A 72,089-nucleotide genomic window follows, 5' to 3' on the forward strand; every position below is an offset into this window, starting at 1 on the left:
TTAATGAGTATTATTATGTGCCGATTAGATTACATAATTATATGCTTTATGTGCTAATGATTAATCTATGTGTTGTAGTTAAATTATTCTACTTGAAATTTATTAATTCATGTGATTTCATTATTACATGATCTTATCATAAATATGATTACATGCATAATACATGCATATACACGTACATATATACAATGACGGAGCCAGGATTTTCTCTGAGAGTGGGCTAAATATTTACGGGGTTCGCAGGCAGTGCTCCCGATTTTTTTCTCCAAAACTACTTATGCATAAAAAAATGGCATGAATTTAACAAAAAAACATGTACATTTTAATTGAATTGTATAAATTCAATTGTATATTATCCCAAATATAACTAGTGGAGCACTTTAAACTATATCACAAATCAGTTGGGTGGGATAATTAAATTAAATTTGTATTAAAATAATGTATAAAACAATTAATGAAATTGAATTAGTATTAAAATAACATATAAAAATAAAGAGTTAGGGTGGACTAGGGGCCACCCATGACAACACGTAGCTCCGCCCATATATATATATATATATATATATATATATATATATATATATATATATATATATATATATATATATACACATACACATCTAGATCATCTACTTTACCTCTCGGGGGTGATTTGCTGCGGCAATTCGCAAAACCAGCAAGGGTTGTTGAAGTAGCTGAGGGTTAGGCATAGGGTCTATGCCTTCTCCATCTTGTCTGTGGTCAAAAAAGGATGGAGTTATAATTACTTCATATGGCCATAAATTTGCTCGATTACTTGAGTGAATAGTAACTTAAGACAACAAATTAACATCTGATTAAAACAATTTTTCAAGATGACACAAATAATAGAGGTTGGAACTTGGACATCATAAAAATAAATGAGCAGGTGTGTGCAAAAGGATAACAAAAACTGTTTCTTATGTAACCGAAATTATGAGACAAAAAGAGCATTTTGGGTGCACAAAAAGTATAAATTAAATTCTATTCTAGACTATAGGTGGTATATATATATATATATATATATATATATATATATATATATATATATATATATATATATATATATATATATATATATATATATATATATATATATATATATAAGCTTCACTCTTGAGTATGCTAAAAACAACATAAAAACACTTGCCCTCTTACGGGAGATCAAAATTCCTCCAACTAGATATCAAAGCCCTCACATTCTCCATTCAACTTTCTTGGTTTAATTTTGGAGCAACCTCTTAAAGGAGGTAACATTTTGTTTAGAAGAGTATTCATTTTTCCTTCTACTTCTTTCTTTAAAAATCCTCTTTTCTTTTGAATGTTTTTCTTTCGGCCAACACCCATTTATTTTCCATATTAGGTAAGAAATGTAGAATTTCTTGATGAAATTGAAGAGTATCGTAGTATGGAAAAGAGTTTTCAAAATCATCTAAAAGATTGCTCCACTTTTCGACAATTAGGGTTTTTGCGTAAAAACTGAAATCTTGTGCTAATCTTGCAATTTATGTTCTTTCATGTCTAATGCATGATATAGTCTATGAATCTAAGTATTTTGGGGTTAGAGAATTAAATATTTCATATTTTTTGGAACTTTGGCAAAATAAAGTCAATTTTTAAGATTTTTGGGGTTGCATGTGTAGATTTATGAATCTTAAGGGCTAATCTGCAATTTCATGAAATTTCAATTTGAATAATATTTGAATCTTCAAATTTCAGTAGGTAGCAAGTGAAATTTTGTTTATTAGACATTTGGTCATAGTTTGGAGTTAGTAATTGGTGGAAAATCACTCTTTGGCTAAAAACACCACTTGCTTAGTATTTTAATTTTTTAAAATTCGATTCTGATGGTTTAGTCAGATAAGAGTCCTATAATTAAATTTGAGAATTGTTGGAAGTCATTTAAAATTATTTCGAGATATTTGTTGTGCATGTGTCATAAATGAAACTTTTGTCCTTTAATCATCGTGTTTTGAGTTAACTAATTAATTATGGGAATATGAATGAATTTAATGCTTAAAACTCTGCAGCTGATGAATGTTAACGGGCTCTAAGAATTTTGTGGCAATAATTAATGAATAATAGTGGGAGAAATCTCATTAATCAAGGAACAAAGATGTTAGTACTTTAAGGGCATGGTTTGTGTGATTAAATGCTCTTCTTAATTGTGTTTTGGGGCTGCATGACTTGTGTGTGTATGTGCCATGTGTGTACTAAGAGGTATGATAGTGTGTGTTGAGTTATGATAAAACACATACTATTTAGGATATAGTACTATAATATAGTATTTATGTGATATGCCTAATTTCATATAAATGTATATATATGTGTATGTGTGTGTTATATGTGTGACTGTTGTATAGATGTGTATATTTATATATGTGAATAATTGCCGTGTGTTCGAATATTCGTGAATTTATCGTTGATTGATATTTTTGATGATGTAAAGTGGTCATTCTTCATTAGTCTCATGGTCATGCATAAAATGATTTTATTTTAAAGAAAGAAAAGATTAATGGAATGCTTAGGTTCGATGAGTCGGGATACGGGGGGCTGGTATTCCAACGATAGATACTATAGTAAACGGGGTTGTTTGATTCCAACAAAAGAACGGGCTCGGAATAATATGCTTATCATCCACGTAAAGAAGTTAATTTTTCACAGATCCGAACAACATAAAATGTTTTCATTCACAGATCCGAACAACATAAAATGTTTTCATTCGTGCATTTGCACGAAAGGGGAATTTGGTTGAAACACGTGGATTATTTCCACATTGTGTTTTTAACTTTCTTATTTTTTAAACTAAATTTTAGTTATGGAATAAGTAGTGCTTAGTGGGTTAAGTATAGTGCTTAGTGGGCTAAGTAGTGCTTAGTGGATTTAATTGTGGATTTTATTCTAACTTCCTAACTAACCCACTAACCCATTTTCTTGAGTGCTCTTGTGGTTGGTTTTCTTGCAGATCATGGGCTGAGGAGTGGAAGCTTGAAATGTCTATAAATACCGATTTCAATACTCAATGATTTTTATCGATTCTACGAAATAAAAAACCGAGAGCTGAAAAGAATACATGAGTGTTTTAGAGTGGTTTTAGAATCGGTCGTTTGTACTCTTCATGAGTATAATCTTTACGTACTCCTTATGAGTACATTCTTTACGTACTTCTCATAAGTACATTCTTTGTAGTCTAGATTGTTTAGTATATATGTTTCTAGACTTGGTTGTAAGAATGATCAAGATAGTGATTCATTCATAAGTTCTTTACGTACTCCTCACGAGTACATCTTTGAAATCTAGAATTTTTAATAATTTTCTTTTAGTATCTAGATTTGATTGTAAGAATGATCTTGAAAAAGATTCATTCATAAGGAAGAAGTTTTCGCACCTCTTCTGTTTGTATTCTTGGAATACAGATTTTAATATATTTTTCCGTCCTGTAAAGGGCAAGTTCACAAGTCTTTACTTGTGAACATTTTTACTTCTGAGTATTGTCTTTTAATCTGTATATTTCCGCTGCATGTTTTCTCAAGTGTCACAACACTTCAGATAACATCTCTGTATAATACGAATTCGGGACCATGAATTATTTCAATTGGTATCAGAGCCAACACTTGACGTATACTAAGTGTTTGTTCCTTTTTTTTCAGAAACGAATTCGTGATGGATACTCAGATGACTGCTTCTATGCGACCTCCTGTACTTGATGGCACTAACTACACCTACTGGAAAGTCAAGATGAGGGCGTACATCAAGGCCATTGATGAGAGAGCCTGGAGATCTATTCTTACTGGATGGAAGCCACCAACAATCACAGATGCGGATGGTGATGTATTTCCAACACCTGAATTATGGTGGACAGTAGACGATCTATCAAATGCACTCCAGGCAGAACTAGAAAAAGAAGAAGTTGCTACGGAGTATGATAATGATGCAGAGGAATGTCTCAACAATGTGGCATTTCAGATTCAGAAATTCAATAGGACATACAGACGAAGTGGAATCAAGCCCAGACAGTTATTTTTAGAAGGCTCTCCACAAAATCGACAAACTCAACCCCGGAACAGATCTATTCCACAGAGAACATTTCCTCAAACATCTTCTCAAAACACTTTAAAAAATTCTTCATTTATTCGTTCAAATTCTGAACCACCTAACTTGGATCATATTAAATGTAGGGCATGTTCAGGATTTGGACATTATGCTAATGAATGTGCAAATACCTTGAGAAGAAGAGGAATGAGTTTGATTTGTGCTGTCAGTGATGAGGAGGAAGAGCAACCAGAACAGACAGAGGAACAGCAATCCACTAAACAAGCTCTCTCTGTCATATATATCACTGGAAGTGCTTCTGAAACAGAATCACAAGGAGTTTCTCTGGATGCTGCAACACTTTCTGAAACACTTTCAGTAACTGAAATTTCTGAGTTAAATACTGATCATTATACATGTTTAAACTCTATTTCTTTGAATGCAGCAGAATCCAGTAATGAAGCAGTTAGTGATGAGGAAGAAATCTGTAAGAAGCTGATCAGCAACTTGGAGAAGAAGACTCAAGCTCTAGATGCAGCCTACAAGGAGAATTCTTCTCTTAAAGAAACAATCACACATTTGGAGGTTGGTATCACCAAGAAGGATCTTGAACTGGCAAAGGTGAAAGATGAACTCAAGGAAGGAACTCTAGCAATTAAAAGGATGAATACCGGCACAACTAAACTCGAAGAGATTGTGTCACTGGAAAAGTACAACAAAAAGGAAGGTCTAGGGTTCACAAACCAAGTGAAGAAGCACAAGCCAGCAAAGAAGAAGGAAATTGTCTTTGTAAAAGAGAAGGTGTCAAATGGAAAAGAATGCAGAAATTCCACAGTCACCACTTCAGAGTCCAGAATAAGGGGATACATTTGTCATGACTGTTTCTCATCAGGTCATATCCCTCCATTTTGTGAGAAACTAAGTAGTGACAAAATGTTGTACAGGATAAGTCACAACACTCCAGGGAACACCTCCAAGAAAAAGGTAGAATTTACCAAAAAGGAGTGTAGAATATGGACTCCCAAAGGTAAACTTATGTGCAAAGCAGTATACACTTCTTTAAATGCTAACATTTCAGGTTCATGGTACTTTGATAGTGGATGCTCTAGGCACATGACTGGAACTAAAGAATTTCTATCAAACTACTATACACTCAATGGAGGACGTGTAACCTATGGAGGAGGAGCTAAAGGCAAAGTGGTTGGACGTGGAACACTCAGTATTGAGGGACTTCCAAAACTTTCAAATGTCTTACATGTTGAAGGATTGGGGTCAAATCTCATCAGTTCCAGATCAATGGAGAATTGTTATCAAACAGGTGACACCATCTCATGCATGAGCTCAAGAGTAAGTGAAGTAGAGCTGTGGCACCAGAAACTTGGGCACACAAACTTAAAAAATCTGAAGCTGCTCAACAAGTACAATGCCATAAGAGGAATTCCTGATCTCAAGATCAAGGACATTCCTATATGTGGAATGTGCCAGAAGGGAAAGCAAACTAGAGTACCACACAAAGTGTTACAACCCGTTGGTACCACCATTTGTTTTGAACTTGTACATATGGATCTTATGGGTCCTATAGAGGTAGAAAGACTAGGTGGTAAAAAATATGTATTTGTGTGTGTTGATGATTTTTCGAGATATACTTTGGTGTATTTTTTAAGAGAAAAATCTGATCTAGAATACATGCATGTGTTTGGATGTGTTTGCTATGTCCTAAATGATAGAGATCATCTAGCTATATTTGATTCAAAAAGTGATTTGAGTTTATTTATGGGATACTCTAATAACAGTCATGTTTATAGAGTATATACCTTAAGAACTCGAACCATTATTGAATCTGTAAATGTGGTATTTGATGATTTTGCTGATCTCCGCAGTAAAACAGCTGAAGATAAAGTTGATGACCTGATTGCTGAAGGAGAAACAACCAGAGGAGACACTACTGCCACAGATGCTCCAGATATAGACAGTCCAGTCTCAAGAGAAGAGGGTGTTGAACCAAGTGTTACCACACCTGACTCAATACAGCCTACAGAGAGCACAGAAGCTGAAGTGCAGCTAATTCATGATGTCTGCAGAAAGGAACCATCAAGTAGAATCCAGAAAAATCAACCCTCTACTCAAGTTGTGGGAGATATCTTTGATGGAATAAGGACCAGAAGAAAAGAGAGAGTGAATTACAGAGATATGGTAAGATTTGCAAATTTATCTTCTGAATGTGCACTAACTGGAACTACTTGTTTTGTATCTTCAGTAGAACCAAGGAATATTGCAGAAGCACTGAAGGATGAGTTTTGGATTAATGCAATGCATGAAGAGCTGAATCAGTTCATCAGAAATGATGTTTGGTACTTAGTTCCCAGACCAAGTCGTATAAATGTGATAGGAACTAAGTGGATCTTCAAAAACAAAACTGATGAAAAAGGTACAGTTGTTAGAAATAAGGCTAGGTTAGTAGCACAAGGTTATACTCATATTGACGGTATAGATTTTGATGAAACCTTTGCTCCAGTAGCTAGAATTGAATCTATTAGGTTACTTCTTGCTATAGCCTGTTTTCTTAAAATCAAATTGTATCAGATGGATATCAAAAGTGCATTTCTAAATGGTTTTTTAAATGAAGAAGCATATGTAGAGCAGCCCAAGGGTTTTGAAGATTCTGCCAAACCTGATCATGTGTTCAAGCTTAAGAAGGCTTTGTATGGTCTTAAACAAGCTCCTAGAACTTGGTATCAAAGACTTACTGACTTCTTACTTGAAATACAATTTTCTAGAGGAAAAGCAGACAAAACTCTATTTGTTAGAAGAACAAATAACCATATCATTATTGTACAGATATATGTTGATGATATTGTTTTTGGTTCTACTTGTGCTAACCTCTTACAGTCTTTTGTAGATTCTATGTCTCACACTTTTGAAATGAGCATGGTAGGAGAGTTGAATTACTTCCTAGGACTCCAGATCAAACAGACAGGTGAAGGAATCTTTGTAAATCAAATGAAGTATGCTCTAAATCTGGTCAAAAGGTTTGAGTTGGAGTCAGTCAAGCACATGAAAACTCCAATGGGTTCAAGTCAAAAACTGTCCAAGGATGATGTTGCAGAAGATGTTGACAGCACCATTTACAGAAGCATGATTGGAAGTCTTCTGTATCTAACAGCAAGCAGGCCTGACATTATGTTTAGTGTTTGTGTGTGTGCCAGGTATCAGGCTAATCCCAAAGTCACTCATCTTAAAGCTGTGAAGAGGATTATTAGGTATGTTGCAGGTACAGTAGACTTAGGCATTCAGTTTTTCAAAGACACTAATACAGACTTGATAGGTTTTAATGATTCTGATTGGGCTGAGGAGATTAGTGACAGAAAAAGCACATCAGGTGCATGTTTCTTTTTGGGGAATAATTTGGTTTCTTGGTTTAGTAGAAAACAAAATTGTGTATCACTTTCAACAGCTGAATCAGAATATGTAGCTGCTGGAGGATGTTGTGGTCAACTAATTTGGATGAAACAAATGTTGGGGGATTATGGGTTAACCAGTGACACCCTGACCATATATTGTGATAATTCAAGTGCTATTGATATTTCAAAAATTCCTGTTCAACACTCACGAACTAAACACATAGATATTAAACATCATTTTATTCGTGATATAGTTGAGAAAAATATAGTGTGCTTAAAGTACATTTCCAAAGAAAATCAGCTGGCTGACATCTTTACAAAGACATTAGATTATGAGAGGTTCTCTAAACTTAGAAAATCTCTCGGGATATGTACTCAATAAACATGTCCTAAAATATGTTGCAGCACCTCATCAAACATCTTAAGCTGCAACATAATTTCCTGAAGCTTAGCTTCTTTAAATAATGACTTCACTGTGATGGATTATTCTCTAAATCAGTAACTGGAAGTCTTTCACCTTGAAACGTGATCATGCTTCATGTAAACATTCAGAGAACAATCATAATCACATAAGTCAAACTCCTCTATTTTGATAGTCATATCTTAGTAACTGAGGAACCTTCAAACTGAACACTTGATCATGTTCCATGTGAATTGTTTGACTTGAAAATAAGAGTTTAAAAAAAAAAAAAAAAATTTCTATGCCTGTCAGCCAATTTATTTTTTCTCAAACTATTAATCATTAATAAATGTGTTTCTTATTTTTGTGAAAATTTCGTGAGTTCTACTATTTTTATTATTATTTTATTGAATTATCACTATTTATATGGGTCATGGGGTACATGGGTTAGTCTTTTATTTTCCACTAAGTCCACTCCTTATTGTGCCATGTGTCACGTTTTGCTTTAAACTGCCAAATAAACCTTTATTCTCCTTAATCACACTTTCTCCAAGAAAAACACACTCCACTTCTTCACTTTCTCCACTTCGATTTTTCTCAGCAAAAATTAGGGCTTATAAATTTCGTGCTTAATCTTTCGAAAATTCACACTTTCAACTCAAAAGCACAAAGAAAATTTTTTTATCTATTGTATCATGGCATCTCCACCTAGAAATCCTCTTCCAGCCGCAGCTGGTGATGTCCACAACGATGCTGCAGCACCTGAACCAGCAGACCCAAATCTGGCCATCATCGTTCATCCTGTCAACCTTGAAGCTATGCCGATCAGCTTTATTGAGCCCGGAGACGAGCCGAATCCGATTGACCAGACAACTTCAAGTACGTGGGTCCCTCTTCCACTGCAGGAAGGTTTCCAACTCGCCGGTCCAAGCGCATGAATCCTTTCCCAGATCTGAATGCTACTGGGTCACAACGCCGGAGGGAAGACAATTCTCCCAGCAGAGGCGGCAGAGGTGGAAGAAGAGGCGGCAGAGGTAGCCGTACTCCAGTTAGGCCAAACCCACCAAGAGGCTTTCATTTGGTTGATGAAGAAACCGATGATGAAGAAGGAGATCCAACCTTTGCAGAATCAGAAGCCCAAGCTCTCTCCTCAAGCTTGACTGAGTCATCCTCCAACGACTCAACTCCCCTAGCATCAACTCAGGGGGAGACACTTCAGCCTAACATGGCAGCAGCCTCTTCTCAAACATCCTGTTTCCGAAGATGTTGCTGCACATGTTCCTGAAAATGCTGTCGCACCTACTGTCTCAGACAATGCCCTTCAGAATGCTGCTGAGGATGCTGCTCCCTACCAGGATGAGGAAATGCCTGATTTTTCTAGGATGCCTTCTGCTGAGCATGTAGACATTCCCACTGTTGATGCCCAGGATTTCACCACCACTGAAGAAACACCCTCTGCTCCACATGAAGATCCACTAGAAACTCTGGCAGAGGCAGCTGTTCAAGTGGATGCATCACCTTCCCAGGCTGAAGAAGAAGAGAAAAGTGATGATAGCTGGGAAGTTCCCCTTGTCTCATTTCGCAAAAAATTGCCACCCTCAGAGTCAGACAGTGACTCGTCTGAGGAATTCTCTCAGATGCAGGAAAATGCTGCCCCACGTGTTGCATCACCTGAGCCAGCATACATCCCAGATGAACTTGAAGACTCAGAAGAAGAGGAATCTTCTGAGGAAGAAGAGCTGAAATTGGATGGGAATGATCTGTCAACTCCTTTTGAGGTAAACAATGCTTTCAGTACAACCTTTTATTTTGAATCTGATTCAAATTTGAGTCCTCAAATCATGAATTGCCAATTCATTGAGGAGAAGAAAATTTCCAAGGATGAGTTTCATAGACATAGGATTACTGATTTTCGTGATCAAAGAAAAATCCTTAGTCTAGTTGAGATTGCCTGTCCTTATGATCCTTCTGTTACAAATTTTTTTTAAAGAAAAATTCTCCAAACTTTGGCAAAGTTTTTGTGTGAAATTCCATTTTCTCCCTTTTCTCCCAAAATTATCAACTCTCATTTACAAACTCCTACTGTGATTGATGAGGATAGTTATGGTGATTTTTCTGAGGTTTGTAAGACTCTTTCTGGCAATCGTTTAAAGTGTTGGCCTGCTCACCCCACAAAATTCAAAGTTTCTCAACTCATTGCATTTTATTTTGTCTTGTTCAGACTCACAGTGATGAATTGGATTCCATCCAAAAATGTCTCTGTGGTTACTAAACCTCATGCAGTACTCATGTACAAATTGGGGATGGGATTACAAGTTGATGTTGGCAAACTTTTCTTTAATAATTTAGGTCATCTTGCCCAGAAAATTTCATCCTCCACTCATTTTCCTTATCCTTCTCTCATCTACTCCATTCTGTTTTCTCAAAATTTGGGCCAAGATGAATCATAATATCTTCACACTCCACTTGGCATGATAACTGTTTCTCAAAATTTTCTCAAGGCTACTCATGTCCAAGATCTTCCCTGGAATGGAGATAATTTTCTCTCAACTGAATCAGGTCAAAATAATCTTGGTACTGAAGGTGTTGCTCCTCATGTTGACAACACCCCTGACAATCTTGTTTCTGTTCCTAGAGATCTCTTGTTACAACAGCTTACTCACTCTCTAGCTCAGATTACCTATCACCAGTCCATGGTGGAAATGCTCCGAAAAAACTCTTTCTGATCAAAAAGGGGGAGAAAAAGCTAGTCATGAAGTTGAAGCAGGTACTTCTCATCATTTGGATGCCAGAGGCAGAGAACATGGAGTTAATGAAGAAGAAGAAAATAATGAGGGTGAAGCTGAAGGAGCAGAGGAAAGCAGCAGCAACTGATACTGAGGACACTTTGGATATTCTGCTCTAGAGTTATTTTTATGAACAATATTTGTTTTTGTTCAGTTTGTTATTTTCCCTCTGATCTTTTATGCTAGGATTGCACTATTATTGTTATTTGCTATATTGGTTATCATATTCAGGGGGAGTTCAAGCAATGACTCAGGGGGAGTTAAGCTAAAATTTAGTTTTGATCAGAAAGTTAAAAAGGGGGAGTTTGAAACACGTGGATTATTTCCACATTGTGTTTTTAACTTTCTTATTTTTTAAACTAAATTTTAGTTATGGAATAAGTAGTGCTTAGTGGGTTAAGTATAGTGCTTAGTGGGCTAAGTAGTGCTTAGTGGATTTAATTGTGGATTTTATTCTAACTTCCTAACTAACCCACTAACCCATTTTCTTGAGTGCTCTTGTGGTTGGTTTTCTTGCAGATCATGGGCTGAGGAGTGGAAGCTTGAAATGTCTATAAATACCGATTTCAATACTCAATGATTTTTATCGATTCTACGAAATAAAAAACCGAGAGCTGAAAAGAATACATGAGTGTTTTAGAGTGGTTTTAGAATCGGTCGTTTGTACTCTTCATGAGTATAATCTTTACGTACTCCTTATGAGTACATTCTTTACGTACTTCTCATAAGTACATTCTTTGTAGTCTAGATTGTTTAGTATATATGTTTCTAGACTTGGTTGTAAGAATGATCAAGATAGTGATTCATTCATAAGTTCTTTACGTACTCCTCACGAGTACATCTTTGAAATCTAGAATTTTTAATATTTTTCTTTTAGTATCTAGATTTGATTGTAAGAATGATCTTGAAAAAGATTCATTCATAAGGAAGAAGTTTTCGCACCTCTTCTGTTTGTATTCTTGGAATACTGATTTTAATATATTTTTCCGTCCTGTAAAGGGCAAGTTCACAAGTCTTTACTTGTGAACATTTTTACTTCTGAGTATTGTCATTTAATCTATATATTCCCGCTGCATGTTTTCTCAAGTGTCACAACACTTCAGATAACATCTCTGTATAATACGAATTCGGGACCATAAATTATTTCATTGGTCATTTCCGGCATTGAGTAACTTACGTGTTTAATTTAATTACGTGTTCGTTTGCCAACAAATGGTAAGGTGTGACATTTATGTGTATTTATGTATATGAATACGTAAAACCTATTTTAAATCCTTGTTATTGATTCGGATTTCTTACTTGTCTTAATAGCTCATATAGGTACTTTTTAATTGCGGTAGTAGTAGTGATCCCTCGCCGGAGTGGACCGAGTAGTGGATCGAAGTCTTTCCCGGAGTTTTTGATGATTGCACGAGGGGTCTATAAATTATGCTAGTGTTATTTTGGTGATGTAATCTAAAGACAATTTCCTAATTTCCATTTTCTTAAACTATCGTATTTCCTCGTTACGAGAAACGACTCTTATTTTGGCACGAGCCTCATTTTGGAACTTTAATATAATCGGTCTGTTTATTCTAGTAACTATTATATTCTTTCTCAAAATCTTTATTTAACTAAATAATCCTCCATAACTCTAATTTTCATTTGAACCTCTTTTAAATCTAAAAATGGCTTTCTTGACAAAGTGTAGCACTCGAAAATCACTTCCTTACGAAAAAAGAATTTCTGATTTTTATGAAAGAAGATTTCGGAAAAAGAATAATTAGTATCGATCATTCCTTCACCGTTTCAAAAGGGATTTGTAAATCTATAGAAGAAAAAGGTTTTGAAAATTTTCAAAGTCCATATGACTATAAAACAAAAGGATCTTTGGTTTCCCCTATATTAAATCCGATAAACCGGGTTTGATTTATAGCCCTATAAGAAGGGGGTGCTACAAAGGTTCCGCTATAGAGGGTGAGGGGGAATGGATTCTCGTGACACTTCGGCTGACACAAAGGACATGTGTTGACAAATTTCATGTGTTGCCATCACTAAAACGACATGTAGCTAAGTACATTCATTGCATCAAGTCAAACTGAGACTCAAAGATGAATAATGGCCCTTCAAAGAAATCTCTTAGGAATCCGGTTCCTAAACCACTGACTTTGCAAGAGTTCTTTCTAGAGGAATTCTTCCTACCAGAAAATGAGAAAGAGCACACCACTTCAGATAAGAACGGGACTCGGCTATATATCCCTTGTTGTGCGGCTATGACTTTCGCGGATGACGATTTGTTACTAGGGTCAAAACCTCATAATCGACCATTATTTGTCTCGGAAATTCATGTGTGAGCACAAGGTTAACCGTATACTCATCGATGGTGGCTCAGCCGTCAGTATATTGTCAAAATCCACTATGAAGCAATTGGAAATTGTTGTCAAGATTTGTCTCGCAGTCGTCTGAGTATTCAGGGCTTCAACCAAGAAGGGCAACGAGCTATTGGGATGGTCCGTTTGGACCTCACCATTGGAGAATTAACATCAAGTACACTATTCCATGTGATCGACGCACGAATGTCTTATCATGTGTTATTGGGAAGGCCATGGATTCACAAAAATGGAATAGTTCCATCCATCCTTTATCAATGCACCAAATACTCGAGAAATGCAGAAATAATGAAAGTCAATGCTAATGTGGAGCCATTCACTGAGGCGGAGTCACACTTTGCGGATGCTAAAATATATTTAGAGTCGAGCTTGACGCATGAAATGTTGGCTTTGAAAACCGCAACATGTCAGTCTGCTAATGGAAATTGTCTCGAACTTGTACTAATAGTGATTAATTTCAAAAAGTCCGAAGAACTAGCAACTTTAGTTGAAACTCCGACAAACAAAAATGATAAGTCTAGCGGGAAGTTGAGTTGACCTTGCTAGTGTTTCGATACATTCCTCGATCACACCAAGAAGGAAATTTTTGTTCAGTAAATGCATTACACTATTGGAACATGGACAAGAACGCCCAAAAAGTATTGAGGTAGGTAATTGCTAACTCGTGAAGAAGGAATTGATCATTCCCATTACTGGCTTAAGCCCATTAACTGAAGAGAAGATGTCTCGTGTTACACTTCAACATCAACAGGCTAGCGGGACATACGATCCGAAAGCATACAATCTCCTGGCGAAATCCGGTTACAACTTCTCTAATCCATCTCGTCTAGGTGAATTAAAATCGGAGTTAACTGGGGAAATGGTACATGGACTCAATGATGTGCAACAAGCCTCGAGAGGACAAGGGTTCAACGTTGATCAACCTAAGACTGGTTTGGGATTTATTCCTTAACAACCGGTTAGGAAACATATAGGAAATAAAATGAAATGCGTTGGTGTCCAATGCATTAGTGTCATGAACAAGAATAATCAAAAGAAAGGTGGGGATCGTGTCTCTATTTTTGACAGAATCAGTACACCTACTATTCGATATTCTGCCTTTGAAACACTTAGTCCTTCTAATAACACCTCGACTATTCACGATAGACTATCTTTGAATGATCGTTATGTATTATCACGACTTGGAGGGAAAAATCAGAACCAACAAGGAAGAGTCGCGAGGATGAGATAAATGTGTTCGAATCCATGGATGAATTTCAAGGTCGTCAAACGCTTTGAACACATGAAAATGATCAGCCGTCCTAGTCATTGCCATGAATGGAGGAGTCATCAGGCATCATGCTTCTGAAGAAAATGACAATCAAAGTGAACATGAAGTCGAAGTTACGTTCAACACTCATTATGCAAGTATTGTTGACGACCACGAGGAATTTTTCGAAGATGAAATACTAGAAGCGCCTCAACAACTTGAGGATGGGGGGAAAGCCACCGTTGATGAGTTGAAGGAATTAAACCTAGGCACTATGGAAGACCATCGTCTAATATTCGTAAGTGCGCTTCTGAGTCTTGAAGAGGAGAAACAATATCTTGAGGTTTTAAGTGAATACAAAGATGTCTTTGCATGGATGTACAAATAAATGTCGGGGCTGGATACCAAAATTGCAATCCATCACCTTGGTATGAGAAATGGAGCGCGTCTAGTGATGCAATCACAACGAATACTTCGTTCTGAATTAATACCTGGAATTGAGACCGAGGTCAACAAGTTAATAGAGGTTGGACTTATCAGAGAAGTCAAGTACCCGACTTGGATTTCTAGCATTGTACTAGTGAAGAAAAAGAATGGTAAAATACGTGTATGTGTTGATTTTCGAGACTTGAACAAAGCTTCTTCTAAAGATGATTTCCCATTACCTATCATCGAACTCATGGTTGATGCTACAGCTGGACATGAAGCATTATATTTTATGGATTGCTCTTCCGGTTACAACAAAATTAGAATGGCTCCTCAAGATGAAGAATACACAACATTCCGTACGGCAAAGGGAATTTATTGTTACAAAGTGATGCCTTTTGGACTAAAGAATGCAGGCGCCACCTACCAGTGTGCCATGCAAAACATCTTTGACGACATGTTGCACAAAAGTGTGGAGTGTTATGTCGATGACCTCGTTGTCAAAACAAAGAAGAGAGATGAACATTTCAGGGACCTTTGGATTGTATTCTAATACTTGAGAAAATACAACTTAATGATGAACCCTCTTAAGTGCGCTTTTGGTGTCTCTTCCGACAAGTTTCTTGGCTTCATAGTTCGTCATCGTGGTATAGAGGTTGACCCCTCTAAAATAGATGCTATTCAAAAGATGCCCGCGCCTAGAAATTGGAAAGGGTTGAGAAGTTTACAAGGAAATCTCACATTCATAAGAAGGTTTATATCAAATCTCAGCTGGAAGATCAACCATTCAATCACCTCATGAAGAAAGATGCACCTTTCGAATGGGACAAAGGGTGTTAAAATGCTTTTGAAAGAATATAGACGTACTTATTAAATCTGCCCGTCCTAGGGGCTTCTATACCCGAAAAGCCGCTCATATTATACATAGCAGCTCAGGAAAGGTCCGTTGGTGCTCTTATGGCGCAAGAAAATGAAAGTGGCAAAGAGTGTTCCTTGTACCAATTAAGTAGAACTCTAACGGAGAATGAGTTGAAGTATTCCCAGGTGGAGAAGATTTTCTTGGAATTGTTCTACGCGATTAAGAAATTGAGGCATTAGTTTGAAGCATACTCCATACGACTCATCTCACGTCCAAATCCAGTCAAATTTGTGATGTCAAAGCTAGTGTTATCTAGAAGATTTGCAAAGTGGTCCATAATGTTCAATCAGTACGAGATCATGTATGTGCCTCAAAAGTCTGTTAAAGGGCATGCACTAGCTAATTTTCTAGCCGACCATCCTATTCCGGCAGAGTGGGAATTGTCCGATGACCTTCTTGATGAAGGCATTTTCTTTACCGAAGTTATTCTGGCGTTGGAAATGTTATTTGATGGGGTCCCCCGATCTGATGGATCGGGGGCAGTTGTTTTTGTGTCACCCGAGAAACAAGTTTTGACATACTCGGTGAAACTGGTCAAGCTATGCTCCAATAATGTGGCCGAGTATGAAGCTTTAATCATTGGTCTTGAAATGACTTTAGAAATGAAAATTACGGAGATTGAAGTTTATGGTGACTCAAAATTGGTTATCAATCGAGTCTTGAAAGTGAACGAAGTTAGGAAAGAAGACCTCATTACTTTTTGTCAACACGCTTCGGACCTGGTGGCGAAGTTTGAAGGGGTCGTGTTAAATCACATTCTGAGGAAAGATAATAAGATTGTCGATGGGCTAGCTAATCTAGCAACCATTTTAGATTTCTCCGAAGGAGAAACAACGAGTGTTCATGTGTCTAATCGATAGATCGTACCATCATTCGTTGAACTTAGTCATGAAGACGCTAACGCTATGTCAATTCAATCAATGATGATCAAGATTAGAGAAAAATATTGATCAATTACTTGAAAATGGTGAGTTATCCGGGGAAGTTCGTCATAAGACGGGATCCCTCGTTTCATTCTTTACAAGGATACACTTTATCTTTGGTCATTTGAAGGCAATTACCAGTGTTGTTTGTACGGTGAAGAGAAGGCTGAAGAAATGATGGAAGCACATTCCAGGGTTTGTGGTGTGTTGGTTGAAATACCTACACGCAAGTGCACGTATCGTACAAGTAATATAGTGGACAATTAAGTCCGAATATCGAAACCACAGAGAATATTTAATTTCTAAATCCTAGACGCTAAATTCTACCAATTATTATCGAGCCCACCCTACACAGTCGACTTTAGAAGAATTAACTAGATTAAATTAAATAAAAAAACAAATTAAAACGACAAAGCAATAAAGCAAATTAAACACTATGATTTATCAGAGTAAACAAGCCTAGGATTTTATTCTTCCACCTATGTGACTATTATTTCCCCCAATTCCTTCAATTATGCAAGCAATTAACCCGGATTATTAACCAGCGATGTTAAAATAATCGTAACCCGCTTCCGCGTGTATTATGATTCTAATACCCTAGATTCAATTATTATATTCCTATGCAATTAATTCTAGAACACAACATTAAGCACAAATCTCAATAATGGCTACCTAAGAGATTAATATATTCCTATGTTAATACCACAAATGCTCTTCTACCACAGTTCTAATTATTAACCCGATCTTCCGATTCATGCGATTAACAATAACATAAAAGCACATAAAGTGGCCAGTTTCATGAACTTAATAAAACAAGTAGAAAAAAAATCCGGAAATTAAAACTTGCATAAAATCATAGAAAAGGGTTCATAAATCCCACATAGGGTTCCAAATAAAATCTTAGAAATAAGTAATTTAGCTACTCATGATTAAAGAAAAAACACAAATAAAATAAATCATAGACGATAAATCTATGCTTGGAGTCTTCGAATTCTTCGTCTTCGTTATTGCTTTGTTGCTCTTGAAATTGCGTAAAAAGAATCCCATTGTGTGCCTGACTTGGTCTTATATAGGGTGAAGAACTTGGGGAAGAAGGCAGTTTCCTTGTGCAATTAAAATCCCTTTACTGCGCAGCTTCAGAGTCTCGGACGGGGGTCCCACAATTTGAACTAACACTCGGACGGGGGTCCGAGCTTTAAATCTTCAGAATTTGGATTTTTCACTTTTGACCCATATTTTCTCCAAAATTGCAGTTTTGACCCCATACTTTTCCAATTCTTCAATTTGTACCTAAAATATAATAAATCAACTTTTTAAGCACCAATTATCGTTAAAACACACCAAAAGCTCAAATAAAAAGATACGATAAAGTGTAAAAATATACACTTAACACACCCCCAAACTTGAACTTTTGCTTGTCCTCAAGCAAAATCAACCAATAAGCAAATAACTCAACTATTACATCTCATCACATAGATCAATGATCAACTTCACGTTTTCAGAACTTGTAATTATAATGACAATTCTTAGGCATTCGCAAACTCAAAATTCAACAACACTTAGTCACTCACCATTACCAAAAACCACAATTCATACAATTGCTTCAAGCATCCAATATTTGCAAATTAAAGATAGAAAGAATTTACACTTACATGCATATGCTTGACTCCAAATACTCACCAAATTATTCTACTCTACTAATATCGAACATTAAGCTATTGGGATCATTGGGGCTTTGTGGCTTTCAATTGTTAGGCTCTTTGGTTCGAGGTAGGAAATATGGGTATATGTGGCTATACTTCTTGAATTGAGGTGATTACGCCAAAATTTGAAAGATAGGCGTTTGAAACAATGAATCACCTCTACGGACTTTAATAAACTCGATTCTCAAAAGTTCAAAAGTCTCCACTTTTGCTTTTGAGGTAATGGATCGAGTTTTTCAAAAATAATTCAACAACTAGTCCTTATTTCCCCTTTCTATTCTCTTTTTCTTCTCTTTTTCTCTCTCTCTCTTTTTTTTTAATATATATATAGAAGGATAGATATTTGTCTTCTTTATTTTTTTATTTTTTTTTTCTTTTTTTCTTTTTTTTTTTTTCCGAAGAAGAAGAAGGACCTTATAACAATTTTCGACCGAACTCCAAGGGGTAATTTTTTCAAGAATCTCCACCTATTCCACCATAAACATTGGCTAAAAGAAAGAACACCTTTTCTTCGAGGCTCAAATCAAGGTTCTAAGGATAATTTCGATAAAAATGTCGGCTTGAAAGGCTCAAACGGTTCAAAGAAGGCCCAAATCATATCCCAAATCACTCACTACTCAATACTTCGTATCATAAATTTCCTAAGGTGAGTCTTACAAATGAACATAGCATGATCTAGCACAAATTAATTCCAAATTTAAAATACAAAACATTCAACCAAACCAATGCACAAAGTGTGATTCCTAGCAATAATTCATTTCTAAGTTCCGTTGAATCGAAAGCTAAACAAACATCTAATCCTTATCACACAAAACAAGCAATCTCATCATCAAATATTGATCATCTCTCATCATCATAAATCATCGATGCATTCGACTTAAGCAATTTTTTTTTTATATATTCCGGAAAAACGAGAAAAACAATAAAAATAAATAAATCCTAATGCATGCAAACTAAAAAAATTAAGCACAAAAACATGTTCTTCACCCCCAAACATAAAATTTTCGTTGCCCCCAACGAAATTAGCACAAAATTAAAGGATAGAAAACACCTGATTTAGTCGGAGTCGATGTGATCGAGGTGCTCCTCCCTAGCTCTCTCACGCTCGTCCTCATTGGGCGGTGGCAATTTTCTTTCCATTTCCCTTCCCTTTGGAAGATGATGCTTCGCCCGTGCAGCCTCGTTTGTTGGATGACATAGTTGGGAGAGAGGTTGGAATAGATTCGGTAAGAATTGGTTGACAATCGAACTCAAAATTTGGTTGGAGCGAATTGTCGAACACCTTGTGGGCGTGCCTTGAAAGAGTAGATTTTGGAGAATTTGATTCGATTATGTAGCCTCCATTTGTGTGTAGGAGTTTGAGAGAAGGAAACAGGAAGGTTTAGGAAATAATGGGGGAAAAAATCTAATTTTTTAAAAGTTTAAACGCCCTAAAAATAGTCGGACGGCCGTCCAGGTTTTTGTGCTGATTTTCGGACGGCCATCCGAATTTTTTTTTTCTTCCTGGTTTTGGTACGGCCGTCCCACAAAATATTCATGTTTTGGGACGGCCGTCCCACATGCTGTGCTGGTGGAACATGCCTTCTGTTTCCCAGACGGCCGTCTGGGATTTTGCTTGCGATTTCGGACTGCCGTCTGGACCCCCTGACCATGTTTTCGACCCTGAAAATTAAAATTCAAATAAGTTAATTAGAATGCATGCCTATAACAATAAAAACGAAACGAAAAATTAAACAAAACTACGAAAAACAATAAAGTTCGGGTTGCCTCCCGAGAAGTGCTGAGTTTAAAGTCTTCAGCCGGACGTTGCTTCTTTAATTTCATGCAAAAGTGACCGAAGTCACTTGGCAATCTTAACTCGCTTCCCAATATGGTTTGAGCCGGTTCCGCTTCACGTTGAACGTACGATTTGAATCTCGCTCCTTTATTTTGACCACTTCGTGAGGAAGAATCTCTTGGACAATAAATGGTACCGACCACTTTGATTTGCGCCTCTTTGGGAATAACCACAGCCGTGATTTGCACAATAACACCAATTATCCTCTGTGCAATTTCCTTTTGACTTTCTCCTTACGACCACAAGAGCTTGACTCATCCTTCTCTCGTGACTTGCTCGAGTCTTTGGGTGGTAACATCTTCCTTGCACTCTCATCGCCATTAAGACTCAAACTCATATGAATTTCTCTCGGAGGAGTTAAAATTGAGTCCATGAAGTAAACTTGCTCCGTCCGATTCCCGTTTCTGCCATCATCTCCTGCGCTCAAAGATACTTCCCCATTGTCCAAGTTCAAAACATCAAAATTTTCATGAGCTGTAAAATCCATAAGTTCAATAGCAAAACAATCATTATTATCACATGGATTTTTATTAGCACTAAAAACATTAAATTTGATTGTTTGATCATGAACAGTCATTGTAAGATCACCACTAGCACAATCAATCAGTGTTTTCGACGTGGCGAAAAAAGGTCTCCCTACGATAAGAGGTATCTCCCTATCCTCATCTATATCAAGTATAACAAAATCGATAGGGAAGATAAATTTTGTTGACTTTCACTAGCACATTCTCTAAAATACCTTTTGGGTAAACTAAAGATCTATCGGCTAATTGAAGAGTTATAGCCGTCGGTTCAATTTTTCCTAACCCAAGATTTTTAAAAGTAGAGTACGGCATAAGATTAATGCTGGCACCTTAATCAATGAGCGATCTAAATTTTTTACCTCCTATAGTACAAGGAATAGTAAACTTACCTGGATCGCCGAGTTTTTGTGGAAGAGGTCGAGTAAGAATTGCACTAATTTGCTCCGTGAGTTGGATCATCTCGTTCCCTAGCAATTTCTTACTTTTCTTCACGAGGTCCTTGAGGAACTTCACCCACTTTGGCATCTTTTGAAGTGCTTCAATGAAAGGAATATTTATGCGAATTTCCTTCAACTTGTCCCAAAATCTTTGATATTCGGCATCGAGCTTCTTCTTTATAAATTTTTGAGGATAAGGAATTGGAGGGACTTGTGAAGGCACCGTTGATGGTGGCTCTTCATGAGTTGATTCTTTTTCCTCATTCACCTTCGGCTTCTCGATTACCATGTTTCTCTTCTCTTTTCGTGGGGCTTCCTCCAATTGCTTACCGTTCTTCAAGGTGACTGTTTGGCATGTCTCGACCTCAACCTTTTTCCTTAGCAATCTTTGTAGATATGGGATTGGTTCAACCCATGCATCTACAGTGACTTGTGGCTTGACTTGAATATCTTCCTTTTTCTCGATCTTGAAATCGATAGCTTGGCACGTCTCGAACTTTTGCTTTCGAGGATCTTCCGTATTCGATGGCAATGCTCCTTGCGGACGGTTCTCTTGATTCAAAGCTAATTGAGCGACTTGATTCTCCAAATTCCGCAGCCAGGCTTGGGTAGCAGTCATGAATTGGGCCAATATCTCCTCCGTGTTTGATTTTTGGGCCGGTGGATTGTTGCCTTGAAAGCTTTGTTGATGAGGGGCTTGATTTTGGTATTGACCTTGAGGTCTTTGATATCCTTGGCCTTGTTGATTTCCTCCATATTGCCCTTGTGATCTCCACCCTTGATTTTGGAATTGGCGATGCGCATTGTTGACGTAGTTGAGCGATTCCACATCTTGTTGGCATTGGACCGTGTAATGATTTCCACCGCTAATTTCACAACATGGAGAATCGATAGCTTGGACTTGTTGTGGTGGACTTGCCTTGATGTGCTGCAGAAAGAGTTGATTTTGTTGAGCGATTTGGGTCACTTGAACTTGAAGGGCCGTAATTGCATCTAACTCCAACACTCCGGGAATTTTCTTGGCTCCACTACCCGTCCTCTCGTTTGACTTGGCAAACCGATTTTGTGCAATTTTATCCAACATGATAAATGCATCCGGTATCGATTGACTCATGAAGTTGCCTCCGGTTGAGGCATCTAAAACGGTTCGTGCATTCTCGTTGATCCCTTGGTACAAGATGTGGATTTGCCGCCATTGTTCGACTCCATGTGTTGGACACTGCCGCAAAATAGTTTTAAATCTCTCCCATGCCTCGTATAACTGCTCACCTTGCTCTTGGACGAAATTATGAATTTCTCGTCGGACTCTCTCGTCGGACTCTCTCGTCCTTCTCAGGTGAGCTATAAACTTTCATGAAAAGGTTGAGGAGTTGAGGCCACGACGAGATAGAGTGGGGGGCTTGGGACATCAACCACTGGCGAGCTCTTCCTTGTAAGGAGTGCTTGAAGAGAATTAATTGAAGCGCCTCTTGGGAAACGCTGTTTTGACGATGGGAATTACAGGTATCTAGAAAATTGACAATGTGAAGATGGGGATCTTCACCTTCCAATCCACTAAATAGCCTGTTATTTTGGAGCATCGTCAAGAGGCCTTGCTTGATCTCAAAATTGTGCACCTCAATCGGTGGATATTGGATGCTCGGGCGGAATCCGTCTAGAGTTGGGATTATGTAATCTTGAAGTGCCCGTGTCCTAACTGCTGGCTGTAACGGAAGATGAGGGGGTGGATCTTGGATTTGGTTTCCGTTGGCATTGAGTAAATTACCCGCTACCCTCGTTCTTCGTCCTCCATTATATTGTTTGCGCGTGGAAGTCTCCTAGCGGCTCGAAAAGTACGTTCGATTTCGGGATCAAACGGTTCTCTATCAAGATCGAGTCTCCTGCGCATACAATGTACCTAAAACAAAAATAAAATTAAACGAAAATTAAATGGGTGAATCGTGAAAATTGTTAAAATCTTGAGCTAGAATAAAATAAATAATTAAAATATTCCCCGGCAACGGCACCAAAAACTTGTTGGCCGAAAACCTACACGCAAGTACACGTATCGTACAAGTAATATAGTGGACAATTAAGTCCGGATATCGAACCCACAGAGAATATTTAATTACTAAATCCTAGACGCTAAATTCTACCAATTATTATCAAGCCCACCCTACACAATCGACTTTAGAAGAATTAACTAGATTAAATTAAATTAAAAAGCAAATTAAAACGACAAAGCAAGAAAGCAAATTAAACACTAAGATTTATCAGAGTAAACAAGCCTAGGATTTTATTCTTCCCCCTATGTGATTATTATTTCCCCCAATTCCTTCAATTATGCAAGCAATTAACCCGGATTATTAACCTGAGATGCTAAAATAATCGTAACCCGCTTCCGCGTGTATTACGATTCTCATACCCTAGATTCAATTACTATATTCCTATGCAATTAATTCTAGAACACAGCATTAAGCACAAATCTCAATAATGGCTACCTAAGAGATTAACTATATTCCTATGTTAATACCACAAAGGCTCTTCTACCACAGTTCTAATTATTAACCCGATCTTCCGATTCAGGCGATTAACAATAACATAAAAGCACATAAAGTGGCCAGTTTCATGAACTTAATAAAACAAGTAGAAGAAATAATCCGGAATTAAAACTTGCATAAAATCATAGAAAAGGGTTCATAAATCCCACATAGGGTTCCAAATAAAATCTTAGAAATAAGTAATTTAGCTACTCATGATTAAAGAAAAAACACAAATAAAATAAATCATAGACGATAAATCTATGCTTGGAGTCTTCGAATTCTTCGTCTTCGTTATTGCTTTGTTTCTCTTGAAATTGCGTAAAAAGAATCCCATTGTGTGCTTGACTTGGTCTTATATAGGGTGAAGAACTTGGGGAAGAAGGCAGTTTCCTTGTGCAATTAAAATCCGTTTACTGCGCAACTTCGGAGTCTCGGACGGGGGTCCCACAATTTAAACTAAAACTCGGACGGGGGTCCGAGCTTAAAATCTTCAGAATTTTGATTTTTTCACTTTTGACCCATATTTTCTCCAAAATTGCAGTTTTGACCCCATACTTTTTCAATTCTTCAATTTGTACCTAAAATACAATAAATCAACTTTTTTAAGCACCAATTATCGTTAAAACACACCAAAAGCTCAAATAAAAAGATACGATAAAGTGTAAAATATATACACTTAACATGGTGCTCATCAGTCGGGTCCGAAGCTACACTTTCAAATTATAAGAATGGGCTATTATGGGCCTACGATGGTCAAAGATTTCTTGGATTATGCAAGAAAATGTGAAGCTTGTCAATTACATGCGAACTTTATACACCAACCTCCGGAGCCCTTACATCCTACAGTTGGTTCATGACCATTTGATTCGTGGGGTCTTGACGTCGTGGGACCTGTTTCTCCTAAGTCGTCTAGAGGTCACGCTTATATATTGGCAGTTGGTGACTACTTCTCCAAATGGGCAGAGGAGGTTCCTTTGAAACAAGTGAAGAAGGAAACAGTGGTCGGGTTCATTCGTTCTCATCTTATCTTTAGATATGGAATACCTCGATATATCCTTACCGATAATGGACGACCATTTTACAACAAGTTGATGGATAAGTTATGTGTGCAATTTGGATTTAAGCAACACAACTCTTCAATGTATAATGCGGTTGCGAATGGTCTAGCAGAGGCGTTCAACAAAACTTTGTGCAATCTTTTGAGACAGTAGTTTCAAAGTCAAAGAAAGATTGGCACGAGAGGAAGATAAAGTATTTCGCAATCATAGTCCTTGACTAATTCAATCCATCTTCTTTGCCTCTTATTGAGTTTCTTTTTAGTAAAGAAGTACTTGAGACTTTTGTGGTCGGTGAAAAATCGAAAAATTTTCTCCGTAGAGGTAATTGTCTCCAAATTTTTAGGGCGAACACGACTGCCGCGAGTTCTAAGTCGTGCGTTGGATAATTCTTCTCGTAATATTTTAATTGCCTAGAGGCATAGGCAATATTGTTCCCGTTATGCATTAGGACAGCTCCGCGTCCATGTTTGGAGGCGTCACTATAGACCACATAGTTTCCGAATTTATCGGGCAAAGCGAGGATTGGTGCCGAGGTTAATCGTTTCTTGAGTTCCTGGAAACGAAACTCGCATTCGGGATTCCATTGATACTTGATTTTATTTTGGGTCAAACGAGAGAGTGGAGCAGCTATCTTGGATAAGTTCGGAACCAATTGTCAGTAGTAACCCGCAAGGCCGAGGAAACATCGGATTTCTCCGACATTCCGAAAGATTAACCAATTACAAAGGGATTCAATTTTTCTTGGATCGACAACTATGTCATTCATGGAAATTACATGGGCAAGAAAATGGACTTGTCATAGCCAAAACCCAAATATGTAAAATTTCGCATAGAGTTGGTTCTCTCAGAGAGTTTGGAGCACCATTTCCAAATGGTTCCGATGTTCTTAGTCATTTCTTGAATAGAATAAGATATCATCGATGAATATGATCACAAATTGATCAAGATATTTGCGGAAGATTCGATTCATAAGATCCATGAAAGTTGCTGGGGTGTTGGTTAGACCAAACGACATCACTACAAATTCGTAATGGCCATAACGAGTTCGGAACACTAACGAAATATCTTCCTTCTCGATTTTGGAATAGACCGTGGAGCCTTGAAGTTGGTCGAAAAGGTCGTCAATTCTTGGCAAGGGATATTTCTTTTTGACGGTGACATTGTTGAGTTCTCGGTAATTGATACACATTCAGAGGGTTCCATCTTTATTTTTCACGAAGAGTACCAGGGCACCCCTTGGGCAAAAACTGGGGCAGACGAACTTCTTATCGATAAGATCTTGAATTTGGTCTTTGAGTTCTTTTAGCTCTAATGGTGCCATGCGATAAGGTGCCTTAGAGATAGGAGCGGAGTCGGGGATCAAATAATATTCAAATTCGATTTCACGATTGGGTGGAAGACCGGGGAGATTTTTGGGAAAGACATCGGAAAATTCGCAAACTGTTGGCACTTTGGACAGGTCGGTTTTATCTTCGTCCGGAGTTTCCACCAAATGATATAGGTGTCCTTTTTAAATAAGTTTGCTTGATTTGATGGCGGAAATGATAAGAATCTACGGATTTTACGAGCTTCGGAATTCCAGAAAAATTACATTCGGTAAGGAGAAACGAACGGTTTTATGACCACAATTGATTTGGGCGTTGAATTTTGATAACCAATCCATTCCGAGAATTATTTCAAAATGTTTAATGGGTAGAACGATCAAATCGGAGGCTCGGGTTTGGTTATGAATCTGAATAAGGCAATGTTTGATGATGAAATTGGATTTAAGTTCATCACCCGAAGGAATAAGTATGCTAAACAACGCATCGGCTTGACTACAGACTAGACGAAGTTCGGCAACGGGGGTACTTGAGAAGAATGAGTGAGCTGATCCGGAATCAATGAGAGCATACACGGAATTATTTTAGACATTAACGGTACATGCGATCATTGACGGGTAGGCTTCGGCTTGATCTCTAGCAAGGGGAATACTCGTCCCAACACTTGCCTCGGGGCGATTCGGCAGTCTCGGACCATATGTGCGGGCCTCTTGCATCGGAAACAATGGTTGGTCCCATCAACACAATTGCCTGAGTGTTCCCGATTGCATTTATGGGGCGAAAGGGTTTGTTGCTCGGGGTCACGGCCGCTCGGTTGATCGGTTTCTTTCCTTTGTTGAGGTTTAGTTTCTTCCATGGTCAAGAAGAGGCATCGTGAGGAGGTCTCCATTGTCGGATTTCCATCTCGTCTTGTTCGGCTTCGAAGGCTTTATCCACTACTCTATGGATTATGGAAGCGGAGGTTAGTCGAACGTCACGCTTGATTATCGGGTTGAGGCCGCTTAGGTAGTGATTCATCTTCTCGGTGTTGTCTTTGGAAATGAAAGGTGTGTAGAGGCTTCCTTGCTCGAAACGGCGAGGAAATTCGGCAACGGGTAGGTTTCCTTGTTTGAGTTCGAGAAACTCTTTAAGCTTTTGTGCTCGGGCATTCTTGGAAAAGTACTTTTCGAAGAAAAGAACTTTGAAAGCTTCCCAAGTGGTATTTGCTAAATCGATCCCATTCTTTGCGCCTTGACACCAATTTCGGGCTTCGTTCTTGAATAAGAATAATGCGCAATGGATTCGAACGATGTCGTTCATCACCATGTATTCGAAGATAACTTCGAGGGATTTGATCCATTCTTCGGCAACGGTTGGATTAAGGACGCCGTGGAATTCGGTAGGATGCATTTGTAAGAATCTCTCGTAGATGTCTAGTGGGGCTGTATTTTGAGGTGGAGGAGGTGGAGGAGGTGGAGGAGGGTTTCGGTTTTGGAGGTTAGCAAGGCCGTTGATTTATGTTCTTCTTGCTCTTCTCCTTTTTCTTAATATATAATCTAACACTCTATAGCTTAACAACTGGTCAAAATCAAAACTTTTCGACGACCAACGGCAAACTCCTAAGATTTCAAGAGAGAATTTGCATTCTGGCAAGCAAAGAGATAAAAGAATTAATTCTCGACAAAGCTCACAAAACTCCATACTCTTGCCATCCGGGTAAAACTAAAATGTATCAAGACTTGAAGAAATTGTATTGGTGGCCATGAATGAAGAAGGATATAGTATAGCCAAATACGTATCCGAATGCCTAATTTGTCAACAAATCAAAACGAAACACTAAAGGCCAGGTGGACTTCTACAATCCAACCTTATTCCGGAATGGAAATGGGAAAGAGTAACCATGGACTTTGTTCAAAGTTTCTCGAAAACTCTTAAAGGATTCAATTCGATATAGGTAATAGTCGACCGCCTAACTAAGTCCGCACACTTCTCACTGTTCAAGACCACTTTTAGTCTTGAAAAGTTGGTCAAACTCTATCAGAGAAATCGTCCAACTCCACGGAGTTCCGATTTCAATCATCTCCAACCAAGATCCCCGATTCACTTTCAAGTTTTGAAAAGCTTGCACGAAACGATGGGAACCCGTCTAGCCTTTAGCAATGCATACCATCCTCAAGCCGACAGAAAAACGGAAAGGACAATCAAAACCCTCGAAGATATGCTTAAAGCATGTATAAAGGATTTTGGCGGCAATTGAGAAAGCCGTCTACCTCTCATCGAATTCTCGTACAACAATAGCTTCCAATCTTCAATCGGAATGGCACCTTACGAAGCATTGTACGGAAGAAAATGCCATTCTCCAATCCATTGGGACGAAGTAGGAGAGAGAAGTTATTAGGACCCGAGCTAGTCCAACACACAGTCAACATAATCAAAAATATTCAAGAGAAAATGAAAACCGCCCAAGATCGCCAACAAAAATACTCGAATAAGAGAATACGAGACATGGAATCCAAAGCCGATGACCACGTATTCTTGAAAGTCGCTCCACTCGAGGGAATAATTCGATTCGGAAAATGAGCAAAGCTAGGCCCTCGATTCATCGAACCCTTAGAAATACTCAACCGAATCAGTGGCCATTCCTATCGCCTCGCCCTACCACCTCTACTATCTGAAATCCACAATGTCTTTCACGTCTCTATGCTCCGAAAATATATTCCCAATCCAAACAACATTCTTGAAACCGAACCAATTGATTTATCTCCGAACCTATCCTTTACAGAAGAACCCTCTCAAATATTAGACCGAAAAGTTAGGAAACTCCGAAACAAAGAAATTCGCCTAGTCAAAATCCTTTGGAGAAACCATTCTCCGGATGAGACAATGTAGGAACTTGAGGATGAAATTGTGAGTCGTTATCCAGAACTAATTGAAAAAGGTACAAATTTTGGGGACAAAATTTTTTTTTAACGGGGGAAGATTGTAACACCTCGCATTTTCGGTAAAATATTAGTATTTTATTTTACCACCTCTATGTGCTAATTTATTAAATTAGAAAAGATAAGCTTGTTCTTGAAGTTCTATGTTTTTCGAAAATTTGGGTAAAATTCCATAAGTTTTTTATTTGGTTTAATTTTGCAGGGTTTATCTAGTGATGGATTGTTGATTTGTGAAAAGAAATTGAATCTTTGGCTTAACTATGAAACTTTCGAATTTTTGGGGTAAAAAATGCATAAGTTGCTTATTTGGTTTAATTAGTGTCTTGCATGTGTTAATCTAGTCTTTGATTGTTGATTTAAGGTCTTGCATGTTAAGATCTAATGACTGATTGATGATCTAAATGTCTTGGACGTCATCATCTAGTGATTGATTATTGATTTAAGGTCTTGCATGTTAAGATATTGTGTTTTCTATGAAGATTGATAAAAGAACTAAGAATTTGTGCTAAACTTGAGTAAAAGACTCTTGCATGTGAAGATCTAGTGGAAAGACTTGAATAAACTGTAAAGATGAAAGTCTTGGACTTTGTTCTTGAAAAATGTTAGAATTAATGAACTTTTGATTATAGATTTTCTTTGCATGTTAAGATTTCGGTTATTGCTTGTATTTGATTATGGGTTATATTTTTATGCCTAAATGACTATGTGAATAAATGACTATGTGGAACTTTATTTGTGTTTTGCTATGTGATCTTGTTTGTTTATGAGTTGATCATTGGGTGTGAGAATGAGAAAAGAGTAAGTGGATGGGTGCACGCGTGGGTGCATAAGTATCATGATTTTTAAAAGGTAAGAATATGTTGGAAAATCTTTCGAGGATACCGTAAATAACCGGGGTACGGCGAGTCGGTACGTAGGGCCTAGGGGCGGTTTGATCCCACGTAGATAGGCGGATTCATTAAATATGAGGTTATTTATCGGGAATTTAGATTGATTTTTCCAAAGGGATTTCCGATGATTATTCATGTCATGCATGTCTCTCATTATTGTGTTGAAGATATAGGGTTATAAAAGTGAGAACATCTCACTCTATGGTCTTGAGATCATAGGGTTATAAATGTGAAATATTCTTACTCTATAAGCTTCAATACGTGTCATGGCATAGGGTTATAAAGGTGGGATATTCTCACTCTATGGTCTCCGATCATAGGGTTATAAAAGTGGGAATTTATCTAACTTTATGCGCTTGACAAGGAAAGGAAAGTATATGAATTCTTTAATTTATGCTGTATGGATACATATAATACAAATATATGTATATATGCATGCTCTATGTGTTATGTGTATTCGATCATACTGCAAGTTTCTCATTGAGTCCTCAAAGGATCATATAGGTGTTGTAGGCTTGTAGGTATACCCAATTTGGAGCTCGAGGAATGAAGTTGAGAATGGAGCTTGAGAATCGGGAAGAGATCATATGGAGGAGATGTGGATTGTGTTGGCTCTCAACCAAGTTATGTGGTTTTATTTGTATAAAATGCTTGTAAAAAAACATTTGATCCGGTTTTAGGTATTTACTACCGATCGCTTCCTCCGATAGGTGGAAATTATTAAAAGACAATATATGTAATAGTAATTAGGATTACCCTATTTTGGATATTAAATCGGTAGTCCTTAGTATTTTGTAAACGAAAGCGAATTTTTCCAACTATATGAATGTAGGCTTTTCGGCTAGTAATTTCTTCGTGTCTTGTCTCGATGTTTGAAAATTATCTTTATATATGTGCTCTGCATAGAAAATCATGAAATTTTTTGAGTCTCTACTCCTCTCTGTTCTCATCACTTTGATAGATTTTATGTATGAATTGGTTAAGTATTTAATTAGTTATGAATTATTTTTCACCACTACACTAAAACAGGGCAGTCCAGTGTTTTCTGGTATAACTGAAGTATTATTCACTCAAATGTCTTGCTTCCACTTGAAAAATGTTTTAAACTTATTCTTATGTATTGGGATAATATTTGGTAGAGTTTGGGTCATAGAGTGAGATAAATTCCCACTTTTATAGTCTTAAGATCACAGACCATAGAGTGAGAATATCCCACATTTATAACCCTATGCCATAACACGTATTGAAGATAATAGAGTGAGAATCTCCCACCTTTATAACCCTATGATCCCAAGACCATGGAGTTAGATTTTCTCACTTTTATAACTCTATATCTTCAACACCATTATAAGACGTGCATGACATGAAAAATCATCGGGAATCCCTTTGGAAGAATCAATCTAAGTTCTCGATAAATAACCTCATATTTTACGAATCCGTCTATCTATGTGGAATTGAACCACCCCTAAGACCTACGGTACCGACTGGTCGTACCCCAGTTATTTACCGTAACCTTGAAAGAGTTTCCTTCTTATTTTTACCTTTTAAAAATCATTACACTTATGCACCCACACATGCACCCATCTACTTACCCTTTTCTCATCCTCACACCCAATGATTAACACATAAACAAGCCAAAGAAAAATCACATAGCAAACCACAAATAAAGTTCCATATAGTCATTTATTCACATAGTCATTTAGGCATAAAAATATAATTCATAGGCAAATACAAGCAATATCCGAATTCTTAAACATGCAAAGACAATCCATTATCAAAAGTTCATTAATTCTAACATTTTGCATGAAGAAAGTTCAAAACCTTAATTCGTACATTTTATGCAAGTCACTACAAGAAAATCTATCTTTAGCGACCAAATTCCCAGCGACAATAAGAGAATGGTCGCTTAATATATACATTTAACAACCAATCGTATTTGGGTTGCAAAATTGAAGTTATTACGACCAACCGATATTTGGCGGCTATAAATGGTCATTGTATCATAGGAAGCCCCGGGTAATAGTACAGAGACCAAAGTTAAAGTCTTTAGCGACAATTTTATATGGTCAATATTGACAATTATTATCAGCGGCCAATTTAATATTAAAATATTATAATTTTTTCAGATATCTCTAACCACAACTAATTTGGTTGCTATTGTATACTCATAGCAACCAGGTTGCTTAAAAATTACTTACAGAAACCAATTTTTACATAGTCGTTAAAAACTTACCTATAGCAACCACTTTGTACATGGTTGAAAAAAAAATGTTTAAGCAACCACATTTTACATGGTTTCTAAAAGAATTTTATTGCGAACATCTTTTTTTTACATGGTAGCTAACAAATTACTTATATCAAAATAATATAATTAATATTAAAGGCAAAAAGTAGTATACAGACGACTTAAAATTTTCAACACTTAAATGGCCCAAAAATGGCCTATTTGTTTTAAGTATTAATTTTAAAGAGATTCAAGTTTTTTAGAATGAATTAAATTATAGTAGATTATTTTTTATGCATTAACTTTATTATACATGCTAAGTTCTATTTATAATAATGCATACAGTTATTATCATCTTATAAATTTATTTTAAAAATAAATATTGTCTTTCACACATAATAAATCTATATTTAGTTATAAATAATATTTAATTATTTATTGAATACTAGATCATCTTATAAAAAGTGTCCGATATTTTTATTTGACTTTGAAATATCCGAGCTTTACTAAATAATTTTTAAAATTTTAAAATTTAGTTAATTAACAGTTCCAATCATAGCTTGCAAATAATAAAATTTCTCCCTTTTATGGTTATAGAATCATTATTTGTTTCAAATTTTGTTATTTTACATTGAACTAATACCTCTAAAGTTTCTCAATTATTTTTGTATATTTTTATAAAATGATTATTTTCGTTACTTTTGTCAATTATTTTTGTAATTAATATATATATATATATATATATATATATATATATATATATTACATTACATTACATTAATTTACATATATACTTCAAAAAAGACTTGGGGGGCAACATTACATTACATTACATTAATTTACATATATACTTCAAAAAAGACTTGGGGTGTGTTGCCCCCGAACTCCCATTTAATTTACGAGCACCGTTTACAATTTGCCCAAAGCCTTTAACTACCTAGACGGCCCTGGTTATTAGCAATAATAAACTTTTGTAATAGTCATAGATCAAAAAGCTCGCCATTTCATTTTATAATATTTTTATTTAATTTAACTTACACTAGGTCTAAAATAGTTAAATGCACAAAAGTTACTGCTACATAAAAAAATGTAAAAGGAAAAATAATTGCTCCGTCAACCTTATTCGGTATTGTGTCATACGTTTCTCGCTTACAAGCTCTGGTAACATTCGTAGATCGGGAAAAAAAGCCTTTCGCCGGAAGGAACAGTGAACATCTCTTCAATATAAGTCCAATTCAATCTTGCTTCTTTTTCTTTTCCTTGTTTCCAATTGCTTCACTTTCGGGTTTCGCACCATTGATACCATTTGGGACAACATCTTTTCGAACATTTCTTTTACTTATTTTCTTACTCTTTTGCTCTTCAACAACACCCGCTACATCCTTATTGTTAGTCAATTGTCTTATAATTGAAACAAAGAGAAAATTATTACACATAAAAATAGGGAAACATTTGGTAGTATTAATAGATATTGAACTTGTGTAATTTGTTGGTGGAGTAATCAATCCACCTGATCCTTTGTTTTTCCATTGTCATAGAATTCAATCTTGTCCTTTACAGAGCCCAAAATGTCCATCTAAATTCCCTAGATGTGCTTCAAGCTATACAAAATGACAAACATATCATCATTAACGGGAACAAAATGATTTAAACATAATACATGTAACCTTATACAACTTAGTTACGAGTTGGAAGTACCTTAGTTATGTTCTCCAAACCATTGAATTGTCGTCACCATCACCAAGAGCATCACATCGAACTGCAAGAGCAATAGTGAAACTTTACCTTGTGCTTAGGTGTTGCTTGACCTATTAAAATTTCGGAGTTGCATGCTTTATCAGGGCCTTCTCTGCACCAAATTTCTGAGTTGCATGCTTTATGATGATTCTTTAGTTTATCTTTATTGTTGGACCGAGTCTCTGAAATTTTCTGCAAATGTTCATAATTAAAATAAAAATCACTAGATGATCTTTTGCCATATGCACTAAAATGACATAAATTAAAAATATATACACTAAACTTTGCAGTCTCCCAAAAGTCACATAACCAAAATCAATCATCGCGACGAGTGATGAGTTTATCATAAACACGTTGTCTAGCTAGTGATACACCACCTTCTTTTTTATTTTTTGAATAGTAGCTATGATCATTTGAACGGAAACAGGAGTATTGTTTAGCAAAGGACTTCCAAATGCAATGAACAACATGAGCCTCCTCCAATTCGTAAGTGAGCTTTTCCTTCTATGTTTAGAGAAAAAATAAGAAAAAATATTCTAATGAGATATTACTGCAATATAACATATATATTATGCCAAAAAAAAAATCAATGAGAAAAGCTACAAACATCACTTACATCCAACTTTCTGCTTTACTAAAGTGTATGCTACTAGTTAAGATATCTGCTTTACTAAAGTGTATGCTACTAGATCTAAAATAATATAGTAAGCATAATAAAAGTAAAAACAAAAAAATAAAAATAATAATAATATATTTATTTAACAGTACCTTTAGTAACAACTCTAGTCTCCTCAAAACATATTTATTTAACAGTCTCCTTCAATAACATATTTAAAGTTCAAACATTACTGGAAGAGAAAATACCTTGATCTCTAGAATTATCATACATTGTTGCTCCCCTAGTTGATGAAGTTGAAATGTTTGAGCTGGCTGAGGACAAAGACACTCTCTTCTTTCTATTTGGAACTACAATATTAAGAAAATAAGATGTCAACTTACATTGGTTCATATATATATATATATATATATATATATATATATATATATATATATATATATATATATATATATATATATATAACTGGAAGAAAGTACCAGTAGTGTTACAGTTCAAAACTTGAGGCAAAGAATGTTCCACCACCATGTCACTGGTTTCAGCCAATGCTTTAGATAACTCCATTTTACACTTCAAGTTCTTAATGTTCTGAGTAGTCGCCATTGCTCTAGCAAACTCTATTTAACGTTTCAGATGTATACTCATGAGTTAGCTTGATATCTAACAAAATAAAATGTTAAAAATCAATGATAAGTATTAAAACAAAGCAAGAGTTGAAAACAACCAAAGTTTCTGTAGGAGACTTATCATAGCAATGACCACCGGTTAACTAGAAAATGCATAAAATATAGATCATGTAAACGACTTACAGCTAAATAACACATACGTAAATTAATAGGTAAAAAAGACTGGTATATATGCATGAAAGTGTAGAATGTCTAAACAAAATCAGTATGTGGGTCTTTAAGTATAGATTAACGATATAACACACAATCTGATAGTGGATGAAGAGGGAATAGGGGTGTGGAGCCACGGAGAGATAACTATTTTTTTGGCGGTAAACAATAGAGGTAATGTTTTGGCGGTAAAGAAATACAACTAATTTTTTTTGAGGTAAAATAAGCCGAGAAAATTGATAGGTGTTTTATTTCTAGCAAACTCCATTTTCATTGATTTGTCGCTACGTGTATGTTGTAAATCAAAGTGCTCTATTTTAGTTTCTCCAAAATGACAGAGAATGAATAACTAAAACGGCTCACTAAAGCATATTAAATCCAAATATTGTTTTTTTTTTCTTTTTTAATTTTTTTCTTTTATTTATTTTATATGTTTCATTGGTTATGATTATGATGGATATATTTAATTGTTTATTATTTGGAAAATACTATAGATTGAGTTTATTTATTTCTAATGCTTTTATTAAAGTTGATTTGTCTCATTCAATTTATAAATTGTTTAATATTAATAAATCGAGAACTATTTATTTGAAATAATTGAATTTGTGTTCTATTAAGATATTAACTACACATATTTATTAGAACAGAATAGTTCAAAATTAATTAAATATAATAATATGCTAAACTATAATTTCTTTTTTTGGGCAAAAAAGATTTTATTATTCAATTATTTGAAGAAATAATGGGGCCTCGTTAAAACCTTGTGAACCTACACAAGGAAAAAGAGTATTCCTACGATGGTAATAAAAAATCGGAGAAACCCCTTATAATTAATCTATTACACAAAAGCCTGACAAAGGAGTAGAAAAGAAATAAACAAAATTGAAAAAACCTAATAAGACTATAGTTTTTATAATTGTCAAACTGGCCCCATTCTAGGGTGAATGTGCAAATATTTCAAATTCTCGCACCAGCCTCCGCTACATCATTACGTTGCATGTCTTCTTGTCTCGTCATAATTTCCAATTTCCGCCGGTTTTGAGCCAAAAAATTAAGATTTTGAAATAATTATTTCATTCCGATTTCCAAATTTCAGGTTTATTAAATTTTTTGATTGGAAATGGAATTATATAAGAAAATATTTGGAATTTCCGATTTCCAAAATTAATTCAGAAAATTCAAGTTTTTTTAGAAAAATAAACAAATAATATATATATATATATATATATATATATATATATATATATATATATATATATATATATATATATATATATATATATATATATATATATATATATATATATATATATATATATATATATATTAATTAGTAGGGATGGAAATCGGAATGAATTTTTTAATTCAGCCACATCCGATTTGGAAACTGTACTATTCATTCTGATTTTCAATTTTTTCCGAATTTATTTGGAACGAAATTGGAATGATATAAAAAACTACCGGAAATTCCAATTTCGATCAGATTTTAGTTGTTGGTATTTTTTTTAGTTTTTGAAATATATAATATAATTTGGTGATATATTTTGTAATTCCATAATACCAGTTATGTTATATTTTATATGAAAAATGTAAATATCGAAGTGTTAAGTAAATTAAAATCTTAGAAAAAGTTAATTGGTATAAAAAACCATACACTAGGCGATTCAATTCATATATGATTCATATCATTTGTACGATTAGGGATGTAAACGAGCCGAGCTTAGCCCGAGCTCGATTCCAATTTGATACGTACTCGAGCTGGAGCTCATCGAGTTTTCTTAGAGCTCATCGAGTTTTTATTATATTTTTTATATATTTAACTTTTTATTTAATATTATTAGATTTTTATTTTTGAAAATTATAATAAGAAATTACCAAATAAAACAACGAAATGTAATTTAATTTTTAATTATTGATATGATTTTATTATATAAATTTTATATCCATTATGCTTATAATAAAAATAAAAATTAACCTAAAATACAAAAGGGCCGCGATCCAGCTTGCGGGTTTGTGAAACCCTAAGAATAAGCTCGGGCTTGGTTCGTCAGAGAGCTCAAGCTCGAAAAACTTGAGTTCGAGTTTAAGCTTTTATCGAGCTGGCTCACCAAGATCACAAGGCGACGCAGCTCATTTACACCCCTAAGTATAATTTAATATCATTAGATATTTTGAGAAAAAAGAAGTATAAATATTAGAATATGATTAGAAACAACTAAAATCATACGTACTCAAACCACTATAATACATTTTAAATTGCACATCTTTGGATATTGTTTCTTCGAGATCACGAGCCGACTCATCGAGATCATGACCTAATTCATCGAGATCACGACCCGACTCAGCTCATTTACACCCCTATGCACAATTTAATATTATATAATATTTTAAGAAAAAAAAAGAAGTATAAACATTAGAATATGATTAGAAATAATTAAATATCATAGTTACTCATTCTTCATTGTGAACGTAGAACACACTTGATGAATCCAGAGTAGCAGTTTTCATTGTGAACGTAGAACAGTCACTGCAACACTTCGAAGAACTTCGAGAGAGAGAAGAGATGAGAGGTAGAGATGTCCCACTTGGCGTGCCAAAATTTGTAGCAACAAATTCTTATCTGCGATTTAAATAAACAAGAAAAACTTGCACGAAGATAATTTGTGGAATTAAAATAAAATTGCGGGTTACAAACTCTAATTTAATCATCTGATTCTTCTCTCAAGAACAATATTCGTTTGAATTTGAATTTCGGAATCGGGTCTTTGACTTGATCATCTCCGGATTTGATTTGGATTTGAATAACGACTTCGAAGGGTCTTGCGACTTGAATCTCGGATCGAACGCTGAACTTTGACGGGTTTTGACTTGAAGACGTCGAGTTCTTGATGGATTTGGCCCTCCAATCTTCCTTCGATCTTGATTTTTTCTTGAAGATCCTGGAGTTCTTGATGGATTTGGCCCTTCAATCTTCCTTCTATCTTGATTTGTTGAAGAACATCCTCGATTTGATGAAGAACGCACTCGATTTGTTGAAGAACGCCTTGAATTTGTTGAAGAACGACTTCAATATTGTAGAGAGAATTTTCTCCTACGATTTGTCTTCTTCTGGAGTTGTGTTTTGAATTGTGTAGAGAGGGTCCCTATTTACAGTGGTAGAATAGAAGTCCTACATAAAGTCTTCTTGATGACGTGGCGCGATTTGATTGGCTCTCTTTAAACTGATATGTATCTCTTATAACTTGGAAGAGAAGAAATAATCCTATTGGCCAATTACTAATTGATAATTATCTCCATAACTTATTTTGCCAGATAAATTATAATTTAATTTAGACAAAATTTAAATTGCTAATTTAATTAACCAATTAATTAATTTTATGCGTCTACAAATGCCCCCTCGAGACTTGTTCACCGACAATGCATCTTGGAGTGAATAAGTCTCGATAATTGCTCAACTTCAGTTGCAGCTTGATCTAGCAAAGCACATATATCTTTTGAAATCATGACTGAACTTAGAGAGATTCTAAGTTGCCTACGTACCCTATAAAGGGATCAAGTCATAACGTAGTTCAAAATATATCCTTTTGAGGGATGTCGTGCACATTTTATACTTATGAGGACAACGGGAAACATTTGCAGTTTAAGCTCGTGCTGAAGGAGCATTTGACTTGAATTTGTAGATAGTTTATGCTCGTATCAAGGAGCCTTGACTTGATTTCGATATATAGATAGTTTATGCTCGTATCGAGGAGCCTTGACTTGATTTGGATATATAGATAGTTTATGCTCGTTTCAAGGAGCATTGACTTGATTTGGATATGTATATAGTTTATGCTCATATCAAGGAGCCTTGATTTGACTTGGATATGTAGATAGTTTATGCTCGTATCAAGGAGCCTTGACTTGACATGGATATATAGATATTTTATGCTCGTATCAAGAAGCCTTGACTTGAGTTGGATAGTTTATGCTCTTATCAAGGAGCTTTGATTTGATTTGAACTTGTAGACATTTTAAACTCGTGTCAAGAAGTACTTCATTTGATTTGGACATGTAGACCTTTTAAACTCGTGTCAAGGAGTATTTCACTTGATTTGGACTTGTAGACCTTTTAAACTTGTGTCAAGGAGTGCTTCATTTGATTTGAACATGTAGACTTTTTAAACTTGTGTGAATGAGTGTTTCACTTGATTTGGACTTGTAGATGTAGACATTTTAAACTCGTGTCAAGGAGTACTTATTTGATTTGGACATGTAAACCTTTTAACCTCGTGTCAAGGAGTATTTCACTTGATTTAGACATGTAGACCTTTTAAACTCATGTCAATGAGTATTTCACTTGTTTTGAACTTATAGACCTCTTAAACTCGTGTCAAGGAGTGCTTCATTTTATTGGGACATGTAGACCTTTTAAACTCGTGTCAAGGAGTGTTTCATTTGATTTGACTTGTCATATTGCATAGGGTGTTGTTTCTTCAAAATACTTGCCCCCATCCTCATGATCTTCTTGTTCTTCTTCAACATATTCTTCTTTGAGCTGGTACGACTTTTGGAATGAAGATTCCTCGACTCCATTTGCATTTATGCGCAATTCCATATCATGTGCTCGAGTGGCCAACTCTTCAAAACTTTTAGGTTGAATTCCCTGAAGGATATATCGGAGTCCCCATTGCATTCCTTGGATGCACAGTTCAATAGCTGATGTCTCTGACAGTCGATCCTTGCAATTTTGCAATTTAGACTCAAATTTATCCAACGGTTGATGTAGTCGATGAAAGGTTCTTTCTTCCATTGGCGGGAATTTTTGAGCTCAATCATGATGCATGTTCTTCGAGTGGTGTAAAAGCGGTTGACAAATTCTTCCTCTAAGTGCTTCCAACTATCAATGGACTTTGTTCCCAAATCAATGTACCAATTAAACGCGTTGTCCTTGAGCGATCGGACGAATTGCTTGACGAGGTAATCTCCATATGTCCCTGCATCATTGCATGTCTCAACGAAGTGTGCCACATGTTGCTTGGGGTTGACTTTGCCGTCAAATTGTTGAAACTTTGGAGGTATATAGCCCATTGGCATCTTTACATCATCAATCCTTTGTGTGTATGGCTTGACATAGGTTGATGGCGACTTCGAGCTTCCTTCCAACTTGTCTTTGATAGTTCCACTGATCAGCGTCATCACTTGATCTACGTGAATCATCCCTTCTGGAGAAACTTGAAAATCTTGAGCTGGAGACTTCTCGTTTTCAACTTGATGTTGCTTTGTGGATGTCTCGACTTCGTCTTGAGCCTCTATCTGATCCACAACTTGACTAGCATCAGCTTTGTCCATCTTGTCGATCAACTTGGCAATTTGAGAATCTCGTTGTTGAACATGCTTTGTGAGTCCCTCAATAGCCTTGGCCAAACTTGCAATTTGCTCTTCCATGGTTTTATCGTTTGTTGTCATGACGGATGCCATCTGTGAGTAGCTTGATGTTGAATGAGTCGTGGACTGTAAAGTCTCTCGTTTTGAATCTCCCACGCCTGCACTTATGTTGACAAGAGGTTGTAAGCCTTTCTCAATGGTTTGGGGCGTCGAGATAGTCTCGAAGGATACTTGCAGCTTCTTAGCCATATCTCTCGTAACTACGCCCACACTTGATGAATCCGGAGTAGCAGTCTTCATTGTGAACGTAGAACAGTCACTGCAACACTTCGAAGAACTTCGAGAGAGAGAAGAGATGAGAGGTAGAGATGTCCCACTGGGCGTGCCAAAATTTGTAGCAACAAATTCTTATATGCGATTTAAAGAGATAATTACAGTTTTGGTCCATCAAGTTTGCACGTTTTTCACTTTTGGTCCCCCATTTACCGCCGTCAACAAAATATACATTAATGTTGTCACATTTTAACACATTTAGTCCCTCCGTCTGTTTGACCGTTAAGTAGTAACGGTCAACGGTTGAATTTAGGGTTTTTCTTAGAGAAAATTGCAATAAGACCCCTGTATTTTTTTATAATATTATAAAAACCTCTAAAATTGTATCCAACCATAATTTAAACCCAATTTCATGAATTAACCAATTTTAACCACTCACCCCGATTTTTCAAAACTTGGTAATCCGACGTTAACTTTCTTTTTAACTTGGTTGACTCTGTTTTCGATAAATCTTTTTTTTGCCGTTGTTGACCGATGTTAAATGTCGGGTTAACAGCGTTGACATTTTTTTTTCTTGATTTTTTTTTTATTTTTATTAAATTGTTGAGTAATGGAAAAATATAATTTAAAAAAAAATTCAAAGTTGATAATCGGCGAGAAAATAATATCATAAAAAAAGTCAAAATAAAGAAAAAAAGGGAAAAGCCAACGCATTTCAATGACGGAAAAATTTTAATACAAAAAAAAAAAGATAAAAAATTAGCGGCTGGTGTTAGCCCCCAAAACCATTGTACTGGAGTGGTTACCTCATTACAAATTACTCCGCACATGCCTAATTCATCTTCTTCATATTTTTTTTGGGAAGAAATTTGGGATGCACCAGCGGTTCCACAAAGAAAAAATTGAAGGGAAGAAATTATGGATTTTAGATTTTTTTTCTTAAATTGTATTTAGGCCCTACAATTTTAAATAAAAACTTTGTTAGAAGTTTGTAATTTTAATATTACGATACTAAATATTAATATAGTATTATTATTGTGTTATACAATAATTGTGTTGATCGGAAAAAAAAGTAACAGGAAAAAGTTCGAAAAAATCAAGAAAAATAAAAAAGTCAACATTGTTAACCGAGAATATATTGTCGGTGAACGGCGTCAAAAACAATATTAAAAAAAAGTCATTGCCGAAAAAAAAAGTAAAAAAAAATCAACGGCGGTCAGCGGTAATGGTGGTAAAAATCGGGGTCGTTTGTCAAAATTGATTAAATGATGAAATTGGGGTTAAATAAGGGTTGAATAAAATTTTAGGGGTTTTTAGAATATGTTAGAAGAATGTAGGGGTCGGAGTGCAATTTTCTCAATGAAAAATCACAAATTCAGCCCTAATTCAACAGTTGACCGTTACTTCTTGACGGTCAAACTGACGGAGGGACTAAATGTGCTAAAATTTGACAACATTAGTGTGTATTTTGTTGACGGCGGTAAATGGGGGACCAAAAGTGAAAACCGTGTAAACTTGGGGGACCAAAATTGTAATTATCCCCGATTTAAACAAACAAGAAAAACTTGCACAAAAATAATTTATTGAATGAAAATAAAATATTGCGGGTTACAAACTCTAATTTAATCCTCTGATTCTTCTCTCAAGAACAATATTTGTTTGACTTTGAATTTCGGAATCGGGTCTTTGACTTGATCTTCTCCGCATTTGATTTGGATTTGAATAACGACTTCCAAGGGTCTTACGACTTGAATCTCGGATCGAACGCTGAACTTTTACGGGTTTTGACTTGAAGATCTTCGAGTTCTTGATGGATTTGGCCCTCCAATCTTCCTTCGATCTTGATTTGTTCTTGAAGATCTTGGAGTTCTTGATGGATTTGGCCCTTCAATCTTCCTTCGATCTTGATTTGTTGAAGAACGCCCTCGATTTGATGAAGAACGCCCTCGATTTGTTGAAGAACGCCTTGAATTTGTTGAATAACGACTTGAATAATATTGTAGAGAGAATTTTCTCCTACGGTTTTTCTTCTTCTTGAGTTGTGTTTTGAATTGTGTAGAGAGGGTCCCTTTTTATAGTGGTAGAATATGAGTCCTACATAAAGTCTTCTTGATGATGTGGCGCGATTTGATTGGCTGTCTCTAAATTGATATTTATCTCTTATAATTTGGAAGAGAAGAAATAATCCTATTCGCCAATAATTAATTGATAATTATCTCCATATATAACTTATTTTGCCAGATAAATTATAATTTAATTTAGACACAATTCCTCTACACCCCTTATAATTAATCTATTACACAAAAGCCCCACAAAGGAGTAGAAAAGAAATAAACAAAATTGAAAAAACCTAAGAAGAATATAGTTTTTATAATTGTCAAATTGGCCCCAGCCTAGGGTGAATGTGCAAATATTTAAAATTCTCGCACCAGCCTCTGTTACATCATTACGTTGCATGTCTTCTTGTCTCGTCATAATTTCCAATTTCCGCCGGTTCCGAGCCAAAAAGTTAAGATTTTGAAATAATTATTTCATTCCGATTTCCAAATTTCAGATTTTTAAAATTTTTGGATTGGAAATGAAGTTATATAAGAAAATATTTGGAATTTCCGATTTCCAAAATTAATGAAAAATTCAAGTTTTTTTTCGAAAAATACACAAATAATATATATATATATATATATATATATATATATATATATATATATATATATATATATATATATATTAATTAGTAGGGATGGAAATCGGAATGAATTTTTTAATTCAGCCACATCCGATTTGGAAACTGTACTATTCATTCTGATTTTCAATTTTTTCCGAATTTATTTGGAACGAAATTGGAATGATATAAAAAACTACCGGAAATTCCAATTTCGATCCGATTTTAGTTGTGGATATATTTTTAGTTTTTGGAAATATATAATATAATTTGGTGATATATTTTGTAATTCCATAACATCAGTTATGTTACTGTACAATTTAATATGATATTATATTTTGAGAAAAAAGAAGTATAAATATTAGAATATGATGAGAAACAATTAAAATCATAGGTACTCAAACCACTATAATACATTTGAAATTGCACATCTTTGGATATTGTTTCTTCGAGATCACGAGCCGACTAATCAAGATCATGACCCGACTCAGCTTATTTACACCCCTATGTACAATTTAATATTATATAATATTTTGAGAAAAAAAAGAAGTATAAACATTAGAGTATGATTAGAAACAATTAAATATCATAGTAACTCAACCAACCAGAATACATTTCAAATTGCACATCTCTGGTTATTTTTAATCTCCAAGTATGAAGGATAAAATAGAATTACAATATAATATTATTTTAAGAGGGTGCATGTTTGGACTTTGGATACACCATACACACACGAATTTGTATTTTTTTCTGGAGAAACACAGGAATTTAAATTTGATTTTGAAGTACATAGTAGCAAGGTTGTAAAAATCGGTAATCGGGTCCGAGTTGGTCAGGCACCGACTCACGATTAATAGGTGCGGCGGTGATTAATCGGTGATAAATCGGAAATAAATCGGTTTTTAAAATTTAATATAATATATTTGTAGATATTATTTATAAATACTCAAAACATAGATAAAAAATATTTAAACATAGTTATATCTCGATCATGTATATATTCTTATAACATAATAAAAGTTTAATAATAATAAGATCATAATACATAAATATCCTTATAAAATATAAATAAAAAGGCAATTTTTTTTGAATTTACATACATTCTTGGCATACATCATTAGTTATTTAACAATAATAATTAACATAAACAAAATAAAGCATAAACTCATTTTTTTAAATTAAAATCCCAACTTTTATTTTGATTTATAAAAAAAAAAAAAAAAAAAAAAAAACGGATTTTAGACCGATTTTTTGCCGATTTTTGCCACCGAAGTTTGACCCGCCTTAAAGGTTTGACCGCCTCCGAACGCCTCAGACCGCCTCGGACCGCCTCAAACCGCCTCACAAGCAAAAAATCGATTTTTCATACTTTTACACTAAAATCGTAAAGGTTTTGGACCGTCTCCGCCTCGGCGACCGATTAATCGGCCACCTCAGCCGATTTTTAGAACACTGCTTAGTAGTAGTATTAGTAGTAGTAGTGGTAGTAGTAGTATTACTATTAGTATTACTATTATTATTACTATTATTATTACTATTATTATTATTATTAGAAGTAGTTAGCTCATAATATTACATTTAGGGAAAATAAGGGATAACCCCCTCGTTGGGTAAAATAATATAGTGTGAGCCCAATTTATAATTGACACTTTATAAACAAGGGCAAATGACGAAAAGGCCCATCACATGGGACTTAAATGCATTTTGGTCCACAAAAAAAATAGTTTCTCAATTAAGTCCATCCCCATGTCTTTAGACAAAAATACCCTCAATAATATAATATTTATCAATTCCACCCATTATACTCTAACTTCCTTAATATTACACATTGACCCCGAATTTAAACAAATATATCACATTAACCCCCCAAACTTTTTTTTTTCAGAAAATAATTTTTTTTCTGAAATATTTTTTTCCGGTCAGATTTCGGCGTTGACTTTTTTTTTGTTTGGAATTGTTTTTCTTAGAATTCTTTTTTAATTAATATTACTGTCTTGGCTACTAAATTACTGTCTCAGACAGTAATATTACTGTTTGGGACAGTAATATTATGAATATTATTTTTCCGAACAATAATATTATTTATATTATTGTCTAAGACAGTTAAATTACTGTTGGAGACAGTAATTTAACATCCAAGGCAGTAATATTAATTAAAATATTTTTTTTAAGGAAAAAAAAAAGTCAATTAACAGTTAAATTACTGTCTGCGACAGTTAAATAACTGCCGGAGTCAGTAATTTAGCAACGAATAGAATAATATTAATTAAAAATATTTTTTTAAGAATAAAAAAGTCAATTAACAGTTAAATTAATGTCTCCGATAGTTAAATAACTGCTGGAGACAGTAATTTAGCAACGAATACAATAATATTAATTAAAATATTTTTGAAGAAAAAAAAAAAAACAAAAGAGTCAATTAACAGTTAAATTACTGCCGGAGACAGTAATTTAGAGGCCAAGACAGTAATATTAATTAAAATATTTTTTTAAGAATAAACAAAATTATAAAAATAAAAAAAAAAATTAAAAAGTCAACTCCGGAGACCCGGCGGTCAACGGCAGTTGACCGGCCGGAAAACAAATTTCAGGAAAAAAAAATTTCAAAAAAAATAAAAAAAAAAAGAAATAAAGTCAACGCCGGCGACCGGCGGTCTCCGGTGGTGTCGGGTCAAAATTGAAATTAGGGTTAAAATTGGTTAATTGATGAAATTGGGCTAAATTGGGGTATAACTCATGAAATTGGAGTTAAATTGGGTTTAATGAATTGGTGATAATTTTGGTATATATAAATGGATTTTCTTTATTTGCAAATAAGTTTGAATGGGTTGGATTTATTTGAAAGACAAAAAAGTTGGATGTCCCTCTTTTAAGTAAGTGCCCTTGTCATGGGCCTATTTGCCATTACTAGGGGTGGAAATCGGAACGAAATTTCAGATTTCCGCCGATTCCGATCCTAATATTTCCGATTATGGAACTATTTTTTGTAATCCGATTTCCAAAATTCCGATTTCCGAATTTTCCGAAAAAAATCGGATCGGAATCTGAATTTGATATTAAATTTTCGGAATTTCCGAATTCCGATCCAAAAATAATTCCGAAAAATTCCGAATATTTCCGATTTTTTCCGAATTTTTGATATATTTAAAAATTATTATACGGTTATACCTTTATATATATTCAATATTTTTATACTAACTGGGGCATGACTTTCCAATTTGGACTGGGCTGCAAACTTTTTATTTAAAAAATTAACATATGAGTTATGACCCATTTGAATTGGCCCAATATACAAAGTTACAAACTACAACTTGCCCATATCAGACCTAATCACCTAATTCATCTTCTCTGCTTCATTCCTAGCAGAGGTGCGCCGCTTCTTCTTCCAAAAAAAGAGAAAGAAAAAAAAAGTGTAGTCCAGTTTTTACTTCTTCGTTCTTCTCAGTCCGACCTTTACTCAGGCTTCTTCTCTGTCGTTAGTTGTTCCTCGTCGACTTAATTCTTCGTCAGTCATTCGATCGATCTTTACCATCTACAGAGAACCTTATTTTTATTTTATTTTTGTAATTTTAGTAGATATTTCGTAATTTTAGGAGTTATTTATGTGTAACATGTCTATTTGTTCCGGTAATATGAAAGTAATAGAAATTCTTGATTGTTGTTGGGTTTTGATTTGTTCTTTGCTCTTTTCGATTTTTATTTTTACATTTTATCTTCTTTTTCCAGAAAATTCCGAAAAAATTCCGAATTTCCGAAAATTCCGAATATATCGGAATCAGAACTCGTTTTTAAATTCCGAATATTTCGGAATCGGAATCGGAATTGAGATTTCAGTTCCGAAAAAAATCGAAAATTTTCCGAAGAGCCTATTTCCGATCCGATCCGTCCGATTTCCACCCCTAGCCATTACCCCTATAAACAAATACATATAATATTTTTTGAATTGTGTGACTCCCCCTAGTCTTATGTTAATGCACATTATGCTTTTTTTATCCATATTTTTGTCTTTTATCTCTCTTCTCCTTATTTCTCTTTTATCTGTCATTTTATATTCTCCCTTCATTTCTCTCTCTTCCTTTATCCCCCACTTTGACTTGTTTTTTATTTTTTATTTTTCTTCTCCCTATCTTCTCTCTCCTCTCTCATCCCTCTCTTCTGCCATTTTCTCTCTTCTCGTCACTTTCTGATTCTTGTTTTTTCTCTTTATTTTTCTCTATTTATTCCCACTACTTTGCCTTTTCTTCTGCATTTCATTTTTTGGCCATTGAAATCAATCTAGTTTCTACTCTATAAATTTTCGTGTTTTCACCAAAGATGAGATTTATTATCGTCAATATTCCATTTTACAACACCATAATTTCTTTAATCGAATAATAATATAGTTAATTAAAGAAAAATATATAGTTAACTATCATTTTTTTATAGTTGACATCGGAAAAATTATAGTTGACTATCTAATTTTATAGTTGACTCTGGCAGCAATATTGTTAACTACCCATTTTTTTTTATAGTTGACTACATTTTTTTATAGTTGACATCGGAAAATTATAGTTGACTTCGGAACAATATAGTGAACTACCTGTAATTTATAGTTGACTCTGACAACAATATTGTTAACTACTCATTTTTTTTTATAGTTGACTACATTTTTTTATAGTTGACATCGGAAAATTATAGTTGACTTCGGAACAATATAGTGAACTACCCGTAATTTATAGTTGACTCTGGCTGTAGATGACTACAATATTTTATGTTTTTTGCCATATGATTTATTCTTTGTTGTGGACTCTGATAAAATAAATTTCGTGGGAAACAAAATTTACGAGTCATCAAATAATGCGACCATGGATTTGTAGATCTAAAAAAACAATATTGTTTAAACTCTATTTTTGAGTAATCAACCAGGCAGTATTCTGAACCGTAACATATGGTCGCCGCAAACCACCGACGTCCATGCACACAACCGCTCACCGCCGTGCTGCACATAACCGCCTTCCGCCGCCAACGTTGTGAACCGCATCCCATCGCTGCTAGTGCACACTGCTGGCCCTTCACCATTGTTGAACATAGCAAACTGTCTTTGTTGAGAAGATGGAAGAGAAAATTTGGAGAGAGGTGAGATGGAGAAGAAGAGAAGATGATGGAGAGAACGTGTTTTTATGAAGATTTGTTCAAGAGAAATATTTGGAATATCTTCAGCGTAATTGCAGTGGTTTAGGAAGATAGTTAACTTCTATGAATGTATCTGTTTTCTCGTAAGATTAGGCGGGTTTTTTTCTAACACAAAATATGAGGGTACACATGGTAAATCACTAATTGAGGGGGTTTGCCTTATTAAAATTAAATGGGGGTGGTTATTCCTAATATTTTTCTTACTGAGGGGTTTATATCTCATTAACCCTTACATTTATTATTATTAATATCTTTATTATATAAGTATAGTAAATAAAATATAGAAAAGAGGTGAAGAAAAAAAACAAAACAAAATTGATCTTCCATATTGCCTTTATGAACACGAACGCCATCTCTCTTTCTCTGCCCTCCAAAGAAAACTATTTTGTTGCCTTCTTTCTATTTTGTTGATCAAGGTATCTCTTGCTATCAATTTCTCATAATATATATAAAGTTGTCCTAACGAATTTACTTTTAAAAAAGCCCTAGTTCTGCTAAATTTATTTGCTCTTTATTTTTAATTGAGGGTGCACATGTTCTTGTGTTGGGTTGTATGATTCATTGTTTAGAAATCAATTTTGGTGTGATTCTCGAGTACTATAACAATTTAGAACCAGTCATGTCATCCGAGAGTTGTTTATGTTTCTCTACTTTGAATTACACATCATAACATTTAGTCTCTTTTGTTGCACACTGGGCAATGCAAATTTGTTAGTAGGATTAAATAGTTATTGGTACCCAATTCAATATGATTCTTTGATCAGTAATTTTTTTATTTTTTTCTTCGACCCTGTGTTATTTTTTGCTTCAATTTGATTAGTTAGGGGTGGAAATTGGAATGTTATTTTCGAGTTTCATCGATTTATATTTGAATACGTCAGATTTTAAAAAAAAAATCATCCCAGTTCCGATTATTCCATCTGACATTTTTTGGAATGGAATTTGGGACACATTGTATTTTGAATTCTCATTATATTATGAATTCTAATCCGATTTGAATATTTGGAAATATTACTAAAAGTTATGGGTTTCTTATCTTCCCGAAATTGCATATTAAATATGTAAATGGTTTTTCACTTGCGAAAAAAATTTGGACTCTTAAAAAGTGGTATTTTTGATATGTCCGATTTTCACCCCTAACATTAGGTGTTGCAGGAAATTAAGTTCTCTATGATTTGTTTTTTTCTTTTTTAAGCTCCACTATGATGACATTATTGAGTGAGAGAGAATGTTTAGTGAAGCATCATTGTGCATATGTGATACATATATAACTAAAAATATAGTAGATTGGTTTAATTGGTTTAATTAATTATGTAATTGTTACGTAATCTAATATTTTTATCTCTCTTTTCTGTACAATATAAAGGTTTCTAATGGATGAGAGTTGGATCAAGCTCAATGATTTTAATTCAAAGGAATATGTTAATGGAGTTAAAAATTTAATGCAATTTGTTGTACAACATGTTGGGAAGAGAAATAATATGCCTTGTCTATGTGGAGATTGTTTAAATCAAAGTTTGCACCCACAATACTTGGTCAAATTGCATTTACTCACTAATGGGATAGATATTTTTTATAATGAATGGGTGCATCACGGTGAAAATTCCAATAAAAATGTGGAAGACCATAATGTTTATGATAACGTGGATGAGACATTTGAAGAGGAAGAGATGTTAGAGGATTTGAATTTTGGGTTGCTTTATTTTGATGATCATGAAGAAGGTCCATCCGATTATTGTGATGATACTCATGCTGGTCCACCAACTCTCGTATCTGATGATGAAGTAGGAAATTTCAGAAATTGTTGAAAGATACACGACGTAAGTTATATCCTGGTTGCTCAAAATCATTATTATCTTTCCTTGTCTAACTACTTCATATAAAAGTTTTGAACCGAATGAGTAATAAATGTTATGACATGATTATTGATTTATTCAAACAATATCTGCAAGAGGGTGATATTATTCCTTCATCATTTTATGAGTCAAGAAAATTATTGAAAGATGTTGGGTTGGTTTACGAGTTTATCCATGCATGTAAAAATGATTGCATTCTCTCATGGAAAGAACACGAGAGCTTAATTAGTTGTCCAGTATGCAAATAATCTAGATGAAAAGTAAATGATGGAAAAGAAAAAAAAAATCCTCACAAAGTTTTGCGCTATTTTCCTCTAAAGCCAAGATTGCAAAGACTTATTTATCGAGAAAGACACCTTCTGGTATGCGATGGTATAAAGATGGAAAAATTGACGAGGAAGGTAAAATGATCCATCCTTCAGATTCTGAAGCTTGGAAGGAATTAGATAAGCAATATCCCTAGTTTGCTCAAGATCCCCGAAATGTGCGCCTTGGTCTAGCTACTGACGGATTTAATCCTTTAAGTAATATGAATAACTCTTATAGTATATGGCCGGTGATTTTGGTGCCATACAACCTACCACCTTGGCTATGCATGAAAGAACCGTATTTTATCATGTCTCTGTTGATTCAGGGTCCTAAGTCACCTGGAAGAGATATTGATGTATATTTGCGACCATTGATAGATGATCTGAAGGTATTGTGGGTATCTGGAGTAAGAACAAGAGATGCTAAAACTGGAGAGTTATTTGTTCTGCATGCTGCAATTTTATGGACAATTAACGATTTCGTTGCATATGGTGATATTTCTGGACATCGAACAAAGGGTTATTGTGCTTGTCCAAGATGTATTGGGCTAAGAAGCAAGATTGGTTATATCGGCCACAGACGTTATTTGCCACATAATCATCCATATCTAAGAAGTCTTAAATTTAATGATCAGGCATCACACCGATCAAAACCCGTGGAGCTTACCAACGCTGAAATTCTTATCTAGAACAAGTAGAAAATGTTGTGCTTGGCAAGCAGTCCACGGATAAAAAACGAAAGCGCCCTTCGCAACACTTATGCTGGATAAAAAAAGTATATTATTTGAGTTGCCATATTGGTCTATACTAACATTACGGCACAATCTTGATGTAATGCATATCGAGAAGAATACATGTGATAATGTTATGGGAACTATATTAGATATTGATGGTAAAATAAAGGATACTGAGAAGGCTCGTTTAGATTTGGAGGACATGGGTGTAAGAAGTGAGTTACATTTAAAGCCAGTAGAAGGTGCCAAAACAAATAAAGAAGGTAAGATGAAGTGTTTGAAGCCACGTGCGATTTATACCTTATCCCGAAAAGAGAAAAAAGGAATTTTGTGAGTTCTTGAAAGGTGTAAAATTTCCGGATGGGTACGCTGCGAATATCTCCAGATGTGTGAATATCAAAGATGGTAAGATAACTGGGTTGAAAAGTCATGATTGGCATGTTCTATTACAACGTTTGCTTCATGTAGGATTGCGTGGTTACCTACAAAAAGATATTCTTAATGCTATTACCGAGTTGACAAGTTTCTTCAGACAGTTATGTTCTAGAAAATTAAGCTTGGATGTCCTTGATAATTTGGAAAAACTAATTCCTGTAATATTAGGAAAGTTAGAAATGATATTTCCACCTGCATTTTTTGACGTGATGGTCCATCTAGCCACTCATTTGGAACAAGAAGCAAAGATTGATGGACCTGTTCACTATAGATGGATGTACCCTATTGAAAGGTAACAAATTTAGAGGCTTTACTTTTTCTTTAGTTAGCTAAAGTTGCATAGATTATATATTTTTCATTTGTTTCATGTGTCTCGTGTATATGTATTTTGATATTACTATAGGTATCTTGGTAGTTTAAAAGTAATGGTTCGAAATAGAGCTCGTCCTGAAGGATCAATTGCGGAGGCTTATATCGTGAAAGAGTGTTTGAGTTTTTGTTCATTTATCTCCATGACATTGACACTAAATACAATCGAGATAAAAGAAATTATGATGGGTAGGACCATCCAAATGAAACGTTATCTATGTTTCGAAGTAAAATTCGAACTTTTGGAGAAACATATTTTGTACAGTTGACCCCTTCAACAATATAGTTCCTTTCATTGTATGTTTTGAATAACTGCGTGGACTTAGATTCATATTTGAGGTAAGAAAAATTATTTTAATAGTATAATAGCACTTTAACATTATTTGATGGGTTATTTTTTTCATTTTCAGAGAGCATGAAGAACTTAAGCAACAACATGCAATTGGTTGGGAGGCTAGACAAAGGAAAAAGTTTGCTGCATAGTTTGATAATCGACTAAGATCTCCAAATTATATTTTTATTTTATTCATTAATTAATAGTTTCTTTATTAAAATCAAAGTTAAATCACATTATATTTTAAAATTAGATTTAAAAGTTGAGGAGCATTAAATCCCCTGAAGCTACATATGAACTTATTGCACTTGCCCGTGGGCCTGATTATCGTATTAATAAGTGTAGTGGGTGCATAGTAGAAGGTATTAAATATCTAACAAGCAAAAGAGATTCTAGACGAGTAACACAAAATAGTGGTGTTTGTACACACTCTCTTCATAAAGGTAAAATGACCAAACTTTATGGTGTTTTAGAAGATGTGATCGAGTTGAGCTATACTTATGGTTACCAATGCGTACTATTCAGTTGCAAATGGTTTAACTTGAACCGAAACTAAATTATAAACAAAGATAGTGATCTTACAAGCAATGTGGGTAGTTTGTCGTATAAAAGCGAACCTTATATTTTAGCAAATCAAGTATTCCAGGTGTTCTATGTTAGCGATACAAAATTAAATGGGAATTGGAAAGTTGTTCAACATGTACAATATCGACATCTTTTTGACCCATCATTCATTCGATTTACCGATGGGAATGAACCCGATGTGAATGACGCATATCAACAAGAAAATTGTGCTCATGTTAACGTTCAAGATAGTGCTCCAGAGATTGGATCGATTGACCGTAATGATGAAGCTCCATTGGAGATCAAAATTCTTCAAAAAATAATCCATTCACGTGTTCATGATGATAAAGATGAAGAAGAATAAGATGATGATGATGGAGAAGACGACACTCTAGTCGAATATTGGAGCACCGACGATGAAATTGCATCTCACGCTAACATAGATGGCGACTTGGAATAGTAAAAATATATAGGTATAAAGAGTTTCAAATAACTTTTGCTCTATCATTGTTTATATTTATCCATTTTGATTAAATTTCTTGATTTACTTATATTGTACCACATCCCCCCTTTGCAGTTATGAGAAGATTTCAAGACATGGGTGCCTTCTATTTTATTTTATATCTTAAAGACATGCTTGGTGGACTAGTGCAGACATAATTACAGATGACGAAAATGCTGTTGTCCAAGAATTAATGTCACTCACTCGGCGGAAAAGGTATAGTTTTATGTTTTTCTTTTTGGCATTATTTGTTTTCTCTCAAGTGATTTGACTCTTTTATCCCCAAAAAAGATGCTAATTTGACCGTAATTAACAGTTGTATTATACTATGTTGCATTCTATTCATTAAGTTTATATTACTTGATTGTTTTTTTTGACATATTTGTCTTTTCTGTATGATGGGAGTCAATCATTGGACTAAGCCGAACTCAGGATGAGGATATAGGAGATGAGAAAACATCCTTCATTATTCTTGTTATGTATTCAATATTAATTTTATTTTCAATGAAAAAAGTTGGTACTTGTACTATTGTTCAATTGCATGTACATGTCTAGTACATATTAATGATCAATGTATTTATGTGCATCTTCTATTGATTGGACATGCTTTTTTTTCCGTTGAAATTAATTATGTGTATACATTTTTTCTTATTGGTGCAATGTGAAAACATTAATTGGTTGTCTGTTTATATTTCATGTTTGAAGATCTTTAGTATTTTGTTGGTCATGTTCTAGGAAATGAATTTCATACTCATTTCATTCTGCTTGTTCAGGTAAATAGATTTCATAGCCATTTACTAAGTTAGTCAAACTGATGTAATAACTCAAGTTAGTCTTAAACATGTCTTATGATGAATAATTTTAATCTATTATAGTTTAATTCGTTTCATTATTTATCAAGTCGTTCTTCTTGTAACTTTCACATTTGGTAGATACAAAAATGTTAGGACTTGTCAAGAGTTGTATTGGGACAAAATTTATAAGCTTGTTTTGGGATATGATCATTGTAAGTATCTTCTTCGTTGGTTTTTCTTGTGTGTAACAATTTTGTCTCATTCTCCACAATTGTCATGCTATTGCCTCATTCTTTTTTGAATTTTCAGCTTTATTATTTGATGATTATGATAATTGTGGTTATTGGATGAATGGAGTATTTCTTAATGTTAACGTTGAAAAATATAAATGAGTTGGGAAATGTTTGGGTTAGATTGAATTTGGACCGTTTCTTGGGATAATGTTTTAGTAATTGTTTGGTAAAAACTTATTATACACGAATTGCGGTTTTAGTAAGTTCTATTTTATTTTTGTATTGCAGTGATTTAAAAGTCTGCCCACCCTGAATCGTAAAGTAATTTATTTTTTAAGTTATTTTTTTATTTTCTGCTTGCACATACTAAATTCGTAAAATCGAACCCAATATCAAACATGCCTCGGCATATCATGAACTTGTGTGTTATTATTTATTTTTCTTATTGTTCTAAATTAATCTTATGTCTCATATGATGTACTATAATTTGTATATATATTTGTATATCAATTTTATTTTTCAAGTTTTTGTAATCAAATTTAGTTGTAGAAGTTGCAAAGAAAGCTCTCCAGGTGGTAGAGGTTGACCCGAATGAAGTGAACCTTGTTTTGCTCTATACTTCAACCTCCGAAAATTTATTTGGCAGTGCTCCTCAGGTATCTTTTTCTTTATTTTTAATGTCATATATCTTAGTAATGGTGATTTTTTTTTCTCTCTTTTTTTTATAGAATTTGCATGTCTTTCTTGTAATTGTTTCTAGATTCGAAAAACGCTTGGTTGCAAAAACAATCCGTTACCTTACGATATTACAGTCGCGTGTTGTGGGGTTTATATTAGGCCTATTTTCACCTGGTTGCTACATTGGAGGTAATATATATATATATATATATATATATATATATATATATATATATATATATATATATATATATATATATATATATATATATATATATATATATATATATATATATATATATATATTGTAAAATGACCTATTTATCTAGCTCTTTGGTTTGTGTTTGTGGAAATACATAAGAATATAAATAACAAGACAAAGAGAGAAAGAGAGAATGCAAAGAACAACAATCCGTAGAGAGAAAATTGTGGGATAGTTAGGGGAGGGAAGATTCTCATTTATATAGGTGCAAATCACCGGAAGTTACATGGGAGTCACACGGAAGTTATACCCTACATAGATCATGGAGGGAGTTATGGGATAATGGGTAAGTTGAGAATCTCTAGTGGCGTAGTGGGGAGTTATAAACTCCGAGTGGCTTAAGATAGGAATAACCACGTTATATATTATTTACAACACTCCCCCTTGGGGATTCCTATCGAACCACTATTGTTCTTTTCATGTTGCCTCATTAAAACCTTCCGAGGAATAAAACCCAATGGGAAAAAACAACCTCGGTTACGAAAAAGAGTACAACACACAATCTTTTCAATCAACATATGTTGCCTCGTTAAAACCTTGGCGATTAACGAAAACTCTTTGGAAAAAATAAACATCGCACAAAGGGAAAAGAGTACAATAGGGCATCTGGGTATCTTCTGGATACTAAGTACCTACAGGGCACTCCCCCTCACGTTAACTCCCCCTGTTGTATACAAGGGAGCGAGCTTGTATAATCTACGCAAGTCAGCATCCTTAACATACTTTTCCAAAGTGACTTTAGGCGAAGACTTAGTAAATAAGTCAGCGTAGTTATCATGTTTCATGATCTACTGGATCATTATTGTTTGAACTCTTATTATTGTTGATTGAAGAAAACCTCATAACTATGTTCTTGGAGTTGTCACATTTAATGAAGCTCGTCTTCATTTGCTCAATGCAGTCTAATACAATATCTTAGGATCTTTTGTGGTAGCGAATTCACAGTAATCTCGAACGTTCCTAATCATGGCTTCAGGCCATGTGCATTCACTCACTATCTCATGAAGCCAACATCATGCATGATTTGACCTAGTGAAAACTAAGGTACATTTCATAGAACCCCAAGACATAGCTGTTTTCCCAATACTATATCATAGATTGGGAACGAACTTTGTGTGGATATGACTTCTAGTCAATGCCAATATAAACCACAAGTTTAGCATCATTCATTGATGCATAGGGCGTGTCAGTAAGGTGAGATAAGTCTACCTACTAAATTACCGAAAACGCTAAATCATATCGAGTACATGGAATTAAGCATAATAATGCATATATTGCATTTACATATGTCACTTCTGGTGCTAACACTTCCTCGTCCTCCTCCATGGAACCAAATGAATTATTGGACCTATATCATTGTCAAACTCCCATAGGTGTTACTCGATAATTTCTCTTTATCCATAACATCTTCTAGATGTAATTCGATTGATGGACAAAAATTCAATTAACATGATAAATTTTAAGTCGGTCGAGACTTCTTTAGATATTTGATCTTGAACTCAAATTATCAACAATTGAGTTTTTTTTACATGACTTCTTCAGTAGTCCAAATCAAGTTCAAACCTTTAATATAAATTGTAGTAATAGGAAGAACCAAAACCAATTATTGTTCACCTATTCTCTTCCGAGTAACTGTTCACTTAGGCGATTATCCTATATTCTTCTGGAATATTTCTAGTCATAATTAAAGTGAACGTCTCAGCCCAACTGAGTTTTGTAACTAGTCGAGATTTTCTTATTCTCGAGAATGGATATTGATGTCGAGGCGTCCCCCGGCAGTTGGGGATCGTGCATGTATACGCAGCGGAATTTAAAATTTTAGATCGAACTAGTTTCGATTACATGCATAAACTAATCACACAGTCAACGTACCTTAACGCTTCCGCCATACATATGGTAATTATCGATTTAATTGAAAAACACGTAAAACCAAAAATTACGAAACATGCTTATTCATCATTCAATGAAATCGAAACACGTAATCACATATTACTCATAATCATAAATTATAATTCATACAAACATGCTCGAATTAATTTACGAAAGTTTGGATTTATTTACCTCTTGTAGCGTGAGATTTCGACGAATCGAAACCTAGAACCAATCACGTACAAGCTGCAAATTACCAATCCTCGGGGCTGCAATTCACGGCTGGAGCAAGCTGATCCAGCAAGTGACGAATGGTGGCGCGTGGCAGCAGCAGCGGCGGCGCGTGGCAGCAACAGCGGCGGCGCGTGGCAGCAACAGCGGCGGCGCGTGAGCGGTGCAGCGGCGGTGCGTGGATTCGTCGGGGCAGCAGCTCCTCTCCAATTAGGTTTCACCTCGTATTTTCGACCCACTCGAACTACAACACTAGATGTAAACGAGTTAGATAACAACAAGAATAAAACGAAGGAAACGAGAGGGGAAAACCGGTGGTTTTCCGGCGGTGGTCGGCGGTGGCGTGCCGGAGCAGCAACGGCCGAAGAGGGCTGAGCGGCTAGGGTTTTTGGTGCTGAAAACCTTGATCTCAAAACTCTTTTTGAGGTCTATTTATACTTAGGGTTTTCAACCCTAGTGGGCTTAAGTCATTGGGCTTGACCCACTGATGCATTAAGCCCATTCCCTCGTCGGCCTCGTTTCTAACAAACGATCGTTCACAAAATTATAACAAAATTATATTTGTGACGAGCTTAAAGTCCTCGTCGATACATGTGCCTCTTCGAAATTTCTAATTTCCAAAAGTGGAAACTTCCACTTCAGTGGACCTGCTAAATCGGGAAACTTCCCAATTTAGAAAGTTCACTAAATTCCGCATGTCTCTCTTTCTCTACGTTTATTCCGATTCGCAATCCACAATTACGAATCTTGGATTCAATCATATCGACATCCAATCGTTCAAAAATTAACACATTAATCTATGCTTGTTGTTATCAAGGATCTATATTACACGAGAAGTGTGACCTTCAATGGTTCAGGTGTATGCTAGCCGTGGGCTCACAACTCTTTGTGATTCGAACAACACATTGTTCTTATACGAACTCCTCCCAAGAGTCCCGATTAGAGTAAAACTCATTTTACCTAATCCCCGATCAAATCGGTGCCCAACGAATCAAGATTGGCGTCTAGCAACTACGCATCATGATTCCCTAGATACAAGTGAAGTGCCTGCAAGAACCTTATGATATAGTTAGCGTACAGTACGATCCCTTCGGAGCACATGTCCCGATTGAACTAGAGGCATTGGTTCACCGAGACCTCTTATAAAGTTCAATAACCGTGCGAACGTTCTAGGTATTATAAATCCATTTGTGTGCGACTTAGGGAAACACATTTCCCTAATCACCCCACTATCAACTCTGGCCAGAGATTCCTTGGATTATAAACCGTCAGAACACACAGGACATCCATGACTACTCAAGCGCTCGAATCCCCTACTACAATGCACAGACTTCACACTAGATTTCGGATTGCACGAACGTTGGCCCTTGGAGTGGTCCGCGGTGGGACTCAGAGACAGGTCACGATACAATCGGTCCTCTAGTGAAGTCACGGTGATGTCTGGGTCTTAAGGACTAATGGTGTACAACTATATCTTAGAAACCTATTACTCGATGAATGAGAACCACTTATAGATTTCTACGGCGAGGGAGTTCAGTGAACTCATCTAGTATGAGCACCCACTCAAGTATGCCGATGTCACAACATCGAGGACTGATGAGACGCAGTACACATACACTAAGTGCTAGTCTCAAAAGGGAAAGGCCGGTATCCTCATTATTGGCGTAACCCATCGACTAGGAACAAGGTTTAACAGTTACGTTATATTGCTGAGTTATCTCACGATTCTACTAGATCAACTCACAGTAATAGAGTAACTCGTTAGGACTATATCTATGCTGCTTGCATGGGATAACAGATATAGAATGCCAAATTAAATATTTTATTATTACGAACGAAAAACGATTGTTTTATTACAAGGAAAAGAGAAAGACCACAACCACAAGTTGGCTTATTGGTCACGTACTCTAACACCGGCTTCGTCTGCAGGACGAATCCATAGTTCGGAATTATTTTATAAGATGGATCAGGTGGGATCCCATTAGTACTTGTGCTAACCGGATTCGATTGTTGGGCATTATTCTCTTCTGGAGAAGAATCCTTTGATCCCATTGCTCTCCCCCTCTTCTAGGCAGGGAGGCTAGATTGGTTAGCAGGGATTGATGGCATACCCATATTTTATCCTTCTAGGACATCTGTTATTGCTGGCATATTTGATATCTTGTCGTTTTTTTTCAAATCAGAGAATGAGTCTGGCATTATTCGTTCTACACGACTTCATATTATGGACGTTCTTTGCAAATTTCTAAGTCGGCTCATATGACTTCACGCCGTTCTTCGGGAACGTTACTATGGACATTACATGCAAATCTATATTGTCATCCCACACGACTTCACGTTGTTCTTCAGGAACGTTAGTATGGATGATCTATTAATGTATGTATCGATTCTTTGATTTAGGGGATCTTGATGAGACACAGTGGGGTCGTCCCACACGACTTCACGCCGTTCCCTTGGAACGTTAGTGTGCACGTTGTTTCCTCCCCTAACGGCGGAAAGACAGTCTCATCAAAGTGACAGTCCGTAATTTGGGCGAGTAAGAGATCGTCTGCCTAAGGTTCTTAATTTAAGTTATAGATGGTAATACATATTTCACCTATATCTTCTTGGATTACTTCCAAGAAAAGGAATTGAATCATTACATATATGTGCGTATGCTGAAATGTAATCAAATTACTTAATTTCGAGCAATCGACAACTTATGCTTCTGGCATACAAATTGTGGTTCTACATAATCGTGTCAAAAATTCCTCTAATTTTCCCAATGTATGCTTCTGGTTGTACACATTTGAGATGGTGCACATATACTCAATTTCCTGTCTTCAATGGTTTCAACAAAATAACCATTAGCTGAAATATCTTTAAAGTTTAATAACGTTCTACTGGAACGTAGAGAGAAAAAATGAGCTACTTCAATGTGCAAATTTGTGCCATTAGATAATACAATGCGGACATTACCATAACCATCTATCAAAACTACATGTGCCCCCATTTAGTTATCAAAGCGGTCTTGCTACAAATAGACATTAAATTAATAAAGTACGACTTATCTCTCAGGATAGTATGTGTTGTCGCACTATCTGCCAAACATTTATCCCCACATGTCATGTCTAGAGAGTTATATAAATCTAATCATATATATTCAGTACTTCAGATACTAAATAAATTCATCATGCAAACACCATTGAATAACATAATAATCAACTTAGAACACATAGTGACATAAATATATGATCCAGAGCATGAACTAAACATAATCAAAATACAAATATGGTTCATAACATGAGCATATGAAGTAAGATGATTGAAATTCAATAAAATAATAAATCCAGGTAATCAAATAAACATAATGCATGAAATCAACAGTTCAATCATATCCCAACAAGGGTTATTTGGTCAGATGTGCTCAATTATGGAAGCTGAGTGACGGGCTATACATAGAAAATATTTGCCTCTACCAACTCAGTCTATGTTGGTGCATTATTATTTGCATCTACAGCCCCAACGTTCCTCGCACTTCAGGTGCGCGACTAATTCTTAGATCCACTATACATAAAACTTATATCTATGTTCTCATTTTGAGCTCTATTCGGATTTTAAAGTTCATATACAAATCGGTTACGAACACTTGCTCCTTGCTTCAGGCAAGTGTATTGTCTTTTAGTATCCCATTCTTTATGGGGACCCTCGTTTGATGAATAGTCCAGTCGAAGGACTTCATTTAATTATCTCGTAACCAGAAACATAGTCTCAGCCTTCTGGGCTTTACCCAATAAATTATCATCGAAAACAATCATTCTCAATTGGCCACTAAGCGTATGGATCTTAACATCCATTCTCCAACTAATATAACTTTCACCAGATACATTAAGTTGGGTGAACTTGAATTTGCTCATTTGTTTCATCTCAAATCAAATAGAATTAGGAGTAGCACTGTTATATGGGAATGTAACCTCCATATACAATTTCATGAATATTTTGAACATATTAGATCTTCCGGTCTAATAATTCATACACCACATGTTCATACACATTCATGGATTTCATACGATAAACCATATCGACAAACGAAATATTGCTTACCATATTTATGTCATAAAATTACATATGACAAATAAACTATGCGTCAATCGAGAATTCCGAATTAGAGATTGACCAAAGTTTTCATTCAATCAAGGCAATATAAATTTGCCAAACATTAAAGACATATAGCATGCTCAATAATATTGGTATAAAAGATAACCAAAACAGCATAACTTGTCATGATATAAATCATACTTATCATGTATTATAACTCATAATGCGGAATTCGTACAATCACATTAGGCATAAGTGATAATACGTTAAGAGCATGTGACAAAAATATATATATCAGATTTCATCACTATGAATCTCAAACATTGAATCATCACATATAGAAAAATACATAGAATCATATAGCATGATTGAGACAGCAAAATTCATGATAATATTTCATTCTTAAACATGCAATACTTTTGCCGAACAATAAGATAGCATTTCACATGCTCAGAACAATTATTATATGAAATAATAAGACATTTTAATCACATTATAGAATAAAGATTACCAAACAGATCATATATTCAAATTATCCACGGTATAAATTAAGTAATGACTTGAACATCAAGTTAATTCATATATTTCATGCCATTAAATAGATCTATCATGCATCTCTTACGAAATCAAAATTGCAAGGAAATTAAAGTTTATGTAAAACACTTAAATCCAAATATTACGAAGAATATAATATAATCTTCCGAGATTACCGTTTCACATACAAACCCGGATCACAAGTTCTCTAAGTAACCTTGTCCCTCGAACAATTACCTTTCCACGAGCACCTCGAATTCTTCCAGTATCCTAACGATTGTTTTTCCACAATAACGACGAGCACTTCGTGCTGATAACGTGTTGTAAAATGGCCTATTTATCTAGCTCTTCGGTTTGTGTTTGTGGAAATACATAAGAATATAAATAACAAGACAAAGAGAGAAAGAGAGAATGCAAAGAACAACAATCCATAGAGAGAAAATTGTGGGATTGTTAGGGGAGGGAAGATTCTCATTTATATAGGTGCAAATCACCGGAAGTTACATGGGAGTTACACAGAAGTTATACCGTATATAGATCATGGAGGGAGTTATGGGATAATGGGTAAGTTGAGAATCTCCAGTGGCGTAGTGGGGAATTATAAACTTCGAGTGGCTTAAGATAGGAATAACCACATTATATATTATTTAAAGCAATATATATATATATATATATATATATATATATATATATCCAAAGGAAGGTTATAATTTTGGGGATTCAGGGGCAGTGCCTCAGGATTTTTTTTCGGGTTATTCACAAAATATTGTTAAACAAGTATATATTTATAATTCTGAAGTAAAAATATATATTTTAGTAGTTGTATTTAATTTTGTAATAACAAATAGAGAAATAATATCTAAAATTACAAAAATAGGGAAGGGCAAAAACACATATTTGTAAATCCGTCACTGCCGGGACCCAATGAGTCTACCCGACCGGTTTATCCGAGGACCTGATTTTAATTGATGGTTTTTACACCAAAAAATGCTTTAATTGAGTGTACAACTCAGGTCGGTTGGATCGGACGGACAGTACAAACCATTTGGCTAAGCAAGCATTTGGTATAAAAAGTAATTGTTTTATATATAAACATAAAATTTCAGTGTAAAATAATTTAACTGATATATAAATAATGTTAAATAGATTATTAATTTTTATATTTATTATTATTAAATTATTTTAGTTACATTATTAATAAATGTAATATAATAAATTTTTAAAAATATAAAGAATAGCAATTCAATACTTCAAAACATCTATTATTAATATTACTATATTCAACATAATCTCTACTATTGGAAAAATATAATGAATTGAATCAACTCGATATAATTAATATTAGTATATTAAACATCTATTATACAAGAGTGTAGGTTTACCTAGTGCACCTATATGGTTGGCTGTGGGTTCCTTCATTTAAGGAAAAAAAAAAACAAATGCATGACTTAATACAAACTTACTTATGTTATTAAAATTGATAGTGCGAAAAATTCGAATGAAAAATAAAAGAAAATGTTTATTTAAAAAAAATAGATTATAACTCATTTCAATCAATTTGAATTCATTAACCTCAATTATTGACAAGAACTTATTAAAATTATTGATTCTTTTATCGTAAGATAGTTATTGATAAGAACATATTTAGAACAAAAATATGATGATATTTATTTTAATCAATTCTTTTACATTTACATTTTATTAAAATATTTGAATCAAATCGTAATATTTAAATGGATTAAGCTCAAGTTATTTCAATTTATTTATGTTTCATTATTATATTTTATTTATTAATGATTTAATTAAAACTATTTAATAATAATAAATTTCATGATTAGTAATCTATTTAACATTGTTTATTATCATTGTAATCTCAAAGATACGACCAGTTTCTACCAGAATTTTTATACAATTATTGTACACTTTTAGTTTTAAGTTATATATAGTTCTTGCAAGTTACTTCTCAAAGATTTTCTATATATAATTGGTTACGAAGCCATGCATTTTTTAGTAACACGAGTTCGACCCTCAACCAAAGTGTTGTCGGTCAAATAAAATGTAACTAAAAATTAAAATTGGTTTGGACCCGCCCCGAACCCAACCCGAACTGGCCGAAACTGTTAGAGTAGGTGACCAACAAGCCAACATGTGGCTTTCGTCTTTCATATTTATTATGGTAATAAACGAACCTTTATTCGTATTAATGATAAAACACCTTGGCATGCTATATCTTTGTCTTTTGTCTCAAACATAGATATAGTCCTTACAGTTATTACAAGTACTAGTAATTGATCTTTAGGATCGTGAGATATTTACTTTAGTATTATAACTGTTAACATGTTCCTAGTCGAAGGGTTACGCCACCAATGATGATATCGACATTTCCCATTAAGAGACTAGCACTTAGTGTATGTGTACTGCATCTCATAAGTAAATGGTGTTGTGATATCGGCATGCATAAGTGGGTGCTCGTAAGTTGACGAGTTCACTGAACTCCCTCACCCTAGAAATCTCTAAGTGGTTCCCAATAATCGAGAAGAGATATCTATGGTATAGTTGTACACCATTAGTCCTTATGACCTAGACATCATCGTGACTTCACTAGAGGACCAGCTGTATCTTGACCTGTCTCTGAGTTCCACCGAGGACCATCTCAAGGGCCAGTGTTTGTGCAGTCCGAAATCTAGTGGGAGGTCTGTACATTGTAGTCGGGGATTCGATCGCTAGAATAGTCTTGGATGTCTTGTGTGTTCTGAAAGTTTGTAATCAAACTAAGTCTCTGGCCAGAGCTGACTAAATGATGATTAGAGAATTCGATTCTCTAAGTCATGCACGTGACGATTAAAACACTTGGAACGATCGCACCGTCATCGAACATATAAAGAGGTCTCGACGAACCAATGCCTATAGTTCGATCGGGACATATGTATCTAAGGGACCGTACTGTACGTTAACTATATCTGAAGGTTCTTGCAGGCACTTCATTTGTATCTAGGGAATCATGACGCGTAGTTGCTAGACGCCAATCTTGATTCGTTGGGTGATTAAGGTGAAACGAGCTTCATCTTAATCGTAACTCTAAGGGACAAGTTTTGACCACAAAGGGTTGTGGGCCCACGGCTAGCTTACACCTGAACCATCGAGGGTCACACTGCTCGTGCACATGAGATCTTTGAATAAACGGTCAGAGATAAAACAGTTTATCTTTGCATGATTGGAAGTCAATATGATTGGATCCAACATTCGTAATTTGGAATTATGAATGAGAATAAGAAAAAAGGAAAAAAATAGGCGAACGTATTAGTGAACTTTCTAAATCGGGAAGTTTCCAAATTTAGAAAGTGCACTGAACTAGGGTTTCCACTTTTGGAAAGATGGAAAATGAGAGTTGGCACTCGTAATGACGAGGATGTTATAATGATTCTGAAAATGTAATCGTTGCAATTTTCCGATCATTGAATTGAGAGAGACGAGCAAGTAAAGGAACTATCGAGCTTAAGCTGTTGGGCCCGGTCCAACTTAAGCCCGTTAGGGTTTTATGCAAGGGACTATAAATACTTGATTTATAGGCCTTGCACAAACACACAACACCTAATCAAAACCCTAGCCGCTCACCTCTCTCTCTCTCGGCCTCTCTCCCGCGGCCATCACCGGCGCCATCGCCGGAACCTCGCCGGAATCGGCCGTTCATTGGCCGATTGCTTTGGTAGTTTCTTTCCTTCTCCTTTTCTTCCGTTTTTCTAACTATTACGTGTCTAGTGCCACGTGTTTAGTAGATCAAAGTATACGAGGTGAAATCTGAGAGGAGGAAAATCGAAGATCGAAGATCGAAGAATCGAGGAGCAGCACACGAGCCGAAGCCGCACGCGATCCCACGCGCCGCCCGAAGACCGCGCGTGAGATACACACGCCGCCGTGGCCGTCTCGCCGCTGCTGCCGCTGCACCGCTGCTGCCCCGGATTGTACGGATTGGTTTCCGTAGCAATCTCGACTTGCTTAGCGCTCCTACCTCACGCTTCAAGAGGTAAACACACGAATCTCATGTTTCGATTCGTTTACGTTTAAACTAAATATTCATGTTTGCTTTCGTATGATTTTATGTGATTATGTGTAATCGTTTTAATCGTTGCGAGCATGTTAGTTGGTTTAAACACGAGCATGTTAATTGGTTTAAATTCAGTTAAACATTTTAGCATGTATGTTGTTTTTTTTAATTTCGCTGGAAGCGCAAAGGTACGCAATTAATTGATTTAAATTATCGGGCATGTGTTTATGTGCTTTAAAGTTGTTTAAATTGCATAAAATTTCAGTTTTCCGCTGCGTACACGTGCCCGAAACCCAACAGTGGTATCTGTTAAGTGTATATTTTTATACTTTATCGTACCTTTTTATTTGAGCTTTTGGTGTGATTTAACGATAATTGGTGCTTAAAAAGTTTATTTATGGTATTCTAGGTAAAAATTGATGGATTGGAAAAGTTTGGGGTCAAAACTACAATTTTGAAGAAAATATGGGCCAAAAGTGAAATAATAAAAAATATGCTGAAATTGGCTGAAAACAGGCCCGCACGGCCGTGCCAAAATTAGCCTATTTTTGGCACGGCCGTGCCAAATGCTGAAATTGGGCAGAAGGTTCGGCGATTCTCGCGCGGCCGTGCGAGAATTGCACTGATTTTCGCGCGGCCGTGCCAACACACGCTGGACACAATTTTGGACTTTTAATCACACAAGGAAACCTAAAATCATCTACCAAGTTGGGAAATCTATATAAGGGCAAACCAAGCACGAATTAGAGGACTTTTGACACAACCTTGGAGCAAGAGGAGCGAGAGAACGAAGAATTGAAGACGGAGAATTGACAACTCTTTATCACAATTCTTCTTTTATCTATCTTTTCTTAATCTTTTCTTTTTATGTTTTTATTTTGTTTATCATAAGAATTACGCGTAGATAAGTTTTTAATCTAGGATTTTGTCGGAACCCTATGTGGGGATGGTGAATCCGTTTTCTTGAGATTATGCAATTATGATTTTATGATTATTTCTTATACTTGTTATGATTGTTAGTGCATGAACTTGATCAATTTATGTGCTTTATCTGTGATTATTGGGATTGACTCGATAGAGCTATTTTGATAATTAGACGGTAAGTATAAGAACCTTCGAGTAGTTTTCACCGGATGAGTGTGTCAATTGCATGTGGTTTCGTAGACATACAGATATCACCTTAGGTAGCCAATTACGAGACTTGTTAGTTAATGCTTTATTCATAATTTGTTTGCATAGACATATAGTGAACCGTTTATGAATAATAGACTCATAATACACGCGACAGCGGGTTATGAGTAAATTAGTGTCTCGGGTTAATAATCATGAATCATATATTTCATAATTGAAGGGTTTTGGGTGAGCAATTATTGCATAGGGGGAAGATAAAATCCTAGGTCCGTTTTTATTGATATTTTGTCGTGTTTATTTGCTTTCTTTATTAGTTTAATTATTTAGTTGATTAAATTTGACAACTTTGCGTAGGCTGGATAAAAATCATAATTGTTAGAATTTGGTACTTAGTATTAGATAATTTGCGTATTCCCTGTGGGATCGACATCCGACTCTCACGAGTCCACTTTTACTACTTGTTTGCGATACGTGCACTTGCGTGTTAGGTATTTAGCACCCAACAAGTTTTTGGCGCCGTTGCCGGGGAGTACGGCTAAATTATCTATTTATTCTAATATCAAATTTGAGCAATTTTTCTTACTTCAGCCATTTTTATTTTTATTTATTTTTTTATTTTTATTTTTTATTTTTTTTTGTTTTTGTTACATGTCTGGTTACAATATTGGGGCACCTCAAACGGGATATGAATGGCTTTCATCTGACGAATACCTCCAAAACACCTATGATATGCCTCCGCTTTGTTCCACATGTGGTGGAAATCATTATTCCGATGAATGTTGGGGATCACCAAAAGCGACAAATTTCGTCGAAATTACCAACGAAAGTTATTGGAACACTTACACCAACACATACGAGCAAAGTTTTCAGGACCAAGATTTGAACGAGTTTCAACATAGAGAGCCACAATTCGATGATCTTCAAAATTATTATCCATTGCAGCAACAAACCACTAATGACCAACCTGATTTGGTATCCATCATTGGCGAATTCATGAAGTCCACTCAAGCATCATTTCGAAACATGGAGATAAAACTGGAAGAGATGACGCTCAAATTAAAATCTGAGTCTCTTGAAAATATTCCATACGAAATCGGCAATGATTACATCAAAGAAAATTCGGGTGAAGCCTGCGGTGAGAAAAATCTTCCATGTCCAGAAAATAGTGTCGATATGAGAGAAATTGAAATTACGAAGACACTTGAGCATGATGAATCTGAGAAGGCAATCGAGCTAAACCACGAAGATGCCTCAGAACAAGAGAAGAATGAGATGGATGTAATGATTGAAGATATTCTAGTTGTGGACCCTGTCGTTGATCTAAATGTAGATTTGAAGGCATCAATAGAGGTTGATGAGAAGACGAATGTGTTTGAAGTGGAGGTTATACGCGGACGTGAGGTTTTTGTGTACCGATTTGAGGGAGCGGGTGATGAAGATCCCATCTTAGCTTCGTACCGATTGATTACAACCAAGAAAGACTACAAGTTAAGGTGGACCCTGATATATTGCAATGTTATCCATGCCTTAGTTGCAATTGAAGTGATAGAGCTCATGGATGGATGCGCAATCTACAAGGCTTTGGATTGGACATAACAGTTTTAAGAAGCAAAGTGTGGCTGAAGACTTAAAACTTAGCGCTTCTCGGGAGGCAACCCAAGCATTTATCGATTTTCGTATTTTTATTATTTTTATTTTCTTAGGATTTTAGCATGCGCAAACTAATAATTTAATCTTGTTTTAATTTTTAGGTCGAAAATCAAACACTAAGGGATCAGACGTTAAATGTGGATTAAACGAACATCAAAGAGTGCATCCCGGAGAAGGACCTTCCGACTAATCAGGTGTATTCTATCCTTGAACTTTGTTCTAATTACATTGAGGGCAATGTAAATTTTAAGTTTGGGGGTGGAAAATTACTTGTTTTTATGTGCTTTAATTTTTTAGTTTGCATGCCTTAAGTTTTTTTTTTTTATTTGAGTTATTTTATTTTAGTTATTTCTTTAAAAAAAAAATTGCTTGAGATAAATGCTTCGATGAATCATGATGATGAAAGATGGTCGATGTTTAATGATGAAATTGCTTGTTTTATCTTGATTTTGATCGAATTTTGGTGAGCTTTTGATTCAAAGTGTCGTAAGAAGGAGTCATTGTTAGGAATCTCGAATTATGCGTTGTTTTGGTTGAAAGTTTTGTGTTTTAAAATTTGAGTTAATTTATGTTATATCATATGCTATTCGGTTTTAGAACTTGTCTTATGAATTTACAAAGTGAAATATTAAATTGTTGAGCAATTTGGGAAGTGATTTGGGCCATCTTTGAACCGTTTGAGCCTTTCAAGCCTACCTTTAAATTTTTATCATTCGAACCTTGATTGAGCCTTGGAGAAACGATGTTCTTTCTTTTAGCCAATTTGTATAAGGTAGAATAAGTGGAGATTTTTGAAAAATTAACCCTTGGAGTTCGGTCGAAAAAAATTTTTATAAGGTCCTTCTTCTTCTTAAAAAAAAAAAGAAAAGAAAAGAAAAAAAAATATATATAAAAAAAAAAAAAAAAAAAAAGAGAGAAAGAGAAAGAAGAAGAAGAGATTAGAAGGGTAAGTAAGGACTAGTTGTTGAATTGTTTTGAAAGCTCGATCCATTGTCTTCAGAGCAAAAGTGGAGACTTTTGAACTCTTAAGAATCGAGTTTATTAAAGTCCTTAGAGGTGAATTCATTGTTTCAAACGCCTATCTTTCAAAATTTGGCGTAATCACCTCAATTCATGAAGCATAGCCACATACATATACCCATATTTCCTACCTCGAACCAAAAAGCCCAACATTTGAAAGCCAAAAAGTCCCAATGATCCCAATAGCTCAATTATTTGATACTAGCCGAGTAGAGAAATTTGGTGAGTCTTTGGAGTTGAATATTATTATGTAAGTATAAATTTTCTCCATTTTTAATTTGCAAATATGGGATACTTGAAGCGATAGCATGGTTTGTGGGTTTTAGCAATGGTGAGTGAATACGTATCTTTGAATTACGAGCTTGTAAATTTTTTAGAATTGTCATGATAATTGCAAGTTCTGAAAAAATGAAAGTTGACCATTAATCTATGTGATGAGAGGCATTTGTTGAGAGTGTTGCTGTGAGAGTTGCTAGTTTTTGCTTGAGGACAAACAAAATATCAAGTTTGGGGGTGTGTTAAGTGTATATTTTTATACTTTATCGTACCTTTTTATTTGAGCTTTTGGTGTGATTTAACGATAATTGGTGCTTAAAAAGTTGATTTATGGTATTCTAGGTAAAAATTGATGGATTGGAAAAGTTTGGGGTCAAAACTACAATTTTGAAGAAAATATGGGCCAAAAGTGAAATAATAAAAAATATGCTGAAATTGGCTGAAAACAGGCCCGCACGGCCGTGCCAAAATTAGCCTATTTTTGGCACGGCCGTGCCAAATGCTGAAATTGGGCAGAAGGTTCGGCGATTCTCGCGCGGCCGTGCGAGAATTGCACTGATTTTCGCGCGGCCGTGCCAACACACGCTGGACACAATTTTGGACTTTTAATCACACAAGGAAACCTAAAATCATCTACCAAGTTGGGACATCTATATAAGGGCAAACCAAGCACGAATTAGAGGACTTTTGACACAACCTTGGAGCAAGAGGAGCGAGAGAACGAAGAATTGAAGACGGAGAATTGACAACTCTTTATCACAATTCTTCTTTTATCTATCTTTTCTTAATCTTTTCTTTTTATGTTTTTATTTTGTTTATCATAAGAATTACGCGTAGATAAGTTTTTAATCTAGGATTTTGTCGGAACCCTATGTGGGGATGGTGAATCCGTTTTCTTGAGATTATGCAATTATGATTTTATGATTATTTCTTATACTTGTTATGATTGTTAGTGCATGAACTTGATCAATTTATGTGCTTTATCTGTGATTATTGGGATTGACTCGATAGAGCTATTTTGATAATTAGACGGTAAGTATAAGAACCTTCGAGTAGTTTTCACCGGATGAGTGTGTCAATTGCATGTGGTGTCGTAGACATACAGATATCACCTTAGGTAGCCAATTACGAGACTTGTTAGTTAATACTTTATTCATAATTTGTTTGCATAGACATATAGTGAACCGTTTATGAATAATAGACTCATAATACACGCGACAGCGGGTTATGAGTAAATTAGTGTCTCGGGTTAATAATCATGAATCATATATTTCATAATTGAGGGGTTTTGGGTGAGCAATTCTTGCATAGGGGGAAGATAAAATCCTAGGTCCGTTTTTATTGATATTTTGTCGTGTTTATTTGCTTTCTTTATTAGTTTAATTATTTAGTTGATTAAATTTGACAACTTTGCGTAGGCTGGATAAAAATCATAATTGTTAGAATTTGGTACTTAGTATTAGATAATTTGCGTATTCCCTGTGGGATCGACATCCGACTCTCACGAGTCCACTTTTACTACTTGTTTGCGATACGTGCACTTGCGTGTTAGGTATTTAGCACCCA

General features: G+C 35.2%; 1 protein-coding gene and 1 pseudogene across 1 annotated transcript; one reads left to right on the forward strand and one right to left on the reverse strand.

Moving 5' to 3' along the window:
- Window positions 1-26,784: 26,784 nt before the first annotated feature.
- Window positions 26,785-27,315, reverse strand: LOC148767962 (uncharacterized). The gene has a single exon (XM_088822715.1). It carries the CDS (start codon window positions 27,313-27,315, stop codon window positions 26,785-26,787), a length of 531 nt encoding a protein of 176 aa, XP_088678841.1.
- Window positions 27,316-50,539: 23,224 nt separating this feature from the next.
- On the forward strand, window positions 50,540-55,621 carry LOC148767963 (uncharacterized; annotated as a pseudogene).
- The last annotated feature ends 16,468 nt before the right edge of the window (window positions 55,622-72,089 follow it).

This window comes from Erythranthe guttata, chromosome 9, assembly GCF_056151865.1.
Source record: "Erythranthe guttata isolate IM_541 chromosome 9, IM_541, whole genome shotgun sequence".
NCBI lineage: Eukaryota > Viridiplantae > Streptophyta > Magnoliopsida > Lamiales > Phrymaceae > Erythranthe > Erythranthe guttata.

Excerpts from the sequence above, each read along its gene's own strand:
- LOC148767962 (XM_088822715.1), bottom strand. The coding sequence starts at position 27,315 with ATGCATCCTACCGAATTCCACGGCGTCCTTAATCCAACCGTTGCCGAA.